The sequence below is a fragment of the Chenopodium album genome, chromosome 25 (genome assembly GCF_948465745.1).
Source record: "Chenopodium album chromosome 25, dcCheAlbu1.1, whole genome shotgun sequence".
Taxonomy (NCBI): Eukaryota; Viridiplantae; Streptophyta; class Magnoliopsida; order Caryophyllales; family Amaranthaceae; genus Chenopodium; species Chenopodium album.
In genome coordinates this window covers 26,960,171-27,032,259 of record NC_137858.1, presented here as the reverse complement: position 1 = coordinate 27,032,259, position 72,089 = coordinate 26,960,171, and the positions used below count along the sequence as shown (strand labels likewise).

At 37.0% G+C, this 72,089-nt stretch overlaps 3 protein-coding genes across 5 annotated transcripts; 1 reads left to right on the top strand and 2 right to left on the bottom strand.

The window, feature by feature from the left end:
• The first annotated feature begins 23,374 nt into the window (after positions 1–23,374).
• On the top strand, positions 23,375–33,802 carry LOC145615520 (uncharacterized). Its single transcript, XM_081670594.1, has 4 exons — positions 23,375–23,600; positions 26,871–26,973; positions 27,178–27,243; positions 33,631–33,802. The coding sequence occupies exons 1-3, from the start codon at positions 23,488–23,490 to the stop codon at positions 27,190–27,192; spliced, it is 231 nt and encodes a 76-aa protein (XP_081526720.1). The 5' UTR covers positions 23,375–23,487; the 3' UTR covers positions 27,193–27,243; positions 33,631–33,802.
• A 3,215-nt stretch (positions 33,803–37,017) lies between these two features.
• LOC145613905 (uncharacterized) lies at positions 37,018–37,413 on the bottom strand. The gene has a single exon (XM_081668942.1). The coding sequence runs from the start codon at positions 37,411–37,413 to the stop codon at positions 37,018–37,020; it is 396 nt and encodes a 131-aa protein (XP_081525068.1).
• A 1,378-nt stretch (positions 37,414–38,791) lies between these two features.
• Positions 38,792–43,247, bottom strand: LOC145614346 (protein NPGR1-like). 3 transcript variants are annotated; one of them, XM_081669394.1, is made up of 6 exons: positions 43,072–43,247; positions 42,241–42,578; positions 41,788–42,046; positions 40,084–41,297; positions 39,554–39,701; positions 38,792–39,405 (listed from the first exon to the last, which is right to left on the bottom strand). In XM_081669394.1, exons 2-6 carry the CDS (start codon positions 42,466–42,468, stop codon positions 39,095–39,097), a joined length of 2,160 nt encoding a protein of 719 aa, XP_081525520.1. In that variant the 5' UTR covers positions 42,469–42,578; positions 43,072–43,247; the 3' UTR covers positions 38,792–39,094. The 3 variants fall into 3 exon arrangements, with proteins under 3 accessions (XP_081525520.1, XP_081525521.1, XP_081525519.1); XM_081669395.1 differs by having other exon boundaries at positions 43,089–43,247; XM_081669393.1 differs by lacking the exon at positions 43,072–43,247 and adding an exon at positions 42,858–43,063.
• Between the last annotated feature and the right edge of the window lie 28,842 nt (positions 43,248–72,089).

Below are 72,089 nucleotides of genomic sequence, written 5' to 3'. Positions count from 1 at the left end.
ACTGGAGCGTAATGAAGACCAGGCGAGTCTGAGCAGGCGGCCCCCTGGGAGGCCAGACGGGGAAACCCGGAAGGCCAGAGGAGAAGCTCCAGTCTGTTGGGCCCGTATTATCACACGACCCATTATACTTAGGGCATCAGTCCAAAGATCAATATATTAGCAAGAATATGCAAAACGGCTTGATTGGAATAAACAAGGAAAGCAGTACCAAGCATATCAATCAAGGAGATGCTTGACAAAGATACACCTAAAGAACAGGGAACAAGATAAATCAAGAAGATCTTATACATTTCAAATATATTCTGAATATATTTGTAAACCCTAGAGGTCCCTAGGTATAAATAAGAAGAATTAGGCATTTTAGCACTTATGTACGCACGCACATACTTAAATATAAACAAATTACTCTACTTTTATCCACGGAATTGCATCCCTACTGAACAAGGAGGTTTGTCCTTACTCAGTATTGTATCTCTAAACTCATCTTCTTTATATAATTGAATATTTACTGCTTACTTATTGATTACTTATTGTTTTATCATCGTTCTTAGTTGTTTTATATGTTATTGGTAGAATGATTGTTATTACCCCTCAAACCTAGCAAATTCTTAGATGCCCTTATTGAGATTTGCCTAAACATAGTCACCCGGGATGAGCTCATGAAATTCATGAGCTCCTTCAAGGGTAAAATTAAGGAGATGATTAACAAAAACAAGGCTGGCTCTAGCAAGAGTCAGCCGGCTAAAAAGACTCCCTCTGTTGGGAAAAAGAAGCCAGTCAAGGACAGGCAGCCAACTCCTCATCCTAAGGAGAAGGCAGCCGCAATACTTGACTGGACAAAAGTTCTGTTGCCCAAGAGGCAGCCCCGGCAACCCAGCCGGAGGCCAACAAGACATCTGCCTTCGATGCTCGACATATCATTGATCGAAGGAGACAACAACAGTTGTCTGAGTCAGCTTCTACCTCAAGCTTTCCAGACAGCTTCAGAGAAACTTATGTAAGGAACTCACTGTCCTTGCATGAGAGTCGGATAGGCGGCAAAACCGTCAACACCGAACCTCAACTCATGATAGGGTCTATGCCATACGCACCCCAGGCGCAGTATGGGCAATATGGCCTCCAGTTTATGCAGCCACCCCCATTCGGAGTTCAGGCGGCATACAACAATGTCCAGCCACTGGACTGGCAGCTCCGGCTGCTAAAGCTTGGTGAACATCCTTCTGCGTTCGCCAAGAATATAACCGAGGCGGCCCAGCCGGCCAAGGTTAAGAATGTGTTGGTGGGTACTTATCATGGTACCACCAACCCAAAAGACCACCTGATGGCATACACCAACCTTATGTGCTTACAGGGTTGGGACGATGCCACTTGGTGTCGTTGTTTCCCGGCTACATTGAAGGGCATTGCCCAAGAATGGTTTGGTAACTTACCAGCCGGATCTATTGATTGCTTCAAGAAGCTAGCCTTCTTGTTTGCCACCAACTTCTCAACGAACATCCCTGCCAAGAAAACAACCTTAGACTTGAGCACCATTAAGCAGGGAGAGAGAGAAGGGCTACGCTCATATGTCAGGTGGTTCAACCTGTTCAGAATTCAGATCCACGGGCTGTCTGACGAGGTAGCATTTACAGACTTCTTTAAGGGTCTGAGAGACGGGTCGAACTTCAAGTTCGATCTTGTCAGAAAAGGGGCATTTACGCTGCAGGCGGCCTTGAGGGAGGCGGAAAGCTTTATTCAAGCAACCGACCTCTACACTCTTGGCAGCCAGTCGGACTCCAAAAAGTCCGACAAGCAAAAAGAGAGCCGGTCTGCTCAACCGGCAAAAAAAAAGAAGAGAGCAAGAAAAGAAAAGAAGTTTGGGCAGTTAGTGATTCTGAGCAGCCGTCCCAGAAGAAGAAAAAAGAGTTTAAACCATACGTCCCCCGGTATGAGTTTAACAAAGACTGCAACTCCATCCTCATGGAGGTAAAGGACCGGTTGTCTATTGAGAAGCCGAATCCAATGAAGAGTTTCGTCTATTCACGGAACAAGAACAAATACTACCAATTCCATGAGGAGGTTGGCCATGACACCAACGACTGCTTCAGTCTTCAGCGGGCGTTGGACCGTCTGGGTGACAAAGGGATGTTGAAGTCCTATATTTCTAAGGACCGGCTGGGTCACTTTAAGAATTCCGACTGAGTCAAGTGCCCCGGTCAGATAACCATCCGGCGGATGCATTGTCAAAATTGCCATCCTCCGCCTACCATGATACGCCTTGGTCAGTCTTTTGGGAAAATCTGGAAAAGAGAAGTATATATGAAGATCCCATTGGAATTCTCTATCGAAATTCTACTTGGATGGATGGCATCCGGGCGTATCTAACAGACGGAACGCTCCCTGATTCACCACAGGAAGCAGCCGTCATGAAGAAGATAGCAGCTAACTTCGAGATGAGAAACGGAGAACTCTTCAAGGCTGGATTTCTCAAGCCCTTGTTGAAGTGTGTTACCCCAGAAAAGGGGAAAGAAGTTCTCGAAGAGCTGCATGCGGGATATTGCGCCTCACATATAGGTGGCAAGTCCCTAGCTGTCAGAGCCAGGCGGCACTATTTTTGGCCTACCCTTCAGGCAGACGCCAAAGAATTTGTGAAGAAATGTGACAAATGCCAAAGGTTTGGCAAGCTTATACATCGCCCGGCTACTGATCTGACGGCAATCCACAGCCTAGTCCCGTTTGCTAAATGGGGCATAGACATTTTGGGTCCTTATACACCTTCTCCAGGCGGAAAGCGTTATATTTTGGTGGCTGTGGATTACTTCTCCAAGTGGGTGGAGGCGGAGGCAGTTAAGAATATCAAGACAAAGGATGTCATCTCTTTCATTTTAAAGAACTTCATCACCCGGTTTGGGGTACCTATGTCTATGGTATTTGACAACGGCCCTTAGTTTGAAACGCCCCAGCTCAAGACTTGGCTAGGAGATCAAGGGATCTCAAGTTACTTTGCCTCAGTCGGCCGTCCTCAAGCAAATGGTCAGGTTGAGGCTTTCAACAAACTCATCTCAGACGGCATTAAAAAGAAAATTGAAAGAGCCGGTGGCTTATGGGCAGAAGAATTGATTCATGTCCTATGGGCCATTCGGACAACTGCCAAAGGGTCAACCGGAGAGACTCCATTTCTCATGGTGTACGGTGCTGAAGCCGTCTTGCCCATTGATTACTATGAGCCCACGCTCAGAGTGATGCTCTATGATGAAGAGGCAAATTGGGAGGCCATGCCGCTGGCATTGGACTCCCTCCCGGAACGCAGGGGCAATGCTGCCTTGCGTCATGAGATATACCGTCTGAGAATGACCAGAGCCTACAACAAAAGAGTGCACAAACGTCCTTTGAAGTGGACGATTTTGTGTTACGAAAAATGGAGGCAACCGGTAGGGCCAATGAGCTTGGAAAGCTAACTCCAAATTGGTAAGGCCCCTACCGGATTTATGAAGAAGTTAGGGATGGCATATACCGCCTGGAAACCCCAGACGGTAGACACCTACCTAGAACTTGGAATTTAGATAACTTAAAAAAGTACTACTTTTAAGTATTGTAAATTTTTTGTAACAAAGAGTATTAATGAGAAGTGCTTTTTGTTTCAATTATGTTCGTCTTTCTTATTTCCATCTGGGTTTTACCCATACAAGTATTGCAAAGTTTAGTAGCTCAGTCAATGTGTGAATGACATGAGAGGCCAATGGCCGGATAACAAACTAAGTTTGATACTTAGTATTAAAATCAAATGTCCATAGTGACACGAGGCCTATGGCCAGATCCTGAAGCTAGGCACAAAACCGCCTAGTGGCTACGCAGCCGATCTCCAACTAGACCAGAGTCCAATGGCCGGATGGCTGTCTTTTTCATAAATTCGTCTATCCCAACATGGATAAAGGCGTCCAGCGACACCCCTCCGGGTGCAATCGTCGCTGAGAACAGCCAACCTGCTCGTTCTACGTATCACAAGCTCGAATTGTTCCTAAGAACGTTTTAAGACTGTGAAATTCCGGATGTCCTTAGACATTAGCCGGAGTACTATCACAAGCTCTTACTTAGGATTATTTCATTTTTAAATTACGTACTCTCCCTATTGGGGCAAAACGTTTCGCGTAATGGCTAAAATTGTTACCCAGACGGTCAAATACCGCCTGGGGCAGAGGTTGTGTTCCTGCTATTTGTCCGGCTGTGTACTTAGTTTGGGGCAATCACCATTGTGATTGATTGTCTTACAAACATGTCATACTCTTTTGAGTATAAGAAGTTTCCAAGACAATCAATCAGTTTCAGATGAAACCAACCACACAGCCGTCTAGGGGCAAGGACAGCCGGATTTGTACCTGCCGCATGCTTTAGATAAGTTTGGCAATATCACAAGTATATATTAAGTATATATGCAAAAGAGAAAAATTGAAAAAATTGTGCAAGTATAAGAAAAACCGACTGAGTCGGTATACTTCATAAATTTAAAATGGCTCAAGGCCAATGAACATTGTCAACCGGAATGACATCCGGTGTACAGAGGAGATAAAAAAATTGTCAACCCGACTCCCTAGTTGGTAAAATTACATAAATACTTGGCACACAGGCCGGAAAGGCAAAGAAACTTGGCATACTGCCGCTGAGAAAAGAAAAAAAGAAATGGTTGGTTGGCATACTACCGCTGAGACTAAGAGCTAATTTACTCCTGGGGAGGATGCTGCTCCGGCTGGTTTTGCTCCGGTTGGACCTGCACCGGGGGGAGATTCTCTTCAGTGTTCACAGCCTCTTCAGGATGGTTCCCTTGATCTTCTCCCTACTCCCCCGCCTGCTCCTCTTCATCGTTAGAGACTTCATATCCTTGCTCTTCAGCCCAGACTTTGAAGCGAGACGGTGCTTCCTCTCCTAGAACTTGGGCATCATATGCCGCTGTGGCATAATCATACCTAAGATTGTAATATTCAAAGTCCACTTCTGGGTAGAGGAGTCCCCAAGCCATCTTCAGGCGCGCCTCATTGTCCCGCTCGTTTTCCTGCACCAGCCAGGTTTGCTCCTTAGCAATTTCATCCCGATGCTGGTTCTTCAGCCTGAAAATCTCCACCCCCAATCAGTTGACATCTGCCCGGAGATTGGCATTTTCTTTATCAGCATCCTCCAACGCCTTGAGATCAAATTCAGTATTCTTCAGCTTTTCCTCAAGTTCGTTGGCCCGGGTGGTCGCGGCTTCGTTAGCAGCCGTCAGGGTCTGAACCTGCTCATCCTATTTAACTCCATTACTTTAATTGCAAGATCAGACATATAATATGCATGTTCAGCAGAGTTGAGATTTTGAATTGCCCTTCTTTTGGCGTCAATTACCTCTTCTTACTTCCGCCTGAAGGGGGCCCGGAGCCCGTCCACTCTCAGCATAACCTAGATGAGTCAGCCGGGAAAGTTAGTACTTAATGAAATTAAGTAAAATTCTACAAGTGTTGAGGTTAAGATCAACTTACCTCCGCTAGTTGGCCCATAATCCGGTCAAAATCCACTACCTGCAGATTAGGTACTAAATTTTTCTCAATCCGGGTGAGGGTCCTCACCATCCTCTTAGCAAAAGCCGGGAAGTCAGGAGCCCCGAAGGTAGCATCTGCACCAAAAGAAGTACTTGGTGAGAGGGATGCAGCATAGGCAGCATTCATCCGTTGTCGGCTGCTCACTGAGCCTCCGGATGGGTCTACCTTAGTCTTGATTCGCATGAAGTCAAGGGGGTAAGGGATTTCGATTGTAGCCTTACCTTGAGTTTGGGGCTTTGGGGTTTCCCCTTCCCAAGCCGCTGCAGTGCCGATTGCAGCATTGAGTGGCACGCCACTCTTCGATGCCTCTGAGGCATCTGGCATTTTCTCCCCAGTTTGCTTTGACCTCTCACTCAAGGCCTTCATTGCTGAAGGGGATTTGCCACCAGTCTTAGGATGATCTAGTTTGGCAGAAGAGGTTATCTGGGAAGAGGTCCTTCTGGGGGCCTTGGTAGCCGGAGTCTTTTGAAGCTCCTCTCCCGGTCTTTTGATGTGTTTGGAGAAGGAGCGAGGAATGATCTTTCCGGTGCCCTGCAAAAGGAGAAGTTAAAAATCAGTAGCCGCCAAAAATACTTATAGAAATTTAGCAAAAAACTTTATGATAGGCGGTCTTACCCTGCCTTTCTTGGCGTCCTTTGCTTCAAGAGCTGCTTTTTTGGTAAGCAGCTGCTCTTTGCGCAACTGCGCAGCGGACTTAGCCGGGGTCTTCTCCGGATCGACCATCTTCTTGGCTTCGTCTGCAAAAAAGCAGGAGGAACATTAGTCAAAGAAATACAACAATGATTATGAAAAACAAAACAAGTCCGTCAAGTAAAGTGGATCTACCCTTGGGAAACATGGGGCTAAGTCCGCAGGTGTAGACACCTAAAAATGTCTCCCCAAAACCAAACTCGATGATGAACACCTTTCACCACCGTTATTGGTCGGGTTAAGTATTTAATCTTTGGAGTGCTTAAATCCATGTTCCTATCCAATAAATTTCATAAACCAATCCATTTCCTAGCTCATTTCCCTAAACCATAACTTACTTTCCACTTTCTATATCCACATTCCAAAACCGAGCTGAACTGATTTTATGGCTACATAATTTTGATCCAATTATTATTTGGTTTGATAGGTCTTTCAATAAGCTTTCCAACCATATATCATAAGCCCAATTCCGAGCTATAACGAAAAAGATATGAGTAAAACACTAAACTCGGCCCAAAACCGACACCCTTCTACTAAAACGGCCATATCTTGAAATCTACAAATTATTTTGACCTGATTCTAATTTGGTTGGAAATTAGACTTGATAAGCTTTCCAATGATATATTATATGCTTTATTACTAGTTATAGATCAAAAGTTATGATGATTTTAAAAACGCGTAAAAAACAGGAATTACCGCGCAGCAGCTAAAATGCGCGACGTGGCAAGATTTGACGTGGCACGGGAGAAATTCCTGTGACACGGTAATTTGGAGGGAATTTTCATGTTTTTTAGTGCCCGTGACTTGGCATAAGTACCGTGACACGGCGCCATATGCCGTGACACGGTGGACTTTGCCGCGTCACGGCGTTTTCTGCCGTGTCACAGTGGGTTGCTGACGTGTCACGGTGCTTAAAACTTCCCCGCGTCACGGGGAACTGTGCCGCGACACGAGGATTACTGCCGTGTCACGGTAGGAATTCCCGTGTCACGGTGCCAGTGCTGTGACACGGGACAACTCCGTGTCTTTTCCGCGTAATCCCTTCACGCGTTTTTACTCCCGTAGGTCAAATATTTCCCGCGTCACTCTATTTTTCCCCGCGTCATGCTAATTTCCCCCGTGACACGGTAGAATTACCGTGTTGCGGTAGAATCTACCGTGTCGCGGTAGCCTTTTTTAGGGTTTTTATCTTTTTAGGGTTCCGTGTGTTCCCTCTGCTCATTTTCCCTATAAATACCCCCCTCCTTTCTGCAGTTCGGGGGCACCAAATATCATTCTCTCTCACCTTACACCTAAAATCATTCTCTTCTCCCTCTTTAACCTAATTTCTAGCTTTCTTATTCTTCCATAATAATTCCCCTAAGCACTCCAAGGGGTCCATATAATACCCGAAATTCTATACTAAAACCAAGGCGTGAAAGGTATAATTAACTGAGGGTTTGGACCAAATCAACTCTACTTTTTATTTTATTTAATTTACATTTGATTAATTTTTATTGAAGTTACTAACAATTTATTCATGATGTAGCAATTTAAAGGAACACGCGGAATGTGAGTAATTAATTAATTCAATTACTTATTTTATTTTAACTTGCTAGTATAGTGATTAGGGTTATTATTTGATTTGACTAACGTTATTATTGTTATATTGCTTCCAATATTAATGTTTATTCTATTATTATTTATTGATCACCATATTGCATTTTAAAGGGAACATGTAATTGAAAATCACGCCTAATAAGATAATTTGGACAATCGGTTTAGGTTCCTTTTTAATCTTGTTGTTTAATCAAGTGATCACCGATATTGTAGAATTATATGTTGCATTAATATTCAACCAATTTAGCTTAATAATAGTTTGGAGCGAATTGAATATTTTGCCTTTAAATCACAGGAATGCTTTTCACAATAAGAATCGAGTAGAGGCCAATACGGGCGAATGTGACTCCATGACTCACTTCGTACCATCATCCCCGATCCTCCTTTCGTGGTTCCGAACCATATGGAGTTAGTAATCTCATGGATTATGAATGGGGTGTAACCTTCACGGGTCAATCGTTGTTGCCTATCGTTGTCCCTTGATCATGGTTGCCTTTTATGATCCGTGAACGGTTTACAAGTTCCTTAAAAACTTGTTGGCGGCTTCCTACTTTCCTTGTCCCTAATCGTTGTCCCTAATCGTATGTCAATTCCCACTTCCTATGAGTGCCAAGCATATTCACACCATACTTTTAACGTAGGCGCACTTCAAACGACGCCTACAGCAGGCGGACAGGAATCTTTCATCCTTGAAAAAATCTGGATGGGGGATCCAGTTCTTTGGCACAATAATCTGAGTCCCATCCCCCATGGGCTCAGTTGTGGTTTCAAAAAATCCCGGGTCCATTATCTGCCGCAGGGCCCATGAAGAGATCTCCAGGAGGGCGCACTTCCTGCTCAGGAGAGCCGGTTCCTTATTGTACCGGCGCAGTGTCCGGTTGTGGGCAACTGAGGGGGAGGAAATCAAATAACCCCCGGACCATTTGGACACTTTGTCCAAAGTTATTTGATATTGGGGCAAGGTAGTGAGAGTGTACCAAGCCCCATGATCGCCTGGGGCCTTGCTTAAATAATGCATATGTGCAAAGGCCGAGAAACTAGGCTCTTTATCTTGGAATTCACAGGCGGCAATATAACTCAATATATTCCCCCATGAATTTGGAGTTAACTGCCAGACCCCCAGGTCGTACCCTTTGAGGATCTTCCTGATCCAGTGTAGAGGGGGAACCGGAGGCCGGCTTCTATGACCGCCTCAAAGCAGACAAAATAATTGTCTGCGTTCTTTATGTTGTCCTCCCAGGCCATGACAGCATCCGCAGGCGGAACCGTGATATACCATCCATCTCCAAAAGGGTGTCTCTGTTTGATGGCCTGGAAACTGCTCTTCAGCAAGGCTTTATCAGCCGGCAGCATCCTTATTTTCTTTGGGTCGGGGCTGGTAGAGGTCTTTGCCGGCAGCTGATAGTCAGCCGCAAAATTCTCTTGTTTAGAGCCAGAAGCCTCTGACCCTGACCTCTCAATAGCCTCATTGCCACCTGGCCCATCTTCCATCTCAAAGGAAGAGACAGCATCTTCACCGCCTGACTCCCTCACTTCATTCTCATTTGGGGAGGAGGGGGCGCCACTTTCAGAACTTTCCTGCTCATCCGGACCCTCATAGTCCTCGTCCCTTGTGACATCTTCAGCACGCACTTTCTTAGCGCGCCGGTGTCTAGGCTTGACAGCCGTTTGTTTAACTCTGGCCATTGTGTCCTGCACAGACACAGAGAGGGAGTAATTCGGGGATGAGCAAAGCAGTTCTGACTGTCTGGAAAACGCACCCCCAGTTCTAGACTCAGCCGTACTAGGAGTCCGGCTGAGCGTCCTAGGCAGTGCCTTGTGTGTGGATGGAGAGTCCATTTATATTTTTGAAAATAAATGTATACAGACGGAAAAGAATGTATACAGGCTAAAAAGAAGAAAAAGCTTAAAGAAAGGTACAAGCGGTTACCTTACTTGAAAGCTCTGAAAAATCTGAAAACAGCAACCGGTGACCGGATGACCTCAAGAAATGCACACGGGAATCTGGGAATCACAAGTACACAACCGGGATCAGAGCACCTCTCTCTAAAAACTTCTCTTTCTCTCTCTAGAAAATGAAAATGGTGAAAATAGTGAGAGGAGAGAAGGGGGGTAAATCCCTATTCATAGGCAGGTGAAACCGAAAAACTACCGTTAAACCTAGCCGTTTTTACAGTTCACCCCTCCTAGGGTGACGCGTGTCACAGGCGTCACGTGACCAGTCACATGGCACTTGTGAGGGGCAAATGTTTGGGGTATTTTTACCCTAGACACTTGGACCAATGAGGGCTTGCCACGTGTCAGAGGCTGGCAGGTCATCTCTGACAAATCTCCAGCTGACGTGTGGCATTCCCAGATATGTCTTAAGAATTGCGGCCTTCAAGGGCCCAATTCTCCAAATCCGCACTTTTGCGGCGCAGCCCATTTGCCCTAGGTCAGAATGACCTAGTGGAGGGAACTTTTCCCCATGACCCTATAGATAGGGAGATATTCCCCCATTTTGGGGGCATTCACAATCATTTATTACATCCACTTTCTCTCTCATCAAAGAATATTTGACCTTGGAATCCAAGCAGATCCCCACCTTAAATTCCGCACTTTTTTATCCTTCTTCAAGTTACTAACTTGAGCGTTGGAGACGGAGCACCACCCAACCGGTGTCTCCGTTGATTTTGCAGGTACAGAGCCAGCAGGACCAGTCTTCAAGTTGTAACTCTCCCAAGGGACAAAAACACCCAAAACAAGAATAGAGTCAGAATTTGAAGAAGAATAAAACTCGCGTTGACTCCATCGCGGCGCAATGGAACCATCGCAGCGCGATAAAAAACAGTTTTTGCGGTTTTTGTTTTTATCATGACTTTTGATCCAGAAGTCGGAATAAGGGCGCAATGGAATCATCGCGGCGCGATAAAAAACAGTTTTTTGCGATTTTTGTTTTTACCATAACGTTTGATCCAGAAGTCGGAATAAGATAAATAATATGTCGTTAGAAATCTCATGAAGTCTACTTCCAACCCAATTATAATAAGTTTAAAATTTATTGTAGATTAAAAGATATGATCAAAATAGTGGAAGGGTGTCAGTTTTGGATAAAGTTTTGTATTCATTCATATCTTTTTCGTTATAGCTCAGAATTGGTATTATAACATATCACTGGAAAGATAATTTCAAGGGCTTTCCAACCTTATAAGATTTGGATAAAAATTATGACGCACAAAAATAATATCTGATTGTCTTTGAACGTCTTTCAATTCAAATAGAAATAGGACTTTCAAAAAGAGAGGTTTTATTCAATTTCGAACTCTTTGATCTTATCTTTTCGAAAAGGATAATTAAAACCTTCTAGGAACTTTTAGAAGCTTAAAAAAAACCTAATAGTTTTAGGAAATATAATTAAAATTATCGGACCCTCCACATGATCATTGGATCCGCATATAAAGCTCGATTTGAGCCTAATTTAGTATTTGGCCATAACTTCCTCGTTATAACTCGAAATATTGGACTTATACTATATCGTTGGAAAGCTCTTTTCGAGCCCCATCCAACTACACAATTATTCGACCCAGATTATGGATCAAAATAAGCTGGCTTGGATGTTTTCATAAATAGGACACGAAATGAATGATTTTCGAAACATTTTTAGGAAAAGGGAAATTCACGAAACTCGTCAGGATTTCACCTTACTCGATAATCAATGACGCGAAGTAACTCATCACTAGGTTTGTTTTTGGGGAGACACAATAAGGTGTCTACACAACTATACTGGATTTTAATTGTACTTTTCAAATTTAATCAGAAATTTCAATTTAAACAATTCTGCAACTGTTCAAAACCTTAGCTTAGTGTTACCTTCAGAAATTGAATCTTCAACCACCGAGATTTGCTCTTCATCTGCTGAGATTTGCACTTCATTAGCTGATATTTTTTCTTCATCAAGATGAACTCTACTCTCATTTGAATCTACATTGATAGTAATTCAATTCAATTACCAGTTTACCTATATTTTTGTAAAATTGTACAAATTCGAATACAAATTTACGTACCTAAATTTAGGTTTTATTTTGATGCATTGCATTGTCACTGATTTCACAATTTAGGTTAATATTATTGCCACATTGCTTGCACTTTAGTGTTTGTTGTATAGAATCATTGTTTTCGATCACATTGATGTTTAAATCAACATCAATTACAGAATCAACATCAATTGCATCTGAAGTTTGCAGATCGTTTGTAATTGGAGCTTGAATTTGTTTTTGAGATTGTAATTGTAACACCCCCAAATCTCCCTCTACGGAAATACCAATATAATACGTATATTTATACTGTAGAGATAGACTTGGGCAAATTACCGCCGTGTGATTACGCAAGACTACTCAAACTTACTAAAATAAACCAATACTTTGCAGCGGAAACTCAACTTTCTTTTATTAATACTTATTAAAATAGTAACATTTTTATGAGTACTCAAAATAAACACAAGACCAACATTCCTAAACTAGGTGAAGCAAATCCTGGGACTCCCATATGCTCATTCATGACTCCACCTGAAAATAGTCAACACTGCTTACCATTACGGTAAACAGGGCGAACCAAAACAAATAGGAAATACGGATTAGTAAAATATGCTAAGTACGATAAGTGCAGGATAATGTAAACTCAATTTATTCGCAAACATGCTTTTAAAACCAATTCCAATAATTAATCCAATAAATTCAAACTCATGAATCAAAACCAAATCTCAATATTCCAATAAATAAGATTTATAAAACCAATTCAAATAAATAATAGTTAATAAAACCACTTCCTTTAAAAACCAATTCCTTTAAAATCCAATTCTTTTTTGAACCAATTTCTTTAAATCTAATTCCTCACCCAAGTGTGCACACCCCCCAAGCTAGTCTCCTTATATTACAAGGCTATTCTTGAGGAAAGACTAGGTGATGCAAAGTCAATAGTCTTATCAATAAACCAAATCCGCATAGTGGGATTACCAACATGCTTATAGAGCATTAATAATAATATTTCAATGGTTCAATAATAAATCCTTTTAATATCAAATAATTCCAATATAATTCAAGCTCCTTCCACATACTTTCAAAATCAAAACCTTTTAAATAAATACTTGAGAATAAATTCTCATATTAATAACTTTTCAAAATCAATAACTCTTCCTTGAAAAACCTTTTATTTAATTCAATAAACTTTTCAAATCAATTCCTTTATAAGTAATTCAAACCATTCAAAACATGATTTATAAACAATCATTCAAAATACTTTTATCAATACCTCCAAACATAATTTATTTAAAAATCATAATTCAAATCAATTTAATTCAATCACTGTAGGCGTCGTTCGAAGTGCGCCTACGTAAAAAGCATGGTGTGAATATGCTTGGCACTCATAGGAAGTGGGAATTGACATTACGATTAGGGACAACGATTAGGGACAAATAAAGTAGGGAGCCGCCAACAAGTTTTTAAGGAACTTGTAAACCGTTCACGGATCATTAAAGGCAACCACGATTAAGGGACAACGAAGGCAACAACGATTGACCCGTGAAGGTTACACCCCATTCATAATCCATGAGATTACTAACTCCATATGGTTCGGAACCACGAAAGGAGGATCGGGGATGATGGTACGAAGTGAGTCATGGAGTCACATTCGCCCGTATTGGCCTCTACTCGATTCTTATTGTGAAAAGTATTCCTGTGATCTCAAAGGCAAACAAACAAAATTCAAATTCGCTCCAAACTATTATTATGCTAAATTGGTTGAATATTAATGCAACACATAATTCTAAAATATTAGTGATCACTTCGATTTAATAGTAAGATTAAAAGGAACCTAAGCCGGTTGTCCAAATTATCTTATTAGTCGTGATTTTCAAATACATATTCCCTTTAACATGAAATATGGTGATCAATAAATGTAGAATAAACAAACATTAATATTGGAAGCAATATAGCAATAAATCCAACAATATAAAATCGTTAGAAAAATAATAGAAATAAAAGGAACATATTCCTTACTTTGATTTTGTTTGCTTGCTACCATAAAAACAATAAACGCGTTAGTAACTTCAAGGAAAATAATTAAACAATAATTAAAATGAAATTAAATTAAATTAAATGAGAATTGATTTGGGGCCAAACCCTCAAACAGTTCTACCTTTCACGCCGTGGTTTAAGGATAGAACCCCGGGTAAAGTACGGACTCCTTGGAGTGCTTAAGGAAGGTATTTTGAGAGAGAGAAAGGTAGGCTAGTGTTTAGGCTAGAGCATAGAAGAGAAATGAGAGAATTATTTGATGCCCCGTACATCAGAAATGAGGGGTTATTTATAGGAATAAAGTGCTGAGGGAACACACGGAACCCTAAAATGACAGAAACCCTAGAACAGTATCCCGTGACACGGCAAAATGTACCGTGACACGGGAAACTCCACCGTCAGACGGGAGAGAATCCCGTGACACGGTGCACTTTTGTGTGATGCGGGATAATTTTTAACACACGGGGAAAGAAAACGCGTTAGGGTTTACGCGGAAAATACACAGATTGTACCCGTGTCACATCAGGTCTCCCGTGACACGGGATTTGTTACCGTCTGATGGGAGGGAATCCCGTGACGCGGGGACCTCTACCGTGGCGCGGGAAAGTTCTTGTTATTTTTCCGTCTAAATTCATTTTTAACCCTAATTTCATTCAGCTTTTAAATGCCGATTGATAATTTTGGGCCATTTTCTGATTTATTAAAGTTGGGCTAAAATAAGAAAATAAATAAATAAAAGGTTTGGGCCAAAAATAATAAAACAATAAAAGTAAGGTTTTGGGCTGAAATTAAAACTATGCTTTTACCGAACACCAAGACTGATCCATGGACTATTCAGAAATACGAATTTAATTAAATACGATTTTAAGCACTCTTGGGATTAAATACTGAACCCGACCAATAATAGCGGTGAAAGTTTGTTCATCATCGGGTTTGGTTTTGGGGAGACATTTTTAGGTGTCTACAATCACCAATCAAATCATATAAAACATGTTATTCAAACCAATCACTTTCAAAGGTATCTAGTCACCTAACGTACCTTGATTAGCAAACACACCAAAAGAACCTCATGAATCCTGATCAAACACACCCTACAAATAAATATAACCTTAATCAATATAAGGTTAACAAATAATTAAAAACCCTCAACTATATGTACATGAACTTTTTAATTAATTTCTCAAAAACATCATAAAAATATGATTTTATATAATTAAAACTACTCATCATAATAATTTTTATAAATCCCCCATAATAATAATAATAATAATAATAATAATAATAATTGAATAAGAGAAGAGAAGAAGAAAAGATAAGAAACCAAGGAAAAGAGAAGAATTGGATTTGCGTAGGAAATAATACGCAAAACTTGCAGAGGCTATAACTCCTTTGATATAACTCCGAATTGGGTGATTCTTGAGCCTAACCTCAAGGATTTTTCGAGAGGAACGACTTTTTGTGAAACGTCAATACCCCAAAAACTGACCAGAAGTGCCCGAAAATTGGCTTCAAAGATAAACGGGTTGATTTGTGTAAAATTGAGGAGAAGAAAAGAAGAGAATTGGTGTGAAGAATGTGAGAGGTATGAAGGGGTATTTATAGGCTAGTATGAGCATGAATTATGGTAGGAAAATGTAGGAAGAATTATGGTAATTAGGGTTTAAGAGATTGCTTGGAGAAGTGAGTAAAGAATTAAGGAAAGTTTGGATATTAAAGTGATTGTGTATACTTGAATATGGAATGTATGTATGTCATGAAAAATATTAAGGAAATTGGAATTACTTGGGGAATAATTAAGAAGAATGAATGGCAAGAAAATATAATGATTGGATATCAAAAAGATGGAGAATTAGAATTAAGGAAAGTAGGAGATTCCCTTACTAGTATTTAGGAAGATTTTGCTCGGTTTAAGGAATAAAAATAATTATGTAAATAATATAGAATAATTAAATAAATAATTTATTAATTAAATACCAATTATTCACCAATAATTAACTAAGAAAATAAGATTTTCTATACATAGAAAATCCAAATTTCCTAGCTAAATAAATGGGAATTTTCGGCCATTTAATATAATTAATAAAATATAATTTTTCTTTAATTAAAATATCCGAAATATGTAAATAATCCGGTTTTTAAAATAAGATAAATGGATAATAATTCTTATCCAAAATAATGATTAGTTTTCAAAAATGCTTTTGGCGCCAAAATTCAAATATTATTTTGGCTCCAAATAATAAAGTTACTAAAATACCTTTTTTATAAAATAATTCCTAATTAATTAATTTGGAAGATATGTATGAAAATATGGGGTATTACAGTAATAATTTGTGAATAAGAGAATCCATTGATGACCGAGAATTAATTTGTAGAGAATTTGAGAGAAGATTTCGAAGAAGATAATGTTATGTGCAGCTCTGCTTTCACTATCCTATATTGCACGATATTTATAGTGAAATTGGCACGTGTGAAATCAGGCCTTACCTTAATGTTGATGTAAGCCGATTGTATGCAAGATTTTTTAAGTGAAAATTAATAATTTATTCACTAAAATGATTTCAATAAAAACTCATAACACTATAAAAGTAAATCGCGTATAATGCACTAATGGAACAAACATTAACAAAATAAATAAAAATAACTTGGACTTGTTATGAAATATATAGAAATTAGAGGATTAAGAGAAGAAAGTAATAAGAGAAATATAACTACTTGTATATATTACTCTTGGTAATATTTTTTGTGCGTGTCGTACAAGTAAATCGCATGGCTATTTATAGTAGTAAAAATCACTATTACATTGTGGGCTATAACCTTAAAGGGTGGCAATAAGGTTGGTTACTACATTAAATGCAATGATGAAATTGGAGTGTGAACATTCGCACCATAAATGATAACTAATTTAATTAACTCTTAACACTCCCCCTTGAATGTCCATACAAAATAGGGTATTTGTTGCCTCATTAAAACCTTGCTAAGTAAGCCCTTTAGGATAAAAGCCATAGCTAAGGGAAAAAGAGTACAACAATATATTATTATATGCTATAATGTACTGCCTCATTAAAACCTTGCCAGGAAAAACCCATTGGGATTAAAACCTAATCGAAGGGAAAAGAGTGCAGTGCATATAATGCTCCCCCTGATTTTAACATAGTTTATGAAGACGACGCATCCCCATCTTGTGGACCAATCGCTCAACACTCTTCGAGGGTAGGGACTTTGTAAACAAGTCCGCAAGATTATTAGATGATTGGATTTGTTAGACATTTATCTTCCCTTCTTTTTGCAAATCGTGTGTAAAGAACAGTTTTGGGGATAGATGTTTAGTCCTATCACCTTTGATATATCCTTCAGTTACTTGTGCGATACATGCAGTGTTGTCTTCGTAAATGATGGTTGGATTTTCAGTTACTTCTTTCATCCCACATTCTTCTTGGATATTGCCGATCATTGACCTTAGCCATACACATTCAGGTCCTGCTTCATAAAGGGCAATCAACTCAGCATGATTTGATAATGTTGCAGTCAAGGTTTGCTTTGTTGATTTCTAAGAAATTGCAGTTCCACCATAGGTGAACAAATATCCAGTTTGTGACTTGGCATTTTGTGGGTCTGATAGATATCCAACATCTGCATATCCGATGAGGGTGGCATCTTGCCTTGATTGATAAAACAAACCAAGATCTTTCATTCCTCGTAGATATCGTAGTAAGTGTCTTACTCCTTTCCAGTGTCTCTTCGTCGGTGCGTTGCTAAACTTGGCTAACAAATTCACAGAAAAAGCTATGTCGGGTCTAGTATTGTTAGCTAGATACATTAGATCCCCAATTGCACTTAGATATGGTACTTTAGGACCAAGGACATCCTCGTTTTCTTCTTGAGGTCTAAATGGATAGTATTTCATATTCAAAGACCGAACAATCATCGGGGTGTTTTTTGGTGTCCCTTTGTCCATGAAAAAACGTTTGAACACTCTTTCAGTGTAGTTAGACTAATGGCCAAAAATACCATTATTTTAGTGCTCAATTTGCAATCCAAGAGAAAATTTAGTTTGTCCAAGGTCTTTCATCTCAAATTCTTTCATCAAGTATTTTGCAGTTCTTTCAAGTTCATTTGGAGTTCCAATGATATTCAAGTCATTAACATAAGCTGCAACAATTGCAAATCCTGATTGTGATCTCTTAATGAAAACACAAGGATTGATTTGATTATTCTTGAACCCTTCTTTCATAAGGTATTCACTAAGACGATTATACCACATCCTTCCAGACTATTTCAATCCATAAAGTGACCTTTTTAATTTTATGGAAAGCAAATATCTAGGCTTGTGGTTTTCTGGTAATTTTAGTCCATCTGGGACTTTCATATAAATATCTGTATCGAGTGACCCATATAAATATGCGGTCACTACATCCATCAATCGCATCTTTAGTCCTTCTGAGACTGTCAAGCTTACCAGAAATCTTAACGTAGTTGCATCAACTACGAGAGAATATGTCTCCTCATAATCAATCCCTGGAATTTGAGAAAAATCTTGGGCTACAAGTCTTGCCTTGTATCTAATAATTTCATTTTTCTCATTTCGTTTTCTCACAAATACCCATTTGTATCCAACTAGCTTTACACCTCCTGGTGTAAGGGTTATTTTGCCAAATACTTCTCGTTTTTCGAGTGAATTTAACTCTGTCTGCATTGCCTCTTTCCATTTTGGCCAATCATGCCTGCAACGACATTCTTCCACTGTTCTTGGTTCACTATCATATTCGTCATATGCCATTTCAATTGCAATGGAATATGCAAATATTTCATTTACGATAACATCATTTTTATTCCAATAATTCCTGGTAGAAAAAAAATTTATTGAAGTTTCATTGTTATCGATGTCATGGTCATCTTGTTCATTCTCTTTTGGATTATCATCTTTTTCTTTATTCTCATCTGTATTTTGTTTTTCTTGATCTTCCGTAAGGGGAATATTGTTGATCTCATCGGGTCTTTTTAGTTTTTTTGGTTTAGAGTCTTTTGAACCAAGTGGTCTTCCACGCTTTCGGCGCGCTAGAGATTCATTTTCAGTGATCTTATCACCAGATGGAATTTCGATTCGTGCAGGAGCATTTTCAGCTGGTATATGTGATTTTGTCACTTTCTTTGTATCTATAAATGCATCAGGCAACTGATTTGCAATGCTTTGTAAATGAACAATTTTCTGATCTTCTTGTTCACACATATTTGTTCGTGGATCAAACATTGACAATTGTGTTGCATTCCAAATGATTTCTATTTCTTTCTTTCATGGGTCCACTTTCTCTCCCCCTAAGGCTGGGAATACTGTCTCAGTGAAATGAGAGTCGACAAATCTAGCCGTAAATAAATCACCGGTCATTGGTTCAAGATATTTAATTATGGAGGGTGATTCAAACCCATCATAAATTCCCAGCCTTCTGTATGGACCCATCTTTGTTCGTTGGGGTGGAGCAATAGGAACATACACCGCACAACCAAATATTTTTAGATGTGAGACATTAGGTTCTCGACCAAAAACTAATTGTAGTGGTGAGAACAATTGATAAGCAGTTGGTCTCAATCTAATTAGAGTTGCCGCATGTATTATGGCATGACCCCAAGCAGATGAAGGCAATTTTGATCTTATCAATAATGGTCCTGCAATCAATTGTAGTCTCTTAATTAATGACTCAGCAAGGCCATTTTGTGTATGAACATGAGCTACTGGATGTTCTACAATAATTCCAATCGACATACAATATCATTAAATGTTTGGGATGTAAATTCCCCGGCATTGTCAAGACTTATTCTTTTTATTGTATGGTCTGGAAATTGTGCCCTTAATATAATAATTTGAGCAAGAAGTTTTGCAAAAGCAACATTTCTACTGGACAAGAGACTGACATGTGACCATCGAGTTGAAGCATCTATTAATACCATAAAATATCAAAATGGTCCACATGCAGGATTAATTGGTCCACAAATGTCTCCTTGAATCCTCTCTAAAAATGTTGGAGATTTAGTAGCAATTTTGTTCATAGATGGCCTTATTATTAATTTGCCATGTGAACATGCAAAACATGTTAATTCATCTGATCGAGGGATTTTGACATTCCTAATTGAATGTCCAACTGAATTTGCTATAATCTTGTGCATCATTCCTGTACCAGGATGACCTAAACGATCATGCCATAAAGTTAGTAAATTCTTATTATCTAACTTCTGGTTAGATATCGAATTTATTTCAACTAGTCTTATATTTATATGATATAACCCTGAAGAATATGCTGGCAATTTCTCATATACATGTTTATTGCCATGTTTATCTACCGTGAGGCATAAATATTCCTTTTGATCCACTATCAGTGTTTCTAAATGAAAACCATTTTGACGCACATCTTTAAAGCTTATAAGATTTCTTCGAGATTTACTCGAATATAAAGCGTCATTAATGATTAAATTTGTTCCATTTGGGAGTAATATGCAAGCTTTTCCAGAACCTTCTATTGGCTTGGCTGACCCAGAAATGGTATTAACATTTGCTTGAAACATTTTTAATTTTGAAAAATATTTTCTATCCTTCATAATAGTGTGTGTTGTTCCATTGTCCAAAAGGCATTGAAATTTGGAAACAGCTTCGGGCAGATCCATATCTTCATAAAATAATAAGTATAAGATTAGTTTAAGATAATTAAACTGGACTTACTTTATTAATAATGATAAATTAAAAGTACATAACTCGAACATGAAAAACGTAAAAGAAAAATACATAAAGAAAACATAATACATATCATAGTATTTAATAAATTACCTAAACATGATTATTCTCTCCAAAGATAAATTCACCACCAGCTTCACTATTGTCTATGAGGAAATCAGACACATCAAGGCTAGTTGCAGGGACATTTTCTTCATTAATGTAATTCGCTTCGGCATGTTTTTCTTTCCCTTTAATGGAAGCCTGGTAAAGTTCTACCAAATGTTTGGTTGTACAACAAGTACATCCCTAATGTCCAGTCATGCCGACCACATCTATAACATGTGTCTTTTCCTTTTGTGGTGGCTTGATTTTTGTTTCCTTGTTGATGCCCCCTTTGAGTGTTGTTTCTAGGGGGGAAATGGCCTCAACCACGGCCATGACCACTTCCACGACCTCGTCCGCGGAAATTTCCACGACCTCTGTCACGGTTATTATATTTTCCACGTCCACCTCTATGAGCAACATTTGTCTCGGGTGGGTTTGTGCTTTCTACAACATTTGTTTCATTGAATGCTTGAGACCCAGTTGCTCTTAGGTTGTGATTCTTCAATAGGAGATCATTATTCTTTTCAGCAACCAATAATATAGAAATAAGCTCTGAATATTTTGCAAAGCCTCTTTCACGGTATTGCTGTTGCAATACAATGTTATTAGCATGGAATGTAGAGAGTGTTTTCTCTACCATTTGCACTTCAGTGACTGGTTGATCACAATATCTCAATGTTGATACAATTTATATAGTGATGAATTATAATCACTGACAGATTTAAAGTCCTGAAATCTCAGGGTTGTCCACTCAAATTGTGCTGAAGGAAGGAGTACCCTTTTGTGGTGGTCATATCATCCTTTCAGGCTATCCCATAGTTCTTTGGGATTTTCCACCATTAAATACTCAGTTTTAAACTGTGATGTAAATGATGCCTTAAGAGAACTATAGCTTTTGCTTTCTCTTGATCAGTTGGAACTTTAACTTGAGTAGGGGCATCTTTTTCGTTTCCTGGGATGGTAATTTCTTTAATTGTATGTTACAATCCTTGTGCCTTTAAATTCATTTGGGCATCAACTGTCCATTCAAGATAATTATGTTCGAATAAGTCTAATACGTCAAATTGTCTTTTCATCAAGTCTCCCATTTTTAACTACAATCAAATAGATAATTATTATTAAGTCAATTAAGTAAGTGATAATTAAAGTAATCAAATTATAATCATAATAATAAGCCATTTAAAACATATTTGCTTATCCCCCTTGGGTTATTATTATGATTTACATAAAATTAAGCTAAAGTAAAGCATGATAATTACGTTAGTTAAACAACAACAATAATAACAACAATAAAGATAATATTAACAATAAATAATACTACTATCACTACTTCACCGACAACAATAACGACAATAATAATAACAACAATAATATTAATGACATACATTTATGATAAGACAAAAGGAACATTTATTATAACAAAATGCACTTATAATCTACCTAGAAGACAAAAAAATCTTGAATTACTACGGAGATTACATGCATTAATTCCCTCTGTAGAAAAAAACCGAGCGTTACTTATGTAAAATGATGAAAATCATCATTACCATTAATAAAACTACTAGGGCCATAATTAAAACTAAGTATAGCTTTAATTTTCTTAAATCTTCTTCAAAGGTAAAGGGGTGTGGTGGTTGTCGGTTGTCGACGGGGAACATGGTGCGTGGCCGGAGTGAAAGTAGCAATAAGAAGAGGAAATAATTCGGGTAAAGTTAAGGAGGGGATAAGGCTTGTATGGTGAAATAAGGGGGGTGTAATCCGCTTTTATAGGGGGTGAATTATCCATTGTAGTTTTACACAACTGTAAAAATATTATACAATATTCTAGTAGACTGGTAAAGTAATTGTAATCAAACTATTAATATTTACAAACGTAAATAAGTATCACACTAGGATGCAAGCCATAATGGTCCGAGAACCCTAATCTATTCATGAGGTCAAGGGTTCGAAAACTGAAATTAAGAAACATAAAAAGTGTGTAATCTAAAATTAAATAAAATTAAAGGCTGCATATGGGCAACTATAGAGCATACTCCTCAAAATATATTTTGTAAAAGAAATTGAAATCTTTCTAAAACTGGATAATCGGTATAAGTATACCTGATTGAAGATGGTGCTGATAACGTGTTATGAAATATATAGAAATTAGAGGATTAAGAGAAGAAGGTAATAAGAGAAGTATTACTACCTGTATATATTACTCTTGGTAATATTTTTTGTGTGTATCATTAAAGTGAATTGCATGGTTATTTATAGTAGTAAGAATCACTATTACATTGTGGGCTATAACCTTAGAGGGTGGCAATAAGGTTGGCTACTACATTAAATGCAATGGAGAAATTGGAGTATGGACATTCACACCATAATTGATAACTAATTTAATTAGCTCTTAATAGGACTACGATTTTTTTTTTTTGACGGGAACTTAGACTAAGGGCATGTTCTCATTGACTGAACTCAGCTGAACTGAGCTGAACTAAACTGAACTAAATTAAACTGAACTGAAATAAATATTTTATAAGAGAAGGAAATTAAGAGCTGAACTGAACCGAACTTCAACATATGAGAACAAACCCTAAGTTAACCAGTGTGGCATTAGGGAGCCACCGCCCACGAAGAACGGAACAAGTCGAACAAAATCAATCTATCTAGTCTAGAATTAAAAAATGACAACATAGAAGAGTTAAAAGTCTTGAAACAAATCCACCATAACTAAAGTCAACCCTCTACAATCAGTTTAGCGATTTGAGGTACAGCCGTACAGAAATCAGAATTCAGAAAGAGAGAAAAGAAGATGGGAAGCGTGTGTTCGTGCTTCGACGGTGAGACTAAGGAGGAAAAAAGAGAACAGGATCGCGTTGCTTCTGCTGAAGCTCGCGCTAAAGCCGCCGAAGCTGCCCAAAGAAGGTCACTTATTTATTTTTTTTAAATTTCTAAACAATTAAAACATTTTCTATTTCTTGAAATTCTGTTGTTTGTGAAATTTACAATTTATTGGGATGAATGCTTTGATTTTTATTTTATTTTTTTAAATAAAAAATTCTAGAGGTTGGACTTGTTGTTATCCATCCTATCTCAATGGCTGAGTTTTATTCGGGCATGCTGTGATTTCCTGATTCCCTCAAAATTGAGAAGATGTTTGATGTTCAATTGTAAGGATTTTGATTGGAGCATTAATTAGAATTATTGGTTTTACATTAAATACATCAATTTGACCAGACTAACCCATAATTAAATTTGGTGGGGGGGGGGGGGGGGGGGGGGGATAGTTTCAAATAGAAATGAATTCAGAGGAACCTCACATCAACAATTTCAGACCACCCCAGAAATATAAGGGGAAGTTATAATGGGAAGCTAATACATACCTGGACAATTGTAAGATCTTCATATCCGATGTTGATGTCAGTCACAAGAAACTATACCAAAGAAAAATAAAAGATAACGTATACTGCATATACATATCAAATTCGCAACCACGTATACATATGAAATTTGCAACTCCACACAGTTATTCATGAGAGATGCTGCAACTTAGCATATCCTAACAATGAGAAAAGACAACATAATTCAGGCCAATCAATGTGATATGACAAGTAAGAAGTTGACAATAACCGCAAATCATTAAATGAAAATTTAAAGCCAATATTAGCTGAACTATAAAACAGGGTAATAAAATGGTACCAATAGCAGGTATATATGTGCATTGGCTAGTTGGGAGTATATCTTGGCAACCCTGCCTGCCTCAGCCAACACATAGTCTAGGGAGAAGGAGAAAAGGAAAGCTGAAAATCTATATACAGAGGGGATAAGTGAGTAAAAATAATTACAACATTGTTTACAGAATTTAACTTTGCAAATTGTTGTTGGGAGTGTCCAACCACGCAAAGGTCTGAAATGGAATGCCCAATTTATGATTTAATGGCATCAAATTACAATCAATCATCCAATTTCTTTTCTTCCTAAAATATCTAATTCTAATTTTCCGATTTACAACAGTTGATATATTGTAATACTCCCTCCCAAATTAGTTGTTAAAACTTTATTTTAGGAGTTACTACATTGTCACCAAGTAATTTTGTTGAATCAAATTATCTAGTACTATAGATAGGAGAGTATAGTTTTAACAGCTTACTCCATATTCATACAATCACTTTCCAGAATTATTTGTGTCCTAACATCCTTAAAAATTTCAACTCAAACCTTGCTGCCTCAACCTCCAAGCAATCCTTAACCAAACCTTGCTGCGTCAAACTCCAGGCAATCCTCATCTCAAACCTTACTGACTCAACCTTCATAAAACACGCTTCACCCTCAAGGGTACATTGTAGTCTCTTAGAACAAGCAATGACAGAATACTTTAACAGCAATACTTATCCCTTAATCTCATAGAATTTCAAAGAGTTTTTCTGCTCTCTAAGAGCAAGGGAAGGCAAGAAAACTCTTTGAAATTTTGAGCATAAACGATACTTATAACCTCATTGAATTAGCAGCAGTTGCTAATGAATTTGTTGTGCTTTTTCAAGAATGATCTTGTTTTTAGTTAAGAGTACAAATCTTAGTATCCCAAGATAACATTTGTGTTTTCTCCTAAGTCACCAATATAAAAGCAGGAAAGTCTAAACTGTTTTATTAGTTTTGTTGTGAATAAATAAAAATAAAATTGTTCTAAAAAAAATGAAAGTTAAAACCTTTATCAGGACTTGCTATCCGAGCTCAAAGCTCAATGATTTTTTTTCCAAAGCCAATTCATTAACTTAAGTAAACTTCAGTTACTCCCTCCGTCCCCAAATGATAGTCCCTTATGGGCAAAAATTACGGGAATTAAGAAACTTAAACAAAAATAGTAAAATTACATTGAAAAGATAAATTTACATTGGGTATGTAAAATAGTACAGAGAGAAAGTAGTAAAAGTACATTGAAAAACAAAATTTACATGGAAAACTTAAATTTGCACAAATATTGTTGTAATTGGAGGAAATTTTGATAAAAAAATGATATTTATGGTACTTGAAAAAAGCAAATGGGACTATCAATTTGGGACTAAAAATAGGCCATAAGGGACTATCATTTGGGGACGGAGGGAGTACAATTTTTTATTTTTTATTATTTATTTTAAAAAAAAAGGTAAATTTTGATTCTGCTGTAAGGAAGCTATATGACAAGTAAATCAAATCCTATGCTCTTAATCTAAGCCGAGGCTTGGATTTGCTTCAAGGATATTTCGGGGAAAGGTTAATCCTATTTCACAATAAAGAGCTTCTGCATTGGCACAATTGACGTGCTGTGTATCAGCACTGCTAGTTGTGGGAATGTTACAGCAGTTGGTAACACTATTGGCGGGTTTTTTTATTTTTATTCTTTTATTTTTGTTTGGTGAATTTAATTATCAATTTTTTAAAAGATAACTAAATTCTTTTATTCGTGGAGCTTTTTATGCTCGTCAAGTAGAGGTATTGTAGAAGAAAAACTTAAAACCTGATCCAATTTACTTTAACATGAATAATTAACATTTTCTTTGCTAACATTTTCTGATATGTAGTGAAGATCTCAGTAGATTCTAACCCAATTGGAAATCTGCCATAGAAAAAGCAACATATAGATCTTTGGAGGATTAACATAAGTTCTTCAATTTCATCTTGAGGCAGATGACTTTTGCCTCGTAGAAGGAAACACTCTCCCTATAGTTACATCCTCCTTCCCCAACCGAGAAATAGGTCAGAATCCTTAGGCAAAAGATCAATAAATTTAATGCCACGAACTATGAATAGGATAAATCCTGGAACAAAATGAGAATTAACTTACCAAAGTCTAGGAGAAACATAATTGATTGCATGAATGGTCATATAGAACATAACTGAGTACCCCTTTTAAATGAATGTCTATCATAAATGAAGTAAGTTTACCCTATCCTTTAATTCATTTTTAGTTCCACCCTAAGTAAAAGAAATAAGAGGGTATCATTATCAATGGTTATAAAGTTGATTACTCAAAGATTTTGCAAAAATTCAGTCAAAATCATGTAATGTGTACGTGTCACATATAATGAGTCAATTTTATTCATTTATATTTTGTTTTTGTATGTTTGTTTGTTTTATGTCAGAAAGCTTATGTGTTAAGACCTTTCCAAATATCCAATGCTATTTAGATCATCATGAAATTTCTTGACTTTAATGCAGGCAGCAGGACTTTGAAAAGTCGGCTATAGGAAAAGCTGTCCGTGCACAGGCAGCAAAAGAAAAGCAGTCTGAAAACATTAATAAGGGTGAACCAGCTCTAAAGGTAATATAGTTTAGAGCATAACTAAATATATTATGGCTACTAGAAATGAAAACTTTACTTCCATGAAGGAACCCTGTGTAATTTTTATTACTCCTTAGATTATCATTAATTGATTTTTTTATTATCGACAAAATGTGACAGTATCTATTTTGGTTGTTTCAAATAGCTATCTCATAACAGTTTTATTTGACTATTTGGATGCAGTGGCAGATGGGATAACTGTTGACCATAAGGCAGTGGCTGATTTTTATTCTGCAAAAAATAATCGTTGTAAGCAAAATCTCTAACCCTTTGGTACAGTTATTTTTATCCAGTGGAGTTACTGAACTTTTTATCGGATATGAACTTGTTGACATCATTTGGTGCCTTGGATTTTTGTTCAGTCTTCCATAACAATTCTGCATTTGTCTCCCGCGTAAATTCAGTCATGGATGGATAGTGGATAGTGATGTGAATGAGTCTAAGTTGAGTACTACCATATTATTATTTAATTAACTTAGTGTGCTCCAGCTCTCTACTAAGCTCAAAATTTGTTAAAACTCTACAAACGATTTGTGAATGACTCGTTTTAGCCAAGTTAATAAACAATTTTTTTTTTTAACAAACAAACATTTGTCATAAACGAAGTTGTATCATTGATTGCTATGTACATGCGACATGTGAAAATTTAAAAATCAAAGTGTAACTAACAAAACCTTATTATAAATACACATCTTAGTTGAATTTGTTAATGTCTAGTATATATTTTATAAGCCATATAGCTGAAATAAACATCCATGAATAATAGTTTTAAATTATTTTTATATTTATTTTTATTTTTTATGAAGTTTTAAAAGCTTGTTTGTGAGCATAATCAAATGTGTTGTTCTCCAAGCTCATTTATTAAACAAGATTCCAAACTTGTTCAAATAGTTAATTTAATTACTTTATCAAGTAAACAAATATTGACAAGCTTTTTTCGAGCTCAACCCCAAGCTTTTCATTGAGAGTATTAGATCATTTGCACTTCTATTAGCTGGCCTGTGTAATTTCTATAGATTTCATAAACATCACTTGGTTTGATCATACTCCTAAAGTATGGTTGTACATGTGGATTTGTTTGTTCATTTGTATTTACTTCTGTATTCATGTTCTTAGGATTTTTCGGAGTGTAGGACCTGTGGATTGCCGTGCATTAGAGGTTTAGTCTACACTTGCTGTTTGACATTAGTGCCATAGGTCGTTAAGGATTTCCTAGTCCAAGCTGGAGTAGGGAAAACTATCGGTTTTCCCTATGTATAAATCAAGGTGTTGGAATGGTAAAGTTGGACAATTATGATGAATTGAGTTGAGCTTTGAGCTTTAAACTTTAATCAAGTTAGTTATGTTAGGCCCAAACAATTAAAACACTAATTTATTTTATGATGTTCCATGATCTAGTCTTTCTTTCGAGAAAGTTCAATTTCCACTAGATGTACCAAAAGAATACAGATTTTCCCTCATTGTTAAAGAATTATATGTGACAAGCCACATCCTCATTTGATGGTATGACATGTTCACTCTTGAAAATCAATTGAGAATAGAAACCTGATGAAGAGAGCAACAGAATAAAGGAGAGTGTGAATGTAGAATACAAGGGAGGGATTGGCATCATTGGTGTAGGCTTGAGTTCAGAATTTAGTAATCATGGGGTTTTATTTCACTCATTGTTGACCACTGTTGTATCCAACATCAAAGCCTCAAGCAACAGTGGAGGTGAGTGTGTAGCGAGGAGATAGCATTTGCCACAAGTTCAACAAAGCAAGCAAACAACCTCCGATCCGGGGATTTCCTATCTGTCCTTTTTTCTCTCTTCTTTGGAATTAGTGAGTGCTGATGTGGCTAGCTGCAACAACAGAAGCGTAAGGCATAGGTGAGAGCAAAGGAGGTGGTGGTGATTGGAGGAGAGAGAGAAGAAGCTAAAGCTGGTGTGAATTTTAGGGCTTGAAATGTTGACATGTTGCCATTGTTGTTGGAGCCCGGAGAGAATGATATAGGAGATTAGTAAAGAACGCTATCGAATTCGTCTTCTATGTGTTAGCTTAGAACTCAAAGCATATTGAATCCGTCTTCTATGTGCTAGCTTAGAACTCTAGGCAAGTATGAATCCCCCCCCCCCTCTTTGTCTCTCTCTTTCTCTCTCTAGGTCATCGGCTTGGTGTTTAGATTGGGGCTAGGGTACTTAATGGAGGCTAATGGATTCCTTATAGGAAAATTGGCTTAAAATAATATCAACTATCAATGGTGTGCAAAATAAGACGAACTCAACTATTTGCTATTAGCGGTACCACCTTTTGTACAATATGTGCAAAATGGTACGCCGGTCACCGAATTAGTATTTCGAGGAATATTCTGTCTATATTTATTATTATTTTATTTTTTATATTAATATTCTGTTTTCTTTTCAAAAACATATTATGTATACAATTTTTTTTATAATCCAGATTACTAATGTTCCACCCCTTTGTTAGGCTTTTTTTTTTTTTTTTTTTTTTTTTTTTTTTTTTTTTTTTTTGAATTCTCAATATGTATTTAAATATTTTTTACAAAATGCATGTAGTAATTTCTACCATCACACAATAGTAAATAGGGTATTTATAATTTAAATGCATTATTATTTCTATATAATTAGTCTAAAAAATTATTTAAAACATCCAAAAATTTCCCCACATATTTTCGGTTTATAAAAAAAATCCAAAATTTGTTTATTTAAAAAAATCGAAAAAATTGTTTGCTAAAAAAAATCCAAAAAATTATTTAAAAAATCTAAAAATATACCTACATTATAATTTTTTTTTTTAAAAAAAAAATAACAATGGGATGGGCAATATTTATTTGGATTATAAAGGAAATTGTTAACATAATATATATTTTGAAAAGAAAACGAAAACTTAAATAATAATAAATATATACGAAATATTCTTTGAAATACTTTTTCGGTGACCGACGTATCATTTTGCACATATAGTACAAAAGGTGATGCCGCTATAGCAAATAGTTGAATTCGTATTATTTTGCACACACTATTGATAGTTGGTATTATTTTAAGCCAATTTCCTTCCTTATATGTTAATTTAACTTACCATCAAGTAATAAGACTAGCAGTGTGTTTGGATAGATTAGAGGGGAGGAAAAGAAGGGGAAGGGAGGAGAAGGGGTGGGAAGGGACTCAAGGGAAGGGGAAGGGAGGGGATGGAAGAAAGAAGAGTTTTCCTTCCAAATCTCTCCATTGTTGGAGAGATTAATTTCTTGCAGTTCTATTCCTCCATTTCTTTCTCCTCCAATTCTCTTCCTTCCTCATAGAGATTATCTATCCCTCAATTTCTCTTCCCTTCCTTTCCCTCTATTTCCATCAATCCAAACAAAGTGTAGGAGTGTGTTTGGATTGAAGGAAATGGAGGGATAGGAAGGGAAGGGAAATGGAGGAACGGAGTATCTTTCATTTGAATAATAAATGAGGAATAAAGGGAATTTGGTGTGTGTGTGTGGGGGGGGGGGGTGGAATGGAGGAATTAAATTGTAAGAAATTGATCTCTCCAAATATGGAGAGATTTGGAAGGAAAACTCATTATTCTTCCCTCCCCTTCCTTTCCCTTCTCTCCTCTTCCCCTCCCTCCCCTTCTTTTCCTTCCCTTTTCTTTATCCAAACAAACTGCGAACAGACCACTAGGCTGACTCCCTGGCTCCCTGCCATGCCCACGGGCACACTCTTAGGCCTGCACTCAAGGCCTTGCTAAGGCCCGTATCACTGCTAGCTATGGCCACAAATGGCCAGCAGCCCCACGCTAGCAAGGCCCAGCTGTGCCACACGACCCTTTCAGCTCTTTCAGCTTGTATTGACGTTTCGCTTGGACTTGGTGTGTCTAAGCCCAACGTCCATCCGAACGTACCTATATGATCTGATATCGTGCTTTGAAGAGTAAGTTATCATTCTAGACATATTTTCAATCAAGGAAAATGTTGGTTAAAACTTAGATAGAAGATTTCTACTAACTTGATAGCCCTACCTGAAGATCTTAGACTTTTTCTCGAAAATAAACAATACAGAATTTAATACCTGAAAATAGCTGATCACGGGGCCCAGGGCTGCGATGCTCATTCAGATGAGAGATCATTATCATGATCTTGGGCCCTTAGAAGTCAAATTCAGAGGCTAAGACAAGATGCCGATCATCTACTGCTGTATATAGAATTGAAAATGAACATACTCTTCTTTCTGCCTCTCTGTCAGTAATAGGGTAATAGGGTAACAGACTTGCAGTCTTAGGTTCATATAGTTATCTGGTTATGGTTGATAGCTTTGTGGTAAGGAGAGATTATCTATTAGTTCCTCCATTTGAATTAACTACAATAGTAGGTCTGTAAATGTTGTGAATGGTTAAACAAATATAGTTGGTCGGCAATGAATAGGGAGTTTACAGGAAAAATTAGAAAAAATAATCCTAATTTTCATCAATTTTGGTGGAATAATCTCAACTTTTGATTATACAGTAATAATCCGAACTTTAGGAGTCTTCTTTTTCTTCAATCCCAATCACCGGTTATCTGTTCAAAAGGTTATTTTTTTTTTTTTTTTACAAGTGCCACGTGTCAAGAGTTAATTAGGTAAAAAATTATTAAAAAAAAAAAATCAGAAACCCATCCCCATTGCCCACTTAAACCCCAGCCACCACAATCCCACAACCTTCCTCCCGCCGTCCACAACCCACAACCCACAACCCTCCTCCCGCCACCCCTAATCCCGGAAAACCCCATCCGTCCTTCCCCCTTGATGAACCACCACCCTCAAATTTCCCCTCAAACCTACGTCAACATGCTCCGGCAACCACCACCACTCAAAACCCCCAAAAAACCACCTCGCGAAAACCCCAAACCACTCAAAAACCGTTATAACCTCCTCCCTCACTCCCGAAAACCCCCAAAAGCTCCTCCCCCACCATCGAAAATCCTAGCCACTAGGGTTTCAAGGTGGTGGAGGAGTATTTGGGGTTTTTCGGGATTAGAAAAGCGGTTTTTTGTGGTGGATTGGTGGTTGCGCAGGGGGTTGGAGGGTATTTTGGGGAAGGGGGAAAACAATGTGGGAGATAGCAGTCGATGTGGGAAGAATGGTGGTCGGCGGTAGACTAGACTAGACAGTAGTGGTGGAGGTTAGGGTGGGACGGTGGGGGAGTGGGGTTGGTTGGTTTTGTGGTTTTTTTGTTTTTTTTGTTTTCTTATTTACTTCTTTATAATTTTTTTAAATTTTTGGACCAATCAGGGCTTGACATGTGTCATGTGACCTGATATAATAGGTCATTGATTTTTGTTGACCGATTAAGGATTGATGAAAAAGATTACTTCTTAAAGTTCGGATTATTCCAGTATAATTCAAAGTTGGGATTATTCTACTTAAATTGATGAAAGTTGGGATTAATGTTTCTAATTTTTTCGAGTTTATATTACTTCATCCTTTACAAATTGCATCTTTTAATTGCAATGTAGTTTCATGCTTACTGATACACATTTTATTCCATTATAATATCTTTAATTATGGATTTAGTATTATTTATAAAGTTATATAAGGGTGTATGAACTTATTTTATCGTATCTTATCATAACTAATTAGACATTGTTAGAATTTATTTTTGGGAATATTTGTCAGGTGGTCAATTTGTGAACAACTACTTGCTAAAAAGTTTTATATAATAAACTACCTCCAAAATTAAAAAAGTTTGAGTAGCACTACCCTTTTTAATATTCCGTCAATTCCGATGAATGGGGCCTATTTGTTATTTTCCCTCCAAAAAAATCCTCACCCTCATATATATTAATTAACCCTTTTTTCTTTTTTTTTGCAAATACTCAACCCAAAAAGCCAATTTTTTGTGAAAACCAAATTGTTTTTCCTTCTTTAATTTGAGGGGTAGTTTTTTGATAAATTTTTTTTGCGAGTAATTGTTCACAAATTGACCGGTTAAGAGAGTAGTTCCCGACAATTTTTCTTATTATTGATATAAATTGAACTTGGGTAACCTTATTCAAACTTATTAATCCGTATTCAAACTTGTCTCAACTAATTTATCTCAGCCGAACTTTTCTTCATTTTTTTTTTTTTTTTTTTTTGAAAATAAGGTGAACTAAACAAATCTTAGATAATACTCCATATATATTGAGATGAATCTAGCAAGATCTCATGTAATTGTTTTTAAATTACAAAAGACGGATAAAAGAGTGTATGAATAGAGCAAAATTGCAATCGTGGCAATGAAAAATAATGAATGGAGTATAAACTGCTCCAAATGGAGCAATTTTATATTGTGTGAATAACAATTAGGTATATTTTGATAGGTTAGGTATATTTTGAAAGAGTATATAAACTTGTCAAGAGTCAGCATGACAAAGAAATCATGGGTTTAAATTTCATCCACACTCGTCCTTTAAGTGGAATTAATTTTGTGTTGGGTATGGTCTTTCTTTAGTTTCGTCTAACAGCTTGAGAATATGATGTTTTTCTTGCACGTTAATTTGTGCTCTTATGTTTTCGTAGCTTAAAATCAAGCATAGGGCACAGTTGTGTTGGCTTGTAGTTTAATTGTGCTCTTGCTGTTTGTGGCAAATTAATGTCGGCTAACCATTTTATCATCTTCCTCTCTTGTTCAGTATTGAAGAATTTGCTCATATTCGTGGTAAAAAATCACTTACTCCGGCAGTTGCATGATATCCAGGCATCCTGTACATACATAGACTTTGTTCCTTTGTCTGTTCTTATGTAAATGTATGATTATTTGAACTTTGGATGAGACATTTTCCTTAAATATATTTTTTTTCCATCTGTTTTGAGTTTGGATGGGATATATTCACAAATTTAATAGTCTTATGTTCTTTTAAATGCATCACTAGTGTGGTTCGGCTTTTGCATCGGACTGCTACTTTAACATAATGTTGGTAAAATAAAATAAAATAAATAAATAAATTCGAAGAGAATAACTCTTTAATGTCATTTGGAATTGTTGAGCACATGGTATAATTGTTACAATGATAGTGGTGATGTGGTGCAATGCTACGTAAATGACAACGTGCCATAATGATTACATAGATTTATATGGCACATAACATTTTTAGGAGCACTTTTGGATATGTAGGTATAGATATAGATTTTCATTCACATATTTATTAAGACATAATTTTGACCATCATTATCGTTAATTCTTAATTTTTAGTTGGTAATTGGTAATAAGTATAATAAATTGAGATTGATTAAAGTAGACAAGGTTACTAATCCAACCATATATATTATATAATAACAATAATATATTATGTATTAGAAAAAAAAAAAAAAATTAAAAATCGAGTCAAATTTAGTACGTGAAAAATTTATAAAGTAAAGTGATGCATATGTAAAAGAAGAAAAAAGTGTTTTTATTTTTATTATTATTAATTTTTAATTAATTTTTTTTTTATGCAAAAAAAGAGAGTATATAATACTATTATATTAGTAACAACTACTCCCTATATTTTTAAATACTTGCTCCACTTTTCATTTCTAACCGTTTTTAAATACTTGCACCATTTCTTTATTTCGAAAGCTTTTATGAATACAATATTTTATTCATTTCTCTTAAATAGTGGGACCCAATAGAATTACATTTTATTACCTTTAGATTCTCTTTCACTAACCCCACTACCTCCATATTTTAATATTTTGTTAATTTCTCCTAAAACTCCGCGCATGGAGAATTGAAGCAAGTATTTAAAAACGAATGGAGTAATAAAGACCTAAATATTGGATGCACATATTAAAGTGTTAAGGGCTATGAATAAGAAGCTAAAAGAGGAAATATATTAGTGAAATCTATTCATTAATTACACTGATTTGCGTGAAAATTTGTCATGCATTCCTAACTTAATACAAAATAAGGAAAGATATTTAATGCTTATTTGTAACCCTAATGGCTACATAAAACATTACCAAAAAGAAAGGAAAAAGCTATACATAGTCCTTAGGGCTATGAATAAGAAGTTAAAAGGGGAAAATATTAGTGAAACATCATTAATTACACTAATTTGGTATGATTTTGTCATGCATTCCTAAACTAATACTATTTGAAATCGATATTCGGTGTGATCGAGGTACTAAATCGTATCCCATCGATTTGTTTCCTATGGTTAACACGACTTCACAAACATGGGCACCCAAACACAACAGTGCAGTCAAGTAGTCAACCACATTCTGTCAAAGATTTATTTTTATTATTATTATTATTATTATTATTATTATTTTTGACAAAAGAGCTATCAAAAAATAGGGAAAGCACCAAAAAACAACAACTGTCAACCCAAAAACTAAAACAGAAAATACAACAACTAACGACGCCGGGCACAACCAGCTAACCAGTGAGCAGGATTGACCCACAAACGAGGAACCTTTTGAACCTGACAAACCAAAAGAGACTGAGCTGAAGCCCGCAATTCCTGAATGAACCACCAAGCAGAGATTTCCATTGAACCAGAAGGAGGAAGAAGAACAAGGAGGTCAGCACAATCTGTAAAAATCCAAATTTTAAAAAAACCTTTACGAATAGCAAACTCCAAACCCCATATACAAGCCTGAAGCTCAGACTGCAACGCTGAACTTGCCATAAAAGCCCGACAACCCCCTCCCAGGACCTCAGAAGAATCAAGATCACGAACTACCCAGCCTTCTCCCGCCCTGTAAGTAGAACAATCCCAGGCCCCGTCTACAATTAAACAAGTCGTTAGAGAAATATAAGCTAAGGTAACCCCCACAAACATAGCCACTTGACGTCCTTCCTAGCCTCCAAACTAACCGAACGAGAGGACCTCGCAAGCCTCTTCCAATCTAGAGCCTACATATTACGAAGAACCCAATCTGGCACTAGACCAACAATTGATCCAGGCAACCAAATAACTTTCCTAAACCTCAATTGATTACGAGAAATCCAAATTGCCCAAAGTAGAGCAAATAACGAAGCAATGCCCTTCCAATTTCTCGAAGATGAAAAAAGAGAAATTGTACTCGAGAACCAAATACTAAACAGAGGAAACTACATAAAATCCCATTAGATGCCCAACGCTCCAGACATCCAAAGACTACATATAGCAAGACAATCTCTGAATGTATGAGACACATATTCCACATCCACATGACGAAAGGCACAAACTAGATCAACATGGAGGCCTCGAGAATTGAGAATAGTCGCTAAAGGAAGAGCGTCATGCAGCAATTTCCAACCAAAGAATTGGAAAAGCCCAAAACTTCCTCTACCATGCTTGAGAGATTTGAGATGGACAACGAGACCTGACCCCAAGCTCACAAAGTAGAGAATAAGCAGATTTCGTTGAAAAATCACCATCCCTAATAAAAATTCCAGTAAATAAAATCATCCATTTAATGCACAGGCCGATCCAATGAAAGAATTCTAGCAGTAGAGCCAGAATAACAACCCATGAATAATAGTAGCATCCCACGCGCAAGAACGCTGATCAAGTAAAGAAGACACAAGAGTCGGTCGAACCGACTTGGACGAAAGATCCTTAAAATGAACTGATACCCTCAGAACCCAAGAATCCTCCAAAATACGAACTCGAGAACCTGAACCAACCTTCCCCTTCGATAACAAGGACATCTCCGAAATAAGACCCCTACAACCCCAAGAGGGACAAGAAGCCAAGAACGAATCAGTAGAACGAAGAGCCGGATACTTCGAAGACGGAAGCCGAGAAACCAACAACTGAGGGCACTGAATAAGTCGCTATCTCTGCTTCGCCAACAGCAAAGAGTTAAAAGGGGAAATACTACGAATTCCCAATCCTCCAAAACCCTTCAGAAGATAAAACAACGAGATTTGTTTCTGTCTTTTGTTTAATTTTTTTTATCAAAGAGCCAACCCTCGATTAGAAGAAGAAGATTTCCACCAGAACCTGGCTAACAAATTATCCATTCTGGAACACATAGAATCAGGAATTTTGAAAACAAACAGGATGTGATTAAAGGAGGCAATGAGCACTGAGTTAATAATAACAAGCTTAGTCGCCGCGCGAAAGCCGTAGAGCTGTAAAGGCCTGTAGATGTTTAGCCACCTTGTCCAAGAGGAAACCAAACTCAGACCATTTACTACGACCTAAATCATCAGGAAGACCCAAATAAAAACCTAATCTAGATTTAGATTGCATTTTCAAACAAGTAGACAGATAAGCTTGGTAATCCTCAGGAGTATTAGGACACGACTTTTGCAAATTAAGCATTTGACTTGAAATATCACAAAAAGCAGAAAGCACATTCAACACCTGTTCACAAGCTGGAGGAGAAACCTGGAAAAATAGCAAGAAGTCATATGCAAAGAACAAGTGTGAAATGGTAGGAGTCTCCCTAGATATTTTAATACCCTGAAAAAGGCCTTCTGATTCTGCCCTACGCAGCATAGCCGAAAGAACCTACAAAAGGTTTTCGTCCTCAGCGTCGTCTACGTTAAGGATTCCGTCAAAGTTTGTTAAGTTTGAGATATAATCTTAAATTTTATATGGTCCAGCGTAAGATGAATTTTGAAACAATGTTCACTAATTGGCTAATCAATTTATGGTTCCTGCAAGCGGATGCACGAACCGCATGGTGCATCCGCTACGGAATGTACATCATGTTGTATCTTAATGTACATGGCTGTTGAAAGAACATATTGTTCAATTCTAATGTACACAAGTTATTTTGAGCTTCAGTTTTGTGAAAAAGGAAAAAAGATCAATAGTAATTACTTTTTTTTTACTATACAATAATTTCAAATCATTTCAAATTATACTCTCTCTCTAGAAGTTTTCTCTCTCTAGAAAATTTCTCTCCCAAAAAAAGAAAAAACTGAAAACCGCTTCAAATTCATCAAACCTTAAGAAAAATTTGTAAATTTCGAACTTCTTGGTGCAAAATTATTCAAGATAGCTGACAAAAACAAAAGGTAAGTACAATTTCAACATGCATAGTTGTTTAATTTGAGTTCGATTGTTAGTTTTTGCAAGTTTTTGGTGTAAATTGGTGATTTATGTGGTTTGGGTGTTGCAATGAGAAACTATATAAAGTTCTTGAAGAAGACCGACCAATTATTACATTTTGAAAAAAGAAAACAAGAAAATAAACAAATTCAGAAAAAGTTGTAGATCTAAATAATACAATGTGCATTAAAATACAGTAAAATGTTCTTTTTCATATTTTTTAAAGCGGATGAACATATCTATATAGTTACAATGAAAAGAACATACTATTAAAATACAATGAACAGATACCTAGAGTGAAAAGAACATACTATTAAAATATAATTAATGAACATACACCTAGAGTGAAAAGAACATGCGTGCTATTTAATAATAATGTTTTTTATCTTCATGTTATTTGATTGTCAGTATAATGTTTGTGACATAATTTAATTGTTTATTTTGAAATTTTCTATAAATTTTGTCTTTAGATTATGATAGTTGAATACAAATAATATTCATTACATTATATTATCATGTTCCTTATTAATATTATGGAAGTTCTTTAGATATATATAAAGAATATAAAGCGGAATGTTTTTTTTTACAAAATAGCTATATGTTCATTACAAAACAACTATATGTGATGTTCTTTATAATATAGATATATGTTCTGTACTGAACAACAATATAAAATAGATATATGTTCTGTACTGAACAACAATATGTTCATTCCGCTTTTTTTTAAAAGAAAACTGGATGCACGGAGCACCGTGCATCCGCCTCCAGGGAAAAAATTTCATCGGGCTAATTCCAGTTGGAGAAAAGAAAGATTTTGAGTAAATGATCTACTTCATACAACAAAAAAAATGGTGAATTATACGGGACAGATTACACCTTACAAGAGAGTATAGAGGCAATGTAGCTGCAAATTCTGAGCTACTAGTTAGCCCATCTAGAATTTCAGCTCTGTACATAAGCATCGGGTGAAATACATACTATACCATGACACATTGGATATGATACATACTGCATAGATTTAATTTAACTCAAAAAGGATCTGGATAAATTAAGCTTTCCTGCCATGGATAAAATGTCAGAAACCCCTCGAAACTTTATTCTTTGATAGTGTCCGAAAATAGCTTTATGAGAACGGTTGAATAGGTGCTGTGGATTTCAGTTCGCAAGCAGCTTGGAAACAATCAGCAGCCTGCATTATCAAACCTTCTTTTTTTAGAATCAAGCCCAAGTGCAACCAAGCATCATGGTTTGTTGGTTCTAATTGTAGGGCATTCGTTAAGAAGCCTTTTGCTATAGGTAGAGACGAGGGACAAAGTTCCATGAACACTTCCGCAGCTGAAACTAATCCAGGTACGTAATTTGGATCGATTGACAGTGAGACAGAGAAAGCAACGAGTGCTTCCTTGTATTGTGATCGAGCCTTCAACAGCACACCTGTATGAATTCTAAGATATCAGTAAAAGATTTTTAACTCCTCTGGTGTCTCTCTTAGAACTAGACCCAACCAAATGATACACCACCAGAATATGACCCAAAATTATCTCACCCAATCTGAATTACCCGTATACTTCTAATGACATACCTGCTACATGCCAACTTTGAGGGCTGTAAAGGTTGATTGACTTTGCCCTTTCCACACAAACTTCGGCATCTCCCCAAGACTCAAGCCTTGTGTACAAATTGGACAGATCTTGCCAAGCTTTCATCTCCAGGTTTTTCATTTCTGTTGCCTATGAAAGGGTTAATAAAATATTAAGAAAGTCTCCGTCAGTAATGGCATGTAGGATATACTGACAAAAACTTCTTACATCTAGATTAAAGAATCTACCACTTGGTGATTTAAATAAGATAGAAGTTTAAACACATGCTCCAAAGACACTCCAATATAATAACGACAATCCTGGATTAAATTCTGACATGTAGCCTTGCAGGTGGCACATATGGCGCATGATACAAGATTTTGAATGTCTCTTGAAACCCAAAAAGTAAATAATTAAAAATAATTAATTATAAAATACACCTAATTATAATAATCAAAGACATTGGCCCTATGCTACCTTAAATTTTAAGTTATCTGCTTAATCTTAAGCAAACGTCAGAATATGCACATACCTCCAGGCTGTGACTCTGAAAATTGTGCTTCTTTGCTGCTTGAATCTGTGCCAACAGTTGTACGTAGTTTTCTATAGCTTGCTTGGGATTATCTTGAGAAATCTGTAGAACAGCCTTTAATCTCAAGAGTTGTAACTGATCAATGCCGGTGGTTTCATCCAATGCGATATCAACTATGTCTTCAGCATCTTCAAATTGCTGCTGTGCAGAAGCTACTAGAGCCAACAGCTTCCACCCTTTCCCCGAACTCCCAACCATCATATTGGAGTAGAGCTTGGTGTAACCGAAACTGGCATCAAGATTTCTTTGAGCAGCATTTTCCAATCCCAGGTTGAGCATCAACTCAGGATCATCCTTTACAATACAAGCAGCCTTGTTAAGAGACTTGAGTGACCCCTTCCGATACATCTCTCTTTCCAAGTTAGATGTAGATACTCTGGCAGCATTTGAATAGCACAACCCTAAGAGCTTATGAGCTTGAGCCATAAAATGGTTGTTTCCGTCAGCAGCCAATTCAAAAACTTTATGACAATAGTCAATTCCTTCTTGAGAATGCTTCAAATCATCCACGCACAATTTTGCTCCCAACAAAAGAGAAGGGATGTGGGGTTTGTGCTTTGACTCAGAATGTCCAGTAATCTTCCTCACTAGATTTAATGCTGCCTCGTTCTGGCCTGCAGCACTATGACAAAGGGCAAGAATGTACCATCTCTCAGCTCTGTCATAGATTCCTGGAAGTACAAGCTCCACATGCTGAGCAAGAAACAAGAAACCATTACACATTGACAATGCAAAAGAGAGATGATCCATGACTTCTGGGTCCCACTCAATTTCATTACATGATGCTTTTCTAATCAAGATAAACAGCAAAAGAATTGCTTCCTCGAGATTACTTCTAGGGGTAGTTGGACCCCATATTTGTAATTGAGGGGAAAGGCCCACTTCAACCCCTCCATAAATCAATATAGCAGCTAACTCCTTTTGGGCACTAACTAATCTGTAAGGATCCAAGTTCCAGGGCTTCACAAGAGCTCGACGACAAGCTATGATGGCTTCATCAAGGCACCCTGCTTCTTTCCATAGTTTAGGAAGCAATTCCAGTGCCTTGTGAAACATCTCTTGCATCCTATTGTCTTTACTGATCTTGGCTGGCATACCATTAGGTAATGCAGATTCAACTATGTCAACAATCAATTTGCACTCCCTAGCAGCCTCTGGTAGATCATCGAGAACAGCATAGCACAGTAGATTAGATAGCATATGATAGGTTTGTACCTCAATAAGTATTGTACGAGACAGAAATTAACCATATCCTATGTAATCCTTCAGCGTACATATCCAAATTCCTTGGCCCTTTAATAATAGTTCATTGTGATAATTTGATTGTGACATAAAACATGGTACTTAGTGCCTATTCAATGGAGTTACTTGAGATATGAGATGAAATTATCCATATGTTTTACTCGTATGAATTAAATCAAATATTCGACTCATTAGATAATACAAGTATCATGCCAGTTGAGTGTCCATCCAAACAGAGTCTGTCTACAAATTATCTTAACATTTTTATGCAAGGACTATTTAGCATTGATTAGTTCCTACAGCGTCCCGTATACTCTATGATAGCAAACCTAAGCATTTGGTGTGCATGATGTATTCTGTACAAAACAATACAACACTTCTAATAATATCATAATAAAGTACCTGAAATCTTCCCGAGTTCTTCCAAGACCTTAGACTTGAGTAGAATGGCTTCAAGGAGAAGGCTGACAGAATGCCAAGACATTACACCAGCAAGGGAATTGTCACCCTTGGATCTTTGTTTTCTTGGCCGGGTTCGCTCTGAAATAGCAGTAACCATTCTTGGGGTTAATCCCTTAATGTCAATCCCTTGGAAAAGTTGTAGAGCAGCATCAAAATTCCCTTTCTGATATTCTATTCTGCCAAGCAATGCTCTAGCTTCCTGATAGTAAATGGTCTCCCAATTTTTAGTTCAGGTTAAAATAATCAAATAATATCAAAAAAGGGATTACTAGATTATAGCATTATCAAAATGACTAATCAAACAGACCTAATCAAACCACAAAATACCCAATAAAAGTTCAAATTAACCTAATCAAAACATAAATATCCAATAAAACAATACTAAAAATGCACCTCATAGTTTAATGAGAGAGCTTCTTTCAACGTGGATTCAACTTCATCTACATGGGCATCTTCATATTTTGACCCCAAATCACCAGTAGTCCTTGAAGAAATACTCTTCAAATCGCCCGTCCTCGAAGAGAGGCCACTGACCGAGAAATCCCTGGTGGCCAAAGACTCCGGTGACCGCGGTACCGGCTCCTCGAATTTGAATTGCTCTCCTGAGCAAGCACACAACATTGTTCCCGTTTCCAAAACACACAAACAACCATACACCAGTTCAAATATATCTTTAACTTTTCCACTCCCAAACTAAGTATAACTCAACAGATTATCCTTCATTTTATAGTCTGCAATAACAGGCATTTGCATAGTTAGGCAATTTCAGATCTTATTTGCTTATTATTACAACAACTTCCTATAAACTTAAACATGAAAAAATAAGTTTACATAATTCAGATCAAAAGAGTATTTCAGAACTTAAATAGCCCAAAAATCAAACCACATTTCAAAGCATATTAATCAACAAAATCACACTAAGGAGACAAAAGGTTTATAGAAGAATAAAATTTCAACAAATGCAATATAATTCAAATGCAAAAAACCAAAAACAATGCCCTCGAACTTACCACCAAAAAAACTGCCATGAAAGCAACTTCTCCAACAGAGAATCTTCTCAGTTCTCAGACAGTCTCAGTAATATGGGGTTTGTTCATGTGAGCTAAATTTGGATGTTTTGAATTTTTTCCAACTTTATTTTAAGAAAAAAAGAGCAAAAATTGAAAACAACCCATAAAAATAAGATTCTAAACTATGTTATGGAGATCTGAGTTTAGTGCGCACTTTTGTCTTTTTTTCACCTTTTGTGAGTATGTTGTTGCTGACCTTTGCGCGCAGTGGCTTGTATGGGCTGGCGAAGGCAACAGGTGAAGTGTGATATCTGCTATCTTGCTGTGCGCAATTAAAAGTTGGTTAGTATTTTATTTCTTTCTTTCTTTGTGTTTTGCTGCTAAGAATGATGAGAGACTGTGGTATTAATGTTGGATGGGATTTAGGTTTGATTTTCTTGGGTTATGGTTGGGCTATTTGTCAACATTAACTCCATTCTAAATGTTGGAAAGGGACATTCTGTTAATTTTTATGGGTATGGGTTGGTTGGGTTGGCCCGTGGCCGTGCTCCATATGGCAATATATTGTATGCTATAAATCTTCGTTTCAATTTAGTTTGCCCTACTTGATTTCACTTTCGCGAGTGTTAGAGAGAGGCCATTGGATGACCAATGATCTGATCATAAGGAGAGAGAAATGACTTTTGGTATTAAAAAGTTGGAAGAAAGATAAAAAGGAAGTAGAGAATGGGATGACCGAATCATTGAAATGATCAAGACAAACAAACTTTGGTCATGAATATCTAAATTGACAAGTGGCTTCATAGTTCATACTATTGGAAGGAAATGGGAAAGAGAGAGAAACTATTATTTACTATTTTCCATCATGACCAAAGTTATTTTGGGCAACCATTGGGAGTTTTTGGTCATTGTTGGTCATGTGACTTGGTCATAGATGAGTGGAAAGAGATAGAAATTATACAATAGTCCATGACCAAGATTTTTGGGTCATCCATTAGGTATGCTCTTAAATACCACCATCTAAATTTATTAAAATCGTCATCATTTCAAGCAAAGTATCAATCTTGCCCTTACTAAACTCTAACTCATTTTTTCTCCCTTTTTTTTTTTTTCTCTCTCTCCTTAAATACCTAACGGCCTAACCACCAACCTTTTTCCACACAACAACCATAACCACATAGAAGAGGTTACTAGCAACTGGTGGTGGCAGAGGAAGGTGGCGGCGACGCGAAAATATTAGGTGGAAAGGAGGTAAGTTTTCCAATTTTCGTTTTTTTTTCTTCCGATTTTTGTTTATTTTATGCAATCGGTTGCTAGTTGACCGCCATCAGCCAGCGGTTTCTCCAGTCAATATTTTGAATTTAAATCATCAGAAAATTGTCGTACCTGTTGAAAAGCTGACGGTGGCATTTCCGGTAAGTTTTCTGACAAGCCACCTTGATCACCATCCATCTCTTGTAGACTTTCGTCGACGTTGTGGATGTCCGGTGTAGAAGGTGGTGGTTGACGCAGTGGTTGTGGGTTGTGGTGGTCGACGTGGTGGTGTAGGTCTTATCGGTGTCCTGATAGGTGGTGGTTGACTTGGATGTAGTTGATGGACAATATTAGAAAATGAATGGAAAAAAATTAGTAAGGGCAAGAAAGTCTCTTTGCTTGACATGATGGCGGTTTGATCAATTTTGATGATGGTATCTAGCATTTCACTTTCGTATTAATGTGTATAATCTAAACTACTCCTTTCGTCCCTTTATTTTTGCCCATAGGTCATAGATGTATGTTTACTTTATTAGTTTGGGTAAAGTTGATAAGAGCGAATTATAGTGGACCTAAAATATTGTTTGTGAGAGGAAAATAGAGGTTATAAAAATGGCATGGAGCAAAATAAAATGGACACCTCAATATGGAAAGTGAAAAAAAAAGGGATAGAGGGAGTATTCTTTAATGTTTACCGTTCATCCCTAAGTTAAAAAAAAAAACATATGCTTCTACTTCTCTCTTTTTTTTTCCCAATATTATTTCATACTTCTTATCTCTCTTACTTCAATTCATCACTCTCTGAATAATTGGCACATTTGACTATTTTCATTGTATATTTATTAACTTTGACTATAATTTTTTTTTTTTTTACTAATGTAGTATAAACAAATTAAATTTTCTCATAGAATACGTTGTTAAATATATCCTCCGTTGTTTTTTAATTTACCCATTTTATTTATCGAACTTGACAATGCATACCATTAAATATCAATATGGTTTTTGGTAAAGTTTTGGGTGAGACAGACTCACCATGAGTCCGCCACCAACACTCACAACACAATCATTCACCAACTCTCGCTAAAATCCAAATCCAACCATTATCACCTCGTTACCCACTTACACCTTCTTCCTCCACCACCGCTGCTTTCCCCCGCAACAAGAAACTGCTGGCAAGCAATGATCTGATAATGAGATTCTCTCTCCTCCGCCATAACCATCACATTGTTCAACTTCCAAAGCTCTCATTCATGGCTACTCTAACCACACGCTACCGCCTTTAGGTTGTTTAAGTAAGTTGGGTGACAGATCGCCCGATTGTCACTGATTTGATTGGACTTCGTATATGAAATTAATAAAAGCTGTAGGCTACTTAAGCTCTTCAAAAATTTCTTCCAACAAATCCCAACTCACAGTGTCGGGCTTGGGCCCATTAGAAGAAGTTGGGTCGACCTAAATTGATAGTTTCTCCCATGGTTGATTGCTCTGAGCTTTCGTTTAGGATGCTTTGCTGCAAGTATGGAGCTCTGCTTATACTCCAATGTTTCATTCTAGAATCTTCTCTGAGACTGAGAAGTATTCTCGTTGCCCACTTCCAATTTGATTTAATGTGAGAAATCCCAATTTGGAGGGGTTTCCAATGATGTAATGAGGAGAGAAAAATATTGTAGTCATGGAAGAAGAGGTTAGTGGGGAAGGAGAAAATAATGTCAGGTATTAAATGTTTATTGTTTGGTATTAAATATTTATTGTCAGGTATTAGATTAGTATTGTCAGTATTAGATTAATATAAATATTGTTTATATTTGTCAGGAATTAGAAAATTTTAGTCAAGAATAAGATAATTTTAGTAAGGAATAAGATAATTTTTATCAGGAATAAGACCATTTTAGTTAGGAATTAGAATATTATTGTCAGGTATAAGAATATTAGTGTCATGTATTAGAATATTAGTGTCAGATACTGGAATATTACTTTCATGTATTAGAATATCATTGTCAGGTATTAGAATATTACTTTCATGTATTAGAATATCATTGTCAAATATTAAAATATTAGTGTCATGTATAAGAATATTATTGTCAGGTATTAGAATATTATTGTCATGTAATAGAATATTATTGTCAAGTATTAAAATATTAGTGTCATGTATAAGCAAATTTGTCAAAAAAAACCTTTTAAAAGCGCCCTTTTGCGAAAAAAAACCTTTTAAAAGCTTTTTGGTTAAAAAAAACCACCAAATTCATTTTTTTTGCGAGAGGAAACCTATTTCCTTAATTATCCTCTTATTAACTTAATAAACTCTAATTTTATCCCATTTCTTATAATTAACCACTAACCCACCCAATTACTTAATAATTATTTTTAATTTATAGATAAAATAGAACCACCACCCTAACCACCACCCTAACCACCAACCAACCACCCTTCCCCTTCTTCCTTCCTTTCCCCCTCCCTTTCAAGCAACCCCATCACCCACCGGACCAGCCGCCCAGATCCTCCCCACCTCCGGGCTCAGGCGACCTACCTCCACCGCCGGTGGACCATCCCTTTCCCGCTAATTCCCGTTGGTGACCACCACCTCCCTTCGAATTTTTGGATCTTATATACTTAAACATGCTCAAATCAAGTCCAAATCAATTCCAATTTGTTTCTAAAACACCCTAGCATCACATACATACATAATCAAAGCTAAAACAAGCATCAATTGCAAATAAGATGCACAAATAAAAAAAAACCCCCAAATTAATTTTCTTGGGTTTTCAAAATCAAGGAGATGGTTGTTGGGATGTGATTAGGGGGAAAGGGAGGGTCGTCTGGCGGTAGAGGAGGTCGTCGGAGTTGGGGGGATCCGGCAGCGAGTCCAGTGGGGGAGGGGTTGATTCCATGGGAGGAGGAAGGAGTAAGGAGGAGTAAGGGGATGGAGGAAGGAAGAAGGAAGGAGGGGGTGGTGGTTTTTTTTGTATATATTAATTAAATCTAATTATTTAGTAATTTGGTGGGTTAGAGGTTAATTAGAAGAATTTAGAAATTAATTAAGTTGATTAGAGGTTGATTAGGGGAATAGGTTTCCTCTCGCAAAAAAAATCAATGTGGTGGTTTTTTTTAACCAAAAAGCTTTTAAAAGGTTTTTTTTTCGCAAAATGGTGCTTTTAAAAGGTTTTTTTTGACAAATTTGCCTAATATTATTGTCAGGTATTAGAATATTACTATCATGTCATGTATTTGGTGTTGCAGGTCTCGCGATCGGGTTTAGTTAGCCCACACCTTTTTGTTAAACTTTTGTTATTGAGCCCGGTCTCACGTGAGTCCGGTCTCACACAAAACCTTTTGTATTTTTTTACTTTCAATTAGAAAAAATATATAAATTAAATATAATAATACTATTGATTGAACTAATTCTAAAAAGATGCCACATGATATGTTTTTCTTAACTTATGGCTAAGCAATAGTTAATATCCTTCAACTCCCAGCTCCCCCCAACCCCCACCCCCCACCCAACTATGTCTTCTATTCCTTGAGAATTAAGCACGAGCTATCTACAATCTAAGTGACCAGAAATGATGTCCCTTGTTCCGTCATTAACCCCACTGTCATTATTGTAGGGAAAATTTGCCAAAAATAAAACGACCTTTCACTAATATCCCAATATTTGAACCACCATTTGATTATCTCAAAATAACACAGCCTTTGAAATCTATTTACTCAAAATGGAACAAAAAATTGACAACCCATTTAAAAGGTTAAAACCAAACATTTTGTCGCATTGTGATTGGTTAGGATTTTCTTTAATTTATAAAATTATTCTTTTTACAAAAAGTTGATTTTTAATTACTCCCTCCGTGTTTTAATAAGTGTTACACTTACCAAATCCGGATGTGTTTTAACAAGTGTTACACTTCCTTTTTTGGCAAAAAACTACATTAAAATCAATAATATATACTAAAAGACACACCAGCTATGACACGTGGCATCTTCTGGTGTGTCCTTAGGTTTTTTTTTTTATATATTTAAAAAACAAATATTTTACATATTTAAGGTACTAATTACGTAAAAAGTATAATGTAAGATTAAATGTATCTTTCCATAAAACAACATATATATTGACAATTATAAACTTAAAAATTAATATTTCTTTACATAATTTATGACCTATGGAGTATTTTTTTTAGGAAACACATTATATGTACTACATACGTTAATTACAACAGGATTTAGGGTCTGTTCATATTTACTTAATTTCAATTCAGTTCAATTCAGCTCCAATCAGTTCAGTTCTATTCTGTTCAGTTCAGTTCAGTTCAGCTCCAATCAGTTTAGTTCAGCTCTTAATTTCCCTCTCTCATAAAATATTCATTTTAGCTTAATTCAGTTTAGTTCAGCTCCAATCAGTTCAGTTCAGTTCAGCTCTTAATTTCCCTCTCTCATAAAATATTCATTTCAGCTTAATTTAGTTCAGTTCAGATCCAATCAGTTCAGTTCAGTTCAGGTCCAATCAGTTCAGTTTAATTCAGTTCAGCTCAATTCAGTAAATGTGAACTGGCCCTTATTCTTAACTACTCCCTCCGTTTTTAAATACTTGCTCCATTTTTCCATGCGCGGAGTTTTAGGAGAAATTGGACAAAGTAATGAAATATGGAGGTACTAGGGTGGATGGAAGAATAAAAAATTATATAAAGTAAAAGTAGTGGAGAGAATTGGAGGAGAGAAAATATGAATTATTAAAAAATGATATATGTTGGGTCCACTAGGTGAGAGAAATTAATTAAATATTGTAAAAGTTTTCCAAATAAGGAAATGGAGCAAGTATTTAAAAACGACCGGAAAAGGAAAATGGAGCAAGTATTTAAAAACGGAGGGAGTATGTAATAGAAGCTAAACAATGAAATACATTATTATATTTTTATGAGTGAATTTGTAAGTGTTGGGATTGTTTATTATGATTGGAGTTGTATTTGTTGAATTTTTGTTGGAGTTGAGTATGTTGGAGATGTTTGGTCATCATTTATTTTTGATCATGGGTTTATTAGGATTTGGCTCCCTTGATGCATAACTTTTCTCCCCTTAATATTAAACAAACACTTTAATAAGCAAAGGTTTGGCTTCTGCATTTAAGTCAAAGTCATGTTTAAGAAAGCAAGTTAGATCTTTGCTTGTTTACAAACCAAAAACAATTGTGTTTAAGGTTTAGTAATCTTACCTAATGTCTAAACATTTGTAAAGATCATTGTGGTGATTTTATTCTCAAAGTTGATTTAGAACATCAAATATTTTCTTTGTTTTTATCAATCTTTGATTTTGGTCTTGTAGGTGGTTCGTTTACCATCCCTTAGCCAATATTCGCTGGACCCAAAAATGCAACTTTTATAGTAGGCAAAATACATAATCATATTGTTTTCAAAATTGGACCCAAAATGGAAAGAAAAGTCTAGCTCGTAATTGAGTGTGACTTTTTTGTCCAAGATTAATGAAGGTAAGTTGTAGTTCACAACTTATTTCAACAAAGATATGAAAATGTGAGCAAACTTTTATATCTATTTTTGTAATCTTTCCCTTTTAGTGTTTGTCATCATTGTCATACTTTGATAATTGAAAGTGAAGTTCTTCCAATTAAAAAGTGCCTTAGTTTGAAAATGAATATTTACCAAACTTAGGTTTGATGGAGTGTTAGAATAATTTATGAAATCATTCGAATCACTTTCCAAAATATGGTCTCATTTCAAAATTAAAGTTGAGATGAGGCCTATATTTTTAATTTGAAGCCCCCAAGCGTAGAGTTTAGGTGGCTTTTGGAATTCATGTATACATATGCTAGGGGTGTTTCTCATGTTTATTTGAAGCCCCAAGGTTTGTATATTTAATTTATGGAATATTGCATATGTTTATCATGAATTGTTTGATCAAGCAACATAATTAATTATCTTGGTCAAATAATAGGAAGTGGTATTCTACCTTTTGTCATTTTAAAGTTATTAAGATAGTTCATAATAAGCTTTGCATGACATTGATTTCGCAGCAAAAATAACGTGTTCAAATCTGTAAATAGAATGAAGTGGGGATGTCCAGGCTTTTTAGCCCCCAGTTTGAGGCAAAGAGCAAAAAAATTATACTACTTTTCAAGTATTTTAGTTGCCAAATGGGAGGGATCATCCCGACTTACCCCCTAAAAAAGAAATGAACAAAAAGATGGATTTGTATAAAAAGAAAGGGGAATCCAACTTTCCCATTGAAGAATAAAGAAAGAGAATTAGACATGTTTTCGAAAAGCAAGGATTATTGACTTAATATTTGAATCATCGTGATGACTTGGCAGGGAGGTATACGTTAATATGTGTGATAGCGATAACGATCATTTTTTCATGTAGCGATCATGTTCAATCAATGTTCCTCGCTTAGAGAAGATGGAGATATCCCACGCAGGCGGATATATAAGTAAGAAGACCAATTCTCAAGAGTTGTAAAAGACATCTATAGTTGAAGTCGAGGCTGTCGATATATCAAATCAATTTATTATATTAACTCTTTTTATTTCTAGGCAATGTATATAGAACTTGAATTACCTTGGTAATAAATAGCCCTATTATTAAAAGAAAACAAGATGATTTTTTTTTTTTAGAGTGATAGTCATCTCATTTTTCTTGGCAAAAAATACGGAAAACATCGAATTTAATTTGATTCGATTGCTTTACTAAAATGGTGTCATCAAGCCAATGGCTATAAAATCACCCAAATCATTTTATTTTTTTAGAAAATTTTGACATTTGCTACCAGGAAAAACACCTCGCTTCATATTTGCTACCGGTTAATTTTTTTTTTTTTTTACTTTGCTACCACCTAAATCAGAGTTTGTTAAATTTCACTACCACTTAACGGAATCCGTTACGATTCTGTTAAGTTTATTAAAAGAAAAAAATTAAATAAGAAACAACCACTAAGCCACCCCCCTCCCCCCGCCAGCGATTCCCAAACAATGGCAATTACACGGAGGTTCGCCGTTGCCAAACACCAACTTTAGGCAACTCTTCCACCTCTTCCTCCAGTTCCTTCGCCGCCCCCTGTTGCTGAATTCACTCCCAAATCAAACAACAACAAAGAACTCCCAAATCTGTTTGACCGAAATACTCCCAAATTGATTAGCTGCGAAATTTGTGGCGATTATCAATTGCGGGTTGTGATCAGAAATTGGTTGCGAGTTGTGATAAATTGATGGCGGTGGTGTGCTGCTCGCAGTGGCTTGAGGTGGGTTGTGATGGTGGTGGCGGTTGCTGCAATTGTTAGGTGCGTGGCTGCCTGATTTTGCAAGTAATTGTGATTTTATCTTCCCAAATCTTTTGTTCGCTGCTTTGTTTTTCCTCCATCATTGGAGCTCATGGTAGAGTAGTGCTTTCTCTCTCCTTGTACTCTAGTTAATTCGTGTAATTTGTGCTTTCTCTCTCCTCATACTCTAGTAAATTTGTGTTATTCATTTGTATAATTTGTGAATTAATTTACAATTAATTTTTTATTTAATTTAATTTTAAGGGGGATTTTTTGTGTTTGTGTTTGTGAATTGGTAAGGATGGCTTCAACTGGGAATCTAAATCAACAACAGCAACAGTAGCACCGCCGCAGCAACAAGCACAGGCGGCAGCGGTGGTCAAAAGGGAGGGGGGTTGGCTGCATAGGTGGGGGAAAGGGAAGGAGGGGAAAAGGGAGGGGGGTTGGTGCCGGCCACTGGCAGCAGGAGCTAGGAGGGGGGCTGGCAGGGAAGGTGGCTGGGGATGGAAGGGTGGCTGAACGGTGGTTGGGCCCCTCTAACTGAAATAGTAATGGTGTAAGGCATCGGGTAGTAACATTTAACAAATTCTGATTTAGGTAGTAGTAAAGTTAAAATTTTTTTTAAACCGGTAGCAAATGTGAAGCGAGGTGTTTTCCCTGGTAGCAAATGTCAAAATTTCCTTTTTTTAATATAATTTTTGTAATCATAACTCAATACTTTATGCATTTTATATATGGGCATGACTACTCAATAGTAGGTCTATATGTGCAAAGCCCTAGAATTGGCCATGTTTTCATGGAATGATGATTTTGGTACATGGTTATGGTCTACCTCAAGGAGGGCCTTTCCAAGGTTGTAACGTGGTTAGGCTTGGGGTAATGAAGAATGGATAGGCTCAAGTATACTCCCAAAATCCCTTACTTTTGGTGCTTATCAAATTAAAACCTTTTGCTTTGTGTGACAACATCCTACATTAGGTGCCTATTCCTTATCCTCTCTTTTTTTTTTTTTTTTGACAAGTCTTATTTTGGGTTTCGAACGATTTTTTCTTTTCTTTTGCATTGGATCTTTCCTTTTGGGTTTAGACTAACTTTGTGTCCCCCTCTTATGTTTCGTTCCCCCAATTTTCTATTTATATCTCTTTGCACCACTCCCATCCCAAGGTATGGAATAATGTAGGTTGAATAACTAAGGCTCAATTGACGAGGCTCAAAAGGGCTGCCAAGAAGATGGATTTTCTCTAAGGTTTAGAACATGGGATTATCTTTGTGGAGTTTCAAGTTGCCTCCTGTGTTGGTGAAATCATCATATCCTTTCTTTGTGGGCCAAAGATGGGCCTCTTTTCATTTGATAAATCTAGTAAGCCAAAGATTATCAAGATTCTTAAAGTGTTGAGTATGTATGCCTTTTGATATTGCCTGTATGTATGTGTGTATTGCATTTAATTCGAGCCAATAACAATAAAAAGATTGAAAAGAGCACAGGATAGACGTACTTGAAAATATATTTTTTATTCATTAATTAATGAGAGTACAAAATAAATAGATTCGACAGCATGAATCTCTTAGTCTATCATAAAAAACAAAGAAAAGAAACAAAACAAGACCTAGGATGCTTTATCTTGAATTGTTGACAACTTCTTGAGATTGCATCTTCGAGCTTTGTCCGTTTCCGACGTAGGTGAAATCCTCTTTAAAAATCTAGTCCATATGTATGATTCATGGTTTCATTTATCAAGTCCCTTTATTGTTCCCAAGGTATTGTAAATGGCACTTGTATGGTGGAGACATATTGTCTATGAAATTTAGGACAAGTTCATGATCCGGAGGTCTTTGTGAAAGAAGAGCAACCTTTGATCGCCACCTGGAAAAGAGGTCAATGAGGCCTTCTTCTCCCCCTTGCTTAAGCAATTCAAGATCGCGCAAGGTATTTGTGAGCTCGATGTTATCTCCCTACTGGGTTAAAAAACACTTATACAACATCACTCCAAGTGGAAGTTTATTTTGCATCAAGGTTATAAAACCATGATCTAGCAGTTGGGTCCAATGAAAAAGGAAAAGTACATGTATATAGACTTTACTCAACCCCTTTCAATGCTATAATTCCAATAAAGCTCATTAAGTGAGAATTAGGATTGTTCGTAATCTTAATGGTTGATAAATCCGTTGTCAAGAACTTTTTTGGAAGAGTTTGGCCACTAGGTTATGGTGCAAGCTCATAATTGAAATACTTAGCCCTTGAGCTAGCTCGAAGGACAAGTTTCTCCAAGGCCTCTAGCTTTTCGGCTCTTGCTTTTTCTTGCAGAGTTTTTTCTTTTATTTCTCAGCTTTTATTTTAGGCTTTTCTGCTTTTTTATAAGCCTTTAATTGGGCTTCTTCTTTTCATAGGGCCTTTAGGTTTTGGAGTTCCTGTCTAAGTTTCTCCAATGCTGCTTTGTCACCCATGATTGGACTAGTATGCGAATGTGGAATATGACCTAGTAATGTGTGTCACGAGAAATTGAGCGCATTCACTTAAACCTTTTCTGCTAAGCATTCAAACAATGAACCAAAGTCAAAATGATTGTTTTACCTTTCCTTTTTTTATCCTTGTAATACGAATTCAATTTAAGCAAGTTTGTTGATGAAGAATGTCAAAAAATTCACGAACAATCATTAATGGAATGTCATGATTTGTGTTGACTTCAACAAGGTAATCATCTAAGGATTTTACTTGAAATGAATTGTTTTCGAAAAAGGTAGAAGAGAAAGTGTAGGGAATATTTCAAGCATTATGATCCCAAACTTGAACCCCACTGTGATCATACACTTAAGTATGGTGGCGTTCCAAAGGGAAAGAAAAGAGAGCAAAAGAGTCGCCAACAAGTTTTAGGAACTTGTAAACCCAAAAGACAATCCAAAAGGACCATCAACTCCATAAGGTCTTGAACCAAACAGGGTCCGGGGATGAGGGTACGAATCCAATCTACAAAAGAAAGGACCCGCCCTATAAAATAGGCCTCTACTTTGTTCTGCTCGTATTCATGCGCGCTTTTCGAATAACATACAAACATTATATTAAACCTAACCTGTTTAATCTATGTTGGTTGAATATTAATGCACAAATAAGACTATTATTGGCGATCACTTGAATTAAAATCACATTAGCCTAAATCAAATTAATAATTATCTTATTAAGCATGATTTCAAGTACAAATTCCCTTTAAGCATGCATAAAAGGTGTGATCAAGCAATAACAATAAAATAAATAATATCAAGCAACATAATAATGAACAATAATGATAATGATATAATAGCATGATAAGGCATAATAAAGCTTGACAATAATAGCAAGATCCTAGGCATGATACTAACAAGATCAATAACAACTCCTAGCATGTCACTAAACAATAAAGATCGAGGCTTTAAACCTAACATGGCACTAACATGATATTAGAAAGGATTAAAGGCACCCTAAACATGATACTAGAAAGCATAAAATAACATCCTAACATGATACTAGGAATCAATAAACAACATCCTAACATGATACTAGGAATTAATCAATAATAAACATGCTTTCTACATTGTGAAAGAAATAGAGAGTAAGCTAATCTACTTACTTTGAAGCCTCGTACCTCTTTCTAATAACAAAATACACAAGTTAGTAAACTTCAATGAAAATCAATAAAGAATAACTAAATAATCAAATTGAAATCAAATTCAATAAAGTTTTGACTAGTTTTGGACCAAACAACCCTCAGAAAATATCAACCTTTCACGTCTAGGGCGAAGGCAACTTCGAACTTGGCTAAGAGATTCTAAGTCTTGTGAATGCGGAATTGTATTTGAAAGGTTGGTTTAGAAAGAGAGAGAGAAAATAAGAATTAAGTAATTCTGCTTAGAGAGAGAATAAAGAGAATTGATAGTAAGAATTGATGAAAGTTGATAGAGAGAATTGATTGGGAGAATTGATAGTTGATCCATGAAAACAGAGATTCGGGACCCCATTTATAAGGAAAATAGTCCCGAAAAAATACAGAATTTGATAAGGAATAAAACTACACGCTGTCGCCAGGAATCGACTCTATCGCGAGGCGACAGGGTCTGTCGCGAGGCGACATACTTGTCGTTTGGCGACAACCTGTATTAGCGCGTTTTCTCCACGCGGAATCCGATCTTTAATCAACTTGATCTACGAAATCCGTACAGAAGATAAAATACGTATTTTTGAGATAATAATAATAATATAATAATGTTTTATTCCAAATAAAAGTCTATTTTAAAAATAAATAATTATTAAATCTAATAATATTAGAATTAAAAAGAACCTTCTAGCAACTTCTAGAAAATTATGATTAATCCTAATGATTTTAGGAATAATAATTAATATTGGGCCCTCCTCTAGATCATTGGGCCGTATGTAAATAATTAACCGGGCCCAGTTTAGTATTTTGGCCATAACTTCCTCAATATTCATCGGAATTGGGCTTATAATATATCGTTGGAAAGGTCTCTTCAAGCCCCATCCAACTACACTATTATTGGACCTTAATTATGGACCAAACTAAACCGGTTTGGATATTTTAAAATAAATAGAGTTATTTTCAAAAATAGAGAGAAGAGAATTTTAATAAAACTAAACCGCAACACTTGACTTTCAACCACTTTCACCTCAGTCGATTATGGTTCGACGTGAAAGACATTCATCACTGGGTTTGGTTTTGGGGAGACACAAATGGGTGTTACAGAAAGAGAAGAAAGTTGGATTGAAAGCGCGCATCAAATTTTTAGAAATATTAACCGACCCGAACACACTCCTTAAAATGATCAAATATACTATAGTATTTGTTGATCATTTAGATTACAATAGAGATCAATACCGTTTTTTTTTTTAATTATGATTCTCATATTGCTCATCTTTAAAGGATAATATATTATTATCTGCTTACAAAGAATGATGGCCTCAGAATGTAAAATACAAGAAATAATTAAATCATTTTCTCGGTTTTATCATTCATTATTTTCTCTTTTTTTTTTTCTTTTTGTTTATGGAGTGTTTTTTTGTATCATATACTCTTTCTTTTTTTTTCTTTTTTCTTTTTTATCTTTAAGAACGATATTTCTTTTTTTTTTTCGTTCTATTTCTCTCTTTTTTGTGTGAGGCAATCATCCCAAGTGAAGTTCTCGGGATTTTCTTTTTTAAACCACAGAAGAGGTAAATACTCTTAAATCAAGGTTGACCAATTACAACTAAAAATAATGATGTACACGAAAATAGGCACGTTTAAGAATAAACATATTGATGACGTCCTATTAAGGGATGCGAACTTCTAATGACGAACCTCATAAGATGTAATGTCATTAGTTTGATTATAAAGTACGTAAACGAATCATCATAATCAAATAATATCGTGCGCAATTTTTCGTCTTGCGCTAAGGTGGAAAGTGCAACTTCTAGAGTAGCATAGCCACAGGCGTTTTTTTTTTTTTTTTTTTTTTTTTTTTTTTTTTTGCGTAAACGCAAGGAGAACGATAAAAAACATGTTTTGGATTTTTCGAAAATAAAAAGACAATCAAAGTAAAAGTTAGACAACGTTGTTAGCCCAAAGAGATATTTTTAGCACTTACTTAACGATTAACCTTGAAGCGGTAGTATCAATTTCTCCGTATGATATTGCTCATAACGAGTCAAAGTCAACTTTGAACAGTGGGCACGTGCAAGACACAATGTTGCGCGGGAGTGCCGCGCGCAACTTCTAAACTTGCGCGTGGAGGGCGCGCGCAACTTTGATAGTTGCGCGTGCCACCTGGTAGGTTCGACATTTATTTATTTTTTGGTCGAACCACAATTATTTTTGCGAATTTTTTTAATATCTCTAGGTAACAAGTTGGAATTAGTTAGATTAGACACGAAGCACATATTCATGTAGTCACATAAAGCATGCCACAAGTCAAGATTCACGTATTGCCATTCTAAGGTCAAAAAGGCTTGGGTGTCCAAGGTACCATATCTTAAGAAAGGATGCACAAATCAATCACTCAATGAGTTGACCTATGACATCGTCCTCCCAACATTTTGTTGGCGATATGGGTGAGATGATTGTTATTGATTTCGGGGTAGAAGCCTAGTGTTGGCAACCCCTAGTCAATGAGCCAATCCCCAATGTTTAAGTGTGCTATACTTATGCATGGTGCAATGTTGCTTGTTTGGTTTTTACTTTTGTGCAAAGGAAGATATTATGCATTCAAGTCTTGCTCTCTAACTAGAGATTATCCAAGTTAATTCTCGTTATAACCCATATGCAACCTGGTGTTAGAAACCTTGGACCATAACTACGAACTAATCTTGTAACCTCTAAGTCCCCAGTGGAGTCGCCACTGTAAGGAGGGTGTTCCCATCGTAGGGGATCCTTATCCTTAGATGCCCATGGCCCTTTAAAGCCTAGGACTTTACACTTGTTAGGGTGCATTAGGATTTGAATTCCTGACTGTTTGGGGGACCTTATCCTTAGATGCCCATCGTAGGGGATCCTTATCCTTAGATGCCTATGGCCCTTTAAAGCCTAGGACTTTACACTTGTTAGGGTGTATTAGGATTTAAATTCCTGACTGTTTGGGGGACCTTGAATTAGAAATGATTCTATCATACACGCTTTTTTGTAAGGAACAAGCAGGAGTTGCCAATGAGTTTTAGGAAAACCCAAAAACCTTGTTCATGCCTTTCTCCCAAGAAAAGTTCAAGGGATATTTAGCATGAATCATAAGTTTACCCATGCCCAAATTGGTCTACATAAACCAGAAATGAGTTCGGGAGCGAGGGTACCAAGATAACGTTCCCTTTAGAGGGGAATCGCGATCCTAGCCCTAGTGCGGCCTCTACTAGCTCTTCCTTTGCACAATTTCATTACCAAACAATATATGCAACGTGATACCTAAAAATATATTAGTTGATTTTATTTACACGCGTTAATCTTGTAGGAATTACATTGCAAAAGTCGTTATTCTTATTTAATCAAATTCGTGAAAAGAACAAGAAATAAACAATATTCGCCTGGTCTTAGGTGATAAAACAACAATTAATTATCAAATTCTAGTCTTGATCAACAAAAGAATACTATATGAATTAATTAATTAAAAGTTTGTTTAAAGTGATCAAACAACACTAATTAATCAATTAAAGTTATTTAAACAATAAATAAAAGTGATTTATCTAAGTGCTCAGGAAACTAACCGTTCTTCTTTTATGTTAAATCTCCGTTTAATGCATTTATGGACATTCTTTTTTTCTTCGTACCTTCAAGAGCTTCAATGGATGGATGAGGGTTGAAGATCAGTTGGGAAGAAAGAGGGAAAAGTAGTATGATAGTAAGAGGGTTTGAGAGATTAGGGGTTTCAGAAATTTAGGGTTATTTTAATTCTGATTTTCTGTGTCTTTAGAGCTGTGCGAAGACCCCTTTTTATAGGCGTAGGAATCTCGGTTTAGGGTTTTAGAGCCGCGCCGTCAGGTGGCGCGCGCAACTTATTGAGTTGCGCTGGTTTGCGGTTTGCCTTATACGAAAACACGTTTTTAAAACGTCCTTAACTTTTGATTGCGAAGTTGGATTTAGGCGTGTGAGATATCATTGGAAAGCTCTGGAAGTCTGATTTCCAATGCCATTAGACTTAGGTCAAAATCTATTATGGATCAAAAGTTATAGCCGTTGGAGTGCAAGGGTGTTGGTTTTAGGCCCGGTTTAGTGTTTTGATCATAACTTTTCCGTGTAGGCTCGAAATTGGGCTTATAATATACCGTTGGAAATCTCTTTGAAAGGGATTTCCATATGTATAGGCTTTACACGGGAATTTTATGGTTGATTTATCTGTTTGGCTCGGTTTTCAACAATGTAGGTTCCATTGGATCCAATCATTGCATTTGACGCATTTGGGGCCGTTATTAATCAAGTTTAAACATGTATGAACACATTTTAGGCCTAATTATTAATCAGACAAGGGTCTAAGATAACTTGGTCTCAAATACGAGTTTTAACTTAATTCACAATACTTTTCGTAGTCCATAAACACTTCAACTTTGATCTAGCATGAAGAACGAGTTTTTGTAACATCATCGCACTTCCTTTAGGGACAAGAGGCAAAATTTAGGTGTCTACAGGGGGGTGCATGCATTTTAGGGAGGGGAAAGTGTTTCAGGGTGGGCAAAATGGATAAGACTCTTTAGGAGTGGTTTGTGGTTATAAGGAAGTGGTTGCGAGGTAGGTTTCAGGTGGCTATGGGGTGGGTTTCGGGGGCTAGGGGTGGTTCCAGAAGGGCTGCTAGGTGGGTTTCAAGGCTGGAGCCCGGGGAGGTAGGGCTGGAATTGGGGCAGGGAGGATGGACAAAAATGGGGACAGGGAGGGGAAGAGAGGTTTCTGTTAGGGTTTGGTGAGTTCGACTCACCGCGGAAAAAACCCGAGCCAAGGATCCACTTGCAATAAATAAAATCATAAAAGCATAACACATAAACACGAAGGGCGAAATAGGAAATATACCTTTAGAGCGTGCTTCTTCCGAACCGAATGGGCTCTTACTTGAAAGCTTAGCCCCGAAAACACGAGAGCCTCCAACGGAGATCCACCCGCAAAAACTACTACCGACTTTTAGGTCTGTCACCTCAAGGTTAGCGAGGTCTGACCGAAACCCGAGTATTATATGAGTTTAAGAGTTTTTGCAAATGCGATGCTCTATTGAACTCCTACTCAAGCACTCTTCCCAAAAACCCAAGGTGGGTATTTGTAGGGAAGAGTGAGAGTGGGAATTTCTATCCTATCAATGTGGGATCATGAAATGCCACAATTTATTTTAAAGTTAAAATAAAATAAATAAGCAAACAAATAATAAATCTACAAGTGTCATTAATACATGTAAAGGGAAGTGAGGATCACTTGGAGAGTAGGGGGACCATACTTGCTCCCCACTCCTTTTTCTCCTTATGCCACATGTCCCTCACCCCACATGCTTCCCCATATGCTTTGGCCCTAGCTACTCGTGCCTAAGCCCAGCCCCGCACTTGGAGATGCGGCCTGCTGCTGCGGCTAGAAAGCCACGCTCTCCAAGTGCTGGCTGCTGCTAGCATGTCGCGCACACCAAGTGCGGGCTGCTAGCAGCTTCTGCCCTTGGTTCTGTGGTTGCGGCTGCTGCTACCCATGGTGCGCTAGCACGCACCAGCCAGCCAGCCTTGGCTCGGCATGGTGCGCATGCTAGCCACCATGCTTGCGCATTATGCCCATAGCACTCGGATGCTCGGGGCATTTCAATGCTAGGGGTATTTTGGGAAATATTGTGGATATATTATTATTTGCGTGTCTCGTCATTTACTATTTTGACTCCACTTTCGGCGCTCGGTTTTGAAGTTCTAAGCTCGAATTTCTGACGTCTAAATATTTAATACTCGGGTGACTCATCCATTTCTTCTGAATTAATTCGTCGAGTCGGTTCGTACGTGCATTGCTATGGGTGTGACCCGAAGGGTTCAGTCAAGATTAAGTTGTAATATCAATTATGCATTAATAATACTGATCGGAAGCGGGCTCTACCTAGGCATTCCGATCACTTGACCTTACTGAATATATTAGCTTTCTAATAATTCTGAACCCTCTATCAGAATAATACACTTGTTCGAAGGACACCATTCCTTTCAATCTCCCACTTGTCCTTCTTGATAAGTGCGCATTCAGTGTTTAGCCCCATTCCTATGTCTCTTCTTGTCTCTTCATGAACTATAGGGTATGATTATTTGTCATCCGTATTACGTCCAGAAGTGTTTATCGAAATCTGAGCTGAGTTAGACTGTCAATAAGCAGATGAGTTCTAAAATCCATCTGAGCACGGCCATGCATTTTTACAGTCTCGCTCTTCGAGAGGCCTTAGAAACAACAAGACATGTTCCCTATTGTTAGTAGAGGGACATTTCTAGTCTTGTAATGTAGCTTCTCTTACTAAGAGGACCTAGCCGCCTGACAGCCGTCGTTATAATATAATCCGCAATTACGGCAGACGTTTGACCTACATCAAAAACGGACTAGTACTCAAACAAGAGAACTCACATTACTCATGGTCAAGGATCAACAATGGGTGAAAGATCACAAAGTAAGGTCTTGTAGGAATCATCCAGGCAAAGAGCGAGAATAGAGACCATGCCCCCGAGCTGAATGCTTCCCGAAAGCGAAACACTATCTCTAACATGAAGAAAATGATTTATCAAGTGTTGAGTGAAGTCGACTATCTCAAGTACTCCTTGGTTATGGTTGGCCATCCATAGCCAACACAACTCCTCTCGAGATATAGCACCCAAAGAGTCTTTCGAACAAAGAGCATATGTAAGGATTCGATTGAAATATCGCATGGCTGAATGAATAATGGATGCGGCTTTTGAAGTTTGCGGCTCATATTGATCTTCATTAGAAATGCCATGCCACCACCTTTTCTCATCATATCCATGATCCTCACTCATCTTTCCATTGGCCGGGTACACAAAGTGATCTTCGTCCACGACGGTAGGAAATCGAAAATAAGCACAAAGTTGAGATTCCGAGATCCAATGATCATTGTTGAAAAGTTGGAATGTCAATGTCCTCTAGGAATCATCACTATCTTCTCGTACCACCTCAAGAGACGAAAGAAATTTGAATGTCAACCGAGCATAGGTGGGCACATTTAGATCCAAGAATTCCAAAATCCCCAAATTCTTAGCAAGAAGTCGAACATCCTTGTCAATCCCTAGCATTGTCGTTGTTTCTCGATCATAAAAACGAGTGGACTTTAGCTTCCTCTTTGTCAATTGAATGAACCTATCCCAATGAAGTTCCTTTGAAAATTCAATGCCATAAGTTTCAACCACCTCAGGAGGAGGAGGGACAACATGTCGGGTTTCTGTTGTGCTTGTTCTAGCTCTTTTCTTGCGACGAATAGGAGCCATCTACAAGAAGAAAGGCCAAGCATAAGAAATTCATCATGAATTTTTTTTAAACACATAAGTGTACAAGAAATAATATCATCACCAAATTATCATAGAAAATTGCTCAAGAAATTTCAAGCACAAAGATAACTCAAAATGATTGAATCAAGGATTTGTCACAAAGAACTAATGCCATGACTATAGTAGCAACATAAAAATATTCAATGATAATTAAGAAGCAACTAATCATCAATTCAAAGGCAAAAGATTGTCATGAAAGTACAAAATCTTGAATCATCATAAGTAAAATTGTCCAAAACATTGAATAAGCAAAGAAACAAAGCTACCATGAACAATACCCAATAGAGAGAAAGATGACCAACAATGATGATGTCAAGAATTCAAGCAAGTTAACAATTTCATCATGAAAAAGCCTCAAAGTATCATTAAATAACATCATACAACACAATATACAACAAAAAGAACTAGCAATGGAGTTCTACCACTAAACCCCAAACAAGGGTTTCAAGCTTCAAAGTGAGGAAGAAGATGACTAGAAATGGAGAAATCATACCTCAATGATGTTTTAAAACACTTGAAAATGGAATAAATGAATGAAATAAGCCAATTAAAACACCAAATTGCAAGCTCCAAGTCCAAAATTACAAACCCCAAATTCGAAAATTAGACCCCAAAAGTTCGATTTTTTTATTTTTATTTAATTTTTTTTTGGTTCGAAAAAACTGAAATTCGAAAGTGGAGATTCGATTTTTGTTGTTGTAATTTGTTGTAGAATGTTATATGATGATTAGAGAGATGAAATCAACAAAGAAAATGAAAAGAAAATGAAAGAGGAGAAAGGGTGAGAAGTCGGGGAGAGAGAAAGGAAATGAGAGGGAAAGGGCTGGTTTGAAAGAAGAAAATAAGGGGAAATAGCTGCCTTGGCAGTGCACACGCGCACACCCTCTTGTGCGCGTGCACAGCTAGGTGTGTGCGTTGTGCTGGTGTGTGCGAGGTGGGGAGTGTGCGGTGTGCGATGGGAGTGCGGTGCTGTAGACACCCATTTGTGTCTCCCCAAAACCAAACTCAGTGATGAATGCCTTTCACGTCGAACCATTATCGAATGAGGTGAAAGTGGTTGAAAGTCAAGTGTTGCGGTTTAGTTTTATTAAAATTCTCTTCTCTCTGTTTTTGAAAATAACTCTATTTGTTTGAAAATAGCCAAACCAGTTTAGTTTGGTCCATAATTAAGGTCCAATAATAGTGTAGTTGGATGGGGCTCGAAAAGACCTTTCCAACGATATATTATAAGCCCAATTCCGATGAATATTGAGGAAGTTATGGCCAAAATACTAAACTGGGCCCGGTTAATTATTTACATACGGCCCAATGATCTAGAAGAGGGCCCAATATTAATTATTATTCCTAAAATTATTAGGATTAATTATAATTTTCTAGAAGTTTCTAGAAGGTTCTTTTTAATTCTAATATTATTAGATTTAATAATTATTTATTTTTAAATAGATTTTTATTTGGAGTAAAACATTATTATTTTAAAAATACGTATTTTATCTTATGTACGGATTCCGTAGATCAAGTTGATTAAAGATCGGATTCCGCGTGAAGAAAACACGCTAATACAGGTTGTCGCCAAACGACAAGTCTGTCGCCAAGCGACAGACCCTGTCGCCTCGCGACAGAGTCGATTCCCGGCGACATCGTGTAGTTTTATTCCTTATCAAATTCTATAGTTTTCCGGACTATTTTCATTATAAATAGGGTCCGAATCTCTGTTTTTCAGATCATGAACAATGATCAACTCTCATCCTTAATTCTCTGTATTCTCCCTCTAAGCAATATAGCTTATTCTTTCTCTCCCTATTTCTAAACCAACCTTTTTACATACAATATTCCGCATTCACAAGACTTAGAATCTCTTAGCAAAGTTCGAAGTTGCCTTCACCCTAGACGTGCAAGGTTTCATAATTTCTGAGGGTTTGGTCCAAATCTAGTCAAAACTTTACTTTGATTTCAATTTAATTATTTAATTATTCTTTATTATTTTCATTGAAGTTTACTAACTTGTGTATTTTGTTATTAGAAAGAGGTACGAGGCTTCAAAGTAAGTAGATTAGCTTACTCCCTATTTTATTAACAATGTAGAAAGCATGCTTATTATTGTTTTATGATTCCTAGTATCATGTTAGGATGTTATTTTATGCTTTCTAGTGTCATGTTTAGGGTGCCTTTGCTCTTTTCTAATATCATGTTATCATGTTAGTACCATGTTAGGTTTAAAGCTTTGATCTTTATTGTTTAGTGACATGCTAGGATTTGTTATTAATCTTGTTAGTATCATGCATAGGATCTTGCTATTATTATCAAGCTTTATTATGCCTTATCATGTTATTATCATCATTATTGTTATTGATTTGTTATTATGTTGCTTGATATATTTTATTGTTATTGCTTGATCACACCTTTTATGATTGTTAAAGAGAATTTGTACTTGAAATCACGCTTAATAAGATAATTACTAATTTGGTTTAGGCTAATGTGATTTTAACTCAAGTGATCGCCAATAATAGTCTTATTTGTGCATTAATATTCAACCAACATAGATTAAACAGGGTAGGTTTAATATAATGTTTGTATGTTATTCAAAAAGCGCGCATGAATACGAGCAGAACAAAGTAGAGGCCTATTTTATAGGGCGGCTCCTTTCGTTTGTAGATTGGATTCGTACCCTCATCCCCGGACCCTATTTGGTTCAAGACCTTATGGAGTTGATGGTCCTTTTGGATTGTCTTTTGGGTTTACAAGTTCCTAAAACTTGTTGGCGACTCTTTTGCTCTCTTTTCTTTCCCTTTGGAACGCCACCATACTTTAGTGTATGATCACAGTGGGGTTCAAGTTTGGGATCATAATGCTTGAAATATTCCGTACAGTTTTTTGGCGACTCCGCTGGGGAGGATTTCTATTTATATTCCTGAAATTTATTTTGGCAATTATTTAGAATGAGCGGATGAGACTCGAAAAATTATAAGTATTTCATGTGCGTGATTTGATTAACATTATTGTCATATGCATTAAAAGGCTCTCATGGGAGAGCCCCATGAGTCAATCCCTAGGAATTTTTACACGTAGGAAATTTGAGAAATATCTTTCATGACTAGAATCGAAAAGATGATGCGAAATCTGGAAAATTTGAAGAACACAGAAACTTGCCAAGGCATGTAGGAACTAGCGTCTAGAAAACAGGGCTTGTCGCCCGTAAAAAGATTCTGTCGCCTGGCGACAGTTCTGTCGCCTGGCGACATAGGCTTTTTTGCGGCGACAGTCCCTGTAGTCTGGCGCCAAGTTCTTCCAATACCGAGCCAGGGGTCTGCCTTCTTGCTTTGACCATTTCTAACATTGTTGGCTTGATTTTACTTATTGATTGAGTCCTTTTCTCACCTTTCTGAACCCATATGTGTTCAACATATGGATATAACCCTCTGGGGGTTCCTGCTTCACCTGCCCAATGGAATATCCCACTATCATGTGCAAAGTTCAAATTTGGGTACGTGCAAAGTTTGTGAATCCACCAAACCATGGAGTCGAGTTCGATTTCATCACGAATTCGCGGAATCCTGTCCATTCGCTCCAACCCTCACGGTAGGCTTATGTGCAATGCATATGGATTCATAACCATGGACCTCTTTGAGTTAACCTATATCCTTGAACTTTAGAGAACTAGAACCATGGTTAGGTTGCAAACTCATCATATTGTGACTATGTGAACTACTTGTGCATCCTTGCTTGTACATATTATATATGTGTTAACCGTTTGTTTGACTTGTGTTAAAGACTAAATAAATTGACTAATGACTAAAAGGACTTTGTCTAATTAATTAATTTTGAATTAATTAAAGGCTAATAAATTAATCAAATCAACTTAGTACGACTTTAGGCATGTCCACTTAGAGTAAAATTACTGGAAACAGTCCAGTTCGATGTTCCAGAAATGGCACAGAAATTTGGATTGTGGCGCTGCAGTTTAGTGTCTGTCGCCTGGCGACAATTTTGTCGTCTGGCGACAGGCTTTAAACAATAGCGACAGTCCTGTTGTTTTAGCGACAGTCCAGTTTTCTTGCTCGAGTCATCACGACGAGTCTAATTAACTGTCTACTAATCAGTTTATCAATTTATTAATGGTTCAAACCAAGTTTATGTCTTTAATTGAGTTTAGGCACTTAAAGTCCAATGGTCATACACTAAGAATCAAAGCATGTCACTCACACACACACATAAAGCACACACATAACATGTTTGTCACATTATGACCATGTCTAGAGAGTCTTGTATGCGTGTTTTCCGTCATTTTTTTTAGGGGGGTAAGTCGGATATTAATCCTCCAATTTTAAAACTTCATTAAATTTTCCCCTTAAAATATATACCCCATTTTTGCCTATTCTTTTTTTTTTAAACCATAAAGTCAAGTCAATTAGAGTCGAGTATTAAAACAAATATGGTTTAACTTACAGCGCGTGGACAAGAAAGGAAGGGCGTTTAATCAAGGACAACACTTTTGTTCAAGTCTTACTTTTTGACAAACCAATCGGTAGGAAAAGGAAAGCTAAGAAGGCAATGTCTAGTCAAGAAGAACTTAATGAGGTCAAGGGACAGGTAGCCAACTTGGCTGAGATGTTACAAAACTTATCGCTGCAAATAAGTGATCCTGTAAGACAGAAACAAATGGACCTAATCCAGGAAAGCTTGGGCAAGCTGTCCAACGACTTTAGATTCCAAGAGATTAGCTCACAAGGGGTCTCGGTGGATAAGGACCTTCTCCCACAGAAGTTCAATCCCAATGACATCCCTAAATTTAAGGCTATGGATAACCCTTATTTTCATTTAAGAGCTTTTGAAACTATAATGAACATTAAGGGGATAGATAGGAAAGCATTTCACTCTGTATTTTCATTATCTTTAGAAGCTGTATGTCAACAGTGGTACTTTTCACTTGATAAAGAAAAGACCTCTAGTTGGGAGTCTATTGTAAGTGCTTTCATTGAAAGGTATAAATGCAATATACAAATTGAAACCGATCATAGAGAGCTAGAAATGCTAAAGCAAAAAGAAAATGAAGGTTTCACCTCCTTCTTTAATAAATGGAGGGAAACTACTGCAAAAATGGTTGAAGTACCTAGTGAGAAAGAATCTGTCAGGATGTTCATTAAGAACCTCCAAGAAAAATATTCTAAACACCTTAGGTACCAAAGCAATCTAAATACCTTTAAGGCCGTCTATGATATTGGTATTAATATTGAAGATGACCTCGCTAAACAAAAAGCTGCTAATAATAACTCAAATAGTGGCTGGAAAAATAAGAAGAACGACAATCCTTCTTCATCCAAATCCACCCACTCAAACAATGTTAGCACCTTTAATCTAAATGAAGTCCTAGCAATGAATAACAATCAAGGACAAAAGAAACCATTTAGGAAGAACTATACTCCTATTGGTATGAGTTATGACACCGCATTTGACCGCTTACATGCAAAAGGTCTTATAACTCCCATTGGACCATTTGGGGACCCACCTGTCGAAAGGAGAACGGCTAGCTGGAACCCAAATACACATTGTAAATATCACCAAGGCAGGGGCCATCCTACGGAAAATTGTTGGAGGCTAAAGGAAGCCATTCAAGACTTGATCGATAGTAACAAGCTCTCATTGCCCCCTACAAGCAAGAAGCCAAGCATCAACACCGCACCGCTGTCGGATTCCTTGTCTATTTCTGACGAAGAAAATCAAGTGGACCCATCTAGCCTCATAGAGCCTATCGAGACCATTGAAGAAGAAATCTTCGAAGATGCTCTCGAATTTCATGGCCAAGAACCTGCAACTAAGCAAGAGGTTTATGCGTTGACATCAATATTGTCAGACATGTACAAGTTGTTATCCCAAACTTATGAGGCCATAAGAGAGAAAAACGAGTTACTCAAGAGTAGACCTCCACCCAAGGAAAATAAACCTTTTTCTCTCCAAGTGATTGACACTCCCAGGAAAAATAGTAAAGGTTATACTCCAATTGGGACATCGTACGCCAATATGTTCAAAATGCTCTCCGAGAATGGTAAAATTCAACCTCTCGAACCGAGACCATTTGAGTCACTAAAAAGGATGGACAAATACTATTGTTCATATCATCAATCAGGGGGACATACAATAGAGCACTGCTTCAAGTTCAATGACTTGGTTCAACGTTTGATTGATGAAAAGAAACTGGTTCAACTTCCACAAGATGCTACAATCAATGGAGTGTGGGACAGTGATGAGGAGGACGTTTACCTTAAAGATATTGAAGAGACTCCTCTATCAACAATATACCCAGTAAGTGACATTTGGGACGAGGAAGATTCGCCAATAGATGTCCTCACCAGGTCCGGAAGGATACAACCTCCCATTTCAACACAACTTATACCTACTATCCAGCAAATTCCTGTGCCTATCATAGAAGACAACGATGTTGTCAAACAACTAAAAAAGACTAAGGTTGAAATGAACGTATGGAAGCTCTTAGCCACATCCCGAGAGCATAGAGTTGCAGTCATGGATGCCTTGGCTAAAGTAGGCATAGATTCGGACACTACTTCTCAGGGACTTGCTAACTTCCTCACGAGTGATCTTCCAAGTCCAATCAACTTGGTCACCTTTTCGGATAAGGATTTACCACCGGAAGGTGACAAACATAATAAAGCTCTAAATCTCACAGTGATATGTAAAAGGATGAATGTTCCTATGACTCTTGTGGATAATGGTTCAGCAATTAACGTTTGCCCACTTAGGACCGCAAGAATGTTAGGAATAAGAGATGAGGATTTATCCCTATCAACTCAAGGGATAAGAGCTTATGATAACTCACGCCGTCAAGCATTAGGAACAATCACCATGAACATAACGGCGGGTGCAATTGAACATGCCACCACATTCCAAGTAGTGGATATCAAGGCATCTTTTGACTTGCTATTGGGACGCCCTTGGCTTCATGATCTAAAGGCCGTCCCTTTATCTCTTCATCAACAAGTAAAAGCCATAGTTGGAGGAATTCCAATTACCATAGATGCTTCATCCATGAGAATCAAAACAGTGGAAAATCCACTAATCAATGTGGAGCATGATGAAAATGATGAAGATTTGTGGGGCTTTAGCGAAGAGGTCTCCTTAATAGAGGAAGATGAAAGGACCCCTCTTCATTACGACCTCCACTCAAACATGACAACTAATGCTATTCTAAGAAAACAAGGACACTTTCCTGGAATGACTCTACGAAAGAACGAAGAAAGGAATAGCTAAACATATGGGATTACCTGGCCTCCCTAAATTGGATACTTTCGGACTTGGTTTTGAACCAACTCGCGAAGACCTTAAGTGGGCCCAGGAAAAATCAAGAGCGCGGAGGAATGCTCGTGCACAAAAGAGGGAGATACCCATGGATCAATATCCTCTCACCTTAAATGGACAATTTATAAGAGAAGGAGAGGATTATCCTTGTCATGAATTTCCTGAACCTTTCGTTGTAAATGGCATAAGACAACTTGGGTTCGAGATCTTTTTGGATTGTTACTTCCTAGACAAGATCCCAGCTCCAATTTATAAGGAGAAGGCGCCCCCTTGCTTTGACTTTAATGTCATGGGACTCCTCTTTGGAAGAGAAAAGAATGAGCCAAGATACACGGAAGATGATTCTTCGCTCATTCAAATGGTCCTCTAAAGTGAAAGCTTTGATCCCTCGGAAATTATCACTCCAATAGAAGATCAAGAGCGTGGATGGCGCAAAACGGTGAAGCTAACCACTACAAATGGAAGGAAGATTTCAGTAACTACAGGACAAGGGCCAATGTTCGAAGAATCGTCTGAGTCAGAATCTGAGTTAGAGTCTTCCCCTATCGAGTCTTCCAAACCCTTAATTATAGCACCCTCGCCTTCTATTTCTACTCCTAGGATAGTTAGCAATCAAGTCCCAACGGACATTTCTTTATTTGATGTAATGATTTCAGAATTCAATAATATGTCTTCTTCCCCGTATTCTTCTTGTTTTTCCTTATCTAAAGATGATGAGCATTGCTTAACTAATGATGAAAATGAAAAAGAAATAATTAAAGCAATGGAAACACTTGAAAACAAGACACCAATAATTGAGGATACAGAAATGGTTGATATCTCAAAAGATCCAACCATTAAAAGAGAAGTTAAAATCGGACTAACACTAAGTAAAGATGAAAGAACTGATTTAATTAATCTACTTAAAGAATTTATTGATGTATTCGCTTGGTCATACGAAGATATTCCAGGCATTAATAGAGAGATAGCTCAACACACAATACCATTAATTCCAGGAATGAAACCTGTAAAACAAAAGTTACGTCGAATGAAACCTGACGTAGCTCTTAAAATAAAAGAAGAAGTGCAAAAACAAATAACTGCAGGTTTTATCAGGGTATCTAAATACCCCGAATGGGTCGCCAATGTCGTCCCGGTTCCGAAAAAAGATGGTAGAGTTCGAATGTGTGTCGACTATCGAGATCTAAATAAGGCAAGTCCAAAGGACGACTTCCCTTTACCACACATCGATATTTTGGTAGATAATACAGCAAATCATGCGCTTCTCTCGTTTATGGATGGGTACGCAGGATACAATCAAATCCTCATGGCTGAAGAAGACATGGAAAAGACAACGTTCATAACACCTTGGGGTACTTACTGCTACACGGTAATGCCATTCGGGTTGAAAAACGCGGGTGCTACTTACCAACGAGCAACGACTGCCCTACTCCATGACATGATGCATAAAGAAGTGGAGGTTTATGTGGATGACATGATGGTAAAGTCAAAAGACCGCCCAGGACATCCAATAGCCTTAAAAAAGTTCTTTGAAAGGCTAAGAGAATATAACATGAGGTTAAACCCCTCAAAATGTGCTTTCGGAGTTACCTCAGAAAAACTCTTGGGATATGTCATAAGCTCTAGAGGAATAAAGATAGACCCCACCAAAATCAAAGCAATCATGTCCATGCCACCGCCCAAAACCGAAAAGCAAATTCGAGGATTCATTGGCCGGTTGCAATACATAAGTAGGTTCATATCCAAGCTAACCACAATATGCGAGCCAATATTCAAAAATCTTAAGAAGAATGTACCAATCATATGGGACGATGAGTGCCAAAAAGCCTTTGAAAAGATCAAAACCTATCTCTCGAACCCTCTCGTATTAGCTCCAGCACTCCCTGGAATACCCCTAAGGTTATACTTGACCGTCACAAAAGAAACAATGGGAGCCATGCTTGCACAAGAGGTAGAAAATAAAGAAAATGCTATTTACTACCTAAGTAAGAAAATGCTCGAGTATGAGACACGCTATACGCCATTGGAAAAGTTGTGCCTCGCATTGGTGTGGGCCACAACTAAGTTAAGACATTACATGCTTGTACATACTGTTTACGTAGTCTCACGAATGGATCCTCTTAAATACCTATTCGAAAGATCTACACTTAACGGGCGTATCTCAAGATGGATAGTGAATTTGGCCCAAATCGATATAAGGTTTATGCCTCAAAAGGCAATCAAAGGATCAGTGGTATCGGATTTTCTAGCAGATTTCCCAATAGAAGATTCGACACCCTTGGAAGAGAATGAATTCCCAGATGAAAGTTTAATGATGACAGAGGATGATACATGGACTTTATATTTTGACGGAGCCTCAAACCAAAAGGGATGCGGCGTAGGAGTCTTACTAGTATCACCTAAAGAAGAGCATGTTCCTA

What these genes read in the sequence shown, in the direction of transcription:
- LOC145613905 (XM_081668942.1), bottom strand. Translation starts at nt 37,413, where the DNA reads ATGCTGCGTAGGGCAGAATCAGAAGGCCTTTTTCAGGGTATTAAAATA.
- LOC145615520 (XM_081670594.1), top strand. Translation starts at nt 23,488, where the DNA reads ATGGGAAGCGTGTGTTCGTGCTTCGACGGTGAGACTAAGGAGGAAAAA. An exon ending in GCCGAAGCTGCCCAAAGAAG is followed by an intron (nt 23,601 to 26,870) that starts GTCACTTATTTA and finishes ACTTTAATGCAG; the next exon opens with GCAGCAGGACTTTGAAAAGT.
- LOC145614346 (XM_081669394.1), bottom strand. Translation starts at nt 42,468, where the DNA reads ATGTTGTGTGCTTGCTCAGGAGAGCAATTCAAATTCGAGGAGCCGGTA. An exon ending in CTCTCTCATTAAACTATGAG is followed by an intron (nt 42,047 to 42,240) that starts GTGCATTTTTAG and finishes ATTTACTATCAG; the next exon opens with GAAGCTAGAGCATTGCTTGG. An exon ending in TTCAGAGTCACAGCCTGGAG is followed by an intron (nt 39,702 to 40,083) that starts GTATGTGCATAT and finishes ACCCTTTCATAG; the next exon opens with GCAACAGAAATGAAAAACCT.